At 47.3% G+C, this 70,203-nt stretch overlaps 4 protein-coding genes across 5 annotated transcripts in view; 2 read left to right on the top strand and 2 right to left on the bottom strand.

The window, feature by feature from the left end:
- Positions 1-611: 611 nt before the first annotated feature.
- On the top strand, positions 612-2,782 carry LOC116899991 (putative UDP-GlcNAc:betaGal beta-1,3-N-acetylglucosaminyltransferase LOC100288842). Its single transcript, XM_032901801.1, has 2 exons — positions 612-617; positions 1,679-2,782. The coding sequence occupies exons 1-2, from the start codon at positions 612-614 to the stop codon at positions 2,780-2,782; spliced, it is 1,110 nt and encodes a 369-aa protein (XP_032757692.1).
- A 10,621-nt stretch (positions 2,783-13,403) lies between these two features.
- On the bottom strand, positions 13,404-31,256 carry Psmd5 (proteasome 26S subunit, non-ATPase 5). Its single transcript, XM_032902672.1, has 10 exons — positions 30,536-31,256; positions 26,992-27,136; positions 26,009-26,122; positions 25,558-25,686; positions 24,858-24,967; positions 22,972-23,114; positions 19,964-20,155; positions 18,730-18,839; positions 16,583-16,723; positions 13,404-14,164 (listed from the first exon to the last, which is right to left on the bottom strand). Exons 1-10 carry the CDS (start codon positions 30,706-30,708, stop codon positions 13,907-13,909), a joined length of 1,515 nt encoding a protein of 504 aa, XP_032758563.1. The 5' UTR covers positions 30,709-31,256; the 3' UTR covers positions 13,404-13,906.
- Positions 31,257-34,256: 3,000 nt separating this feature from the next.
- On the top strand, positions 34,257-54,186 carry LOC116901108 (protein CutA homolog). The gene is made up of 6 exons (XM_032902673.1): positions 34,257-34,403; positions 42,860-43,005; positions 47,776-47,835; positions 49,656-49,701; positions 50,027-50,076; positions 52,387-54,186. The coding sequence occupies exons 1-6, from the start codon at positions 34,335-34,337 to the stop codon at positions 52,487-52,489; spliced, it is 474 nt and encodes a 157-aa protein (XP_032758564.1). The 5' UTR covers positions 34,257-34,334; the 3' UTR covers positions 52,490-54,186.
- Positions 54,187-55,705: 1,519 nt separating this feature from the next.
- The window catches only part of Phf19 (PHD finger protein 19), a 21,275-nt gene continuing 6,777 nt past the window's right edge, over positions 55,706-70,203 (bottom strand). Inside the window, exons 4-15 of one of the 2 annotated variants that reach the window (XM_032902670.1) lie at positions 69,564-69,659; positions 68,976-69,076; positions 68,244-68,392; positions 66,500-66,595; positions 65,813-65,881; positions 65,589-65,709; positions 62,888-62,955; positions 61,634-61,795; positions 61,031-61,118; positions 60,189-60,274; positions 59,187-59,282; positions 55,706-58,068 (exon numbers count right to left, since the gene is read on the bottom strand). In XM_032902670.1, the coding sequence (XP_032758561.1) occupies positions 57,726-58,068; positions 59,187-59,282; positions 60,189-60,274; positions 61,031-61,118; positions 61,634-61,795; positions 62,888-62,955; positions 65,589-65,709; positions 65,813-65,881; positions 66,500-66,595; positions 68,244-68,392; positions 68,976-69,076; positions 69,564-69,659 (1,475 nt within the window). In that variant the 3' untranslated portion in view covers positions 55,706-57,725. Of the gene's footprint in view, positions 58,069-59,186; positions 59,283-60,188; positions 60,275-61,030; positions 61,119-61,633; positions 61,796-62,887; positions 62,956-65,588; positions 65,710-65,812; positions 65,882-66,499; positions 66,596-67,410; positions 67,604-68,243; positions 68,393-68,975; positions 69,077-69,563; positions 69,660-70,203 lie in introns of those variants that run through there. The other variant, XM_032902671.1, reaches the window with a different exon arrangement.

Below are 70,203 nucleotides of genomic sequence, written 5' to 3'. Positions count from 1 at the left end.
ACTGAGCTAAATCCCCAACCCCAGCAGTATTATTTCTTATAATTGATCTTCTGTAAATTAAGCCAGAAATTCAGAATCCCTCCCAAAGACATACATAGAAGACCTATATATGATGTTTCTTTTGGGGAGAAAAATATGTGGACTCACATGTATTCCTTAATGTTTAGAATAGTTTTACCATGTGTATGTACTGGGGATTAGGCACTATTCCTGAGACACACACACATCGTCTCTTTCCTTGGGAGATGACGCTGTGTGAACATGATGTAGGTGAAGGACTTCCACATGTATTTTTACCCGGAACACAGCATGACGAAAAGGAGTCTGTTCCACGAGACACACTGGGTGGACACGTGGAAAGGTTTGCTTTTACTTTTTCCTTTTGTTCTGGAGTCTCACTAGTTGTAACATGATAAGCACTCACTGTCCTATCCTATGCAGGCAGTAGGTATTCTGGGACAAAAGCTCAGGGTGGTTGGCAAGAAACCTTATCCTTAAAGTTAAGCCTCAAAGTACTGTGCTGAAGTTGCTGTCTGGCTGGCTTATCCTGACAACCTACTGTGCTTATGAACTTAATAATTTCCGAAGTCCCGAAATTGCCCACAGAAAACATGCAGGTAAGTTTTCTTCAAAGCATTTCAGCTATTAAAACAGGTCGTTCTGCATGCAGATCCTCAGCGCTGAGAAAAGTGGCAAGTGGTGCAGTTTGTAACGGCAAGCATTTGCTTTTGTTTTGTGTTTTCTATTCAGTTGATAAGTAGGAAAAGTAGGAGTCGGGATTCCTCAGTGGTTATGAGTGAACTTTAGATGGTGGCAGATCTGAGTTCAAATCATAAGCTTAACTTGGCGGTTAATCTATCGGAGAGTGGTATCCCTGGGGCTAAAGGAAGCAAACTGTCAAATCTGTGGTAGCACAGCGGCTGGCACACAGCAAGCACCCAGGAGGATGCTACTCTGTAAGTTGCTTCCTAATAGTGAGGTTATAATAAACAGAGTTCTAGTTGCTTTAAAGTTCCTTAGCTCTGTTACAATTCTGTATTGTCCCCTTCCAGATGGATACTTTCTGTCTCTCTGGGTGAGGTGGAGTAAGCCCGGCACAGGTGCACCAGGATGCTCTCTGCTAGGAATCTGCTCACCTTGACAGACATACTAGACGGGTTAGATAAAATGGAGAGTTATACCAAAAATGTAAATGTCTGCCAGGGGATGGTGGACACCCAAAGCAACCACATCATGGAAAACAGTCCTTGTCCTTTGTAATCAGAGAGGAAACTGACCAAGGCGCTCCCATTCAAGAACTGTGCTTATGTTCCCAGTGCCCGAGCCTTCTTAGCCTTCTTCATATCTTTAGTGTCTCACATAGCATCGGGTTTATAATTACACACACACACACACACACACACACACACACACACACACACACACACACACACAATAAGGAGCTGAACGACCAACATTGGGTCCCCGTCTCTGGCAAACACTCAACTCCACAACACTGGAGAAGAGGAAAACCTAATCCCGTGACCTGGGAGACAGCCACCCAGTAGAGGAGAGAAATAATAATAATGGAATAGAATGCACCACTAAGGACCGTGAGAAGCCCACGCAGGAGTCAGTGGGTGGGATAAACAGGGATGGAAACGGAGTTTAAAGGGACATAACGCCTTTTCTCACTTAGGTGACGCTCTGCCGACTTCGGACTCACCAGTGGTGTTTCCTCCTCTTTAACGTCGTACTATTTCATGTGTTGCTCTTCGGAGCCGACTTTGTAGAAGAATATTTCTTACGTTCTTTGCCTCGCGTGGACATGAAAATTCTCGGCATTAGAAACAAGGCAAGAAAACTGAACCTGGAACCTTTAAGGCACAATCCCTCCAAGTACTACGTCCTGAGCCAGCCGGAGGTGTGCAACGGGAAGAACATCTTTCTGCTCTCTCTTATCTTCAGTAGTCCAGGGAACGCAACAAGACGGGAGCTCATCAGGAAAACCTGGGGTAGTGTGACCAGCGTCCGAGGCTACCCAATTCTCACGCTGTTTGCTCTGGGAATGCCGGCGCTGGCCACTACGCAGGAAGAGTTAGATGCAGAGGCTCAGGAGAATAATGACATAATCGAAGGGATCTTCCTGGACAGTTCTGAAAACCAAACGCTGAAGATCATCTCAATGACCCAGTGGGCTGTAGCCTTCTGTCCCAACGCCCTGTTCGTTCTCAAGGCTGATGAGGACACGTTTATCAATCTACCAGGCTTGGTAGACTATCTTCTCGATCTGAAAGGTCAGCTGGAAGGTATATATTTAGGAAGAGTTATCCATCAGGATATACCTAGCAGGGACCCCCATAGCCAAGAATTTGTCCCTCTTAGTGAGTACCCCGAAAAATACTACCCAGACTACTGCAGTGGTGAGGCCTTTATAATGTCCCAAGATGTGGCTCGGATGATGTGTGTGGTTATGAACGAAGCACCCATCGTGGTGCCTGCCGATGTATTTGTGGGGATCTGTGCTAAGTCCCTGGGCCTTACGCCTAGCCACAGTTCAAGGTTTTCTGGGGAAAGGCACATCACATATAACAGATGCTGCTACAAGTTCATTTTCACATCCTCAGAAGCTACAGATGCTGAAACTTCCCTAGCATGGAAAGAAATGAATGATGGGAAAGAGTGTTCTGTGTTCGAGACTTATTATGGGCTCATTTCCTGCAAGCTTCTGACATACCTGGACAGCTTCAGGCATTTTCACTGGAGGAGCGCGGAAGACCGTGCTGGGTATTTTGGTGATTAGTATCCACTCGCTGTTAGATGTCTTCTTCTTACGTTGCTGCTTTCTTACTACAGAAGGCAACTCTCTGGACCCATGTTACGTCTTCTCTGAGTCTTTATTCACACCTAGCAAAACCACAAGACGTTCTCAGCGTTCTGATGTACTCAATCTTGACATCTTGGTTTTGATGTTTAAGACATTTAAAACAGGATGGTGTGATACTTTTCAAAATAAAATCTCTCAGAAAAGAGAAAACATTAAGTTTCATTATAACATGATGTACAGAAGTATTTTCTAATTTTAAAAATGTATTTGGTGTGTGTGTGTGTGTGTGTGTGTGTGTGTGTGTGTGTGCACATGCACAGGTGTGTATATATATTTGTGTCATGGGGTATGCATGGAGGTCAATGGACAAAGAACAGGAGTCAGTTCTTCCCTTCCAACATGTGTGTTCTAGGACTAATCGCCCTTGCCCAGTAAGCCATCACACAGACCCACACAAGTGGTACCCAGGTAGAATACATTTTGAATGCCTAAATCCATTTATTTGGCATTCGTGCATCCTTGCATATCTTTTTTGTTGTTTTAATTTTTTTTAAAGATTTATTTATTTAACGTATATGCACTGTCACTATCTTTGGACACACCAGAAGAGGACATCAGATCTCATTACAGATGGCTATGAGCCACCATGTGGTTGCTGGGAATTGAACTCAGGACCTCTGGAAGAGCAGTCAGTGCTCTTAACCTCTGAGCCATCTCTCCAGCCCCTCTTTACATACTTTTCATGGTAAAAAAAGAAATCATGGTAAAAAGAAATGAATGCTCTCTCTCACACACACACACATAGACACACACAGTAACTATCATTACTGTGGAGTATACTAGATTTCCTCAACTTATTCTTGTCAAACTGAGTTTGTTTGGTCCCTGGAGGGCCAGGGGAGCTATGGAGTCATGGGGATCAGGCCTGCAGTAGGAGTTGAGTAGAATCATGCCCAGACCCTGGAATTATTGTCCTAAGATGGGCAGGAGTAGGACTCCTGTATGTCCCAGTGTAAGTAGACCTCACCAGGGGAGGTCAGGTAGCCTGGTAGCCAGGTTACATTTACTTTCCCCTTACAAGGTCATATCCAGCGGCAGCTAGAATTCCTCTTCATGCAGATATGGCATCCCTAGCATCCTGGCCTGGGCCAATTACACTCACTCCATAGCCCTTACTCACCCCCCAAAAGTCTGTTTCTCCTCAAGCTCTCTGGCTTATAGGTCCCTTGACTAACAACCCTCTGCCCACCTCCCAGAACGTAGAAACCATACTATTACTGAGTTTGGCGTTTTTACACTGCATATGAGAGCGAAGTTGTGGCTGTCTTTTGTGTTTGGCCTATTGCCCTCACCACGATGTCCTCTCATTCCTCTGTGCTGGTGCAAATGATCATTTTTTCTTTTTCTTTTCTCTTTTTCCCCCCTTTTTCCAAGACAGGATTTCTCTACATAGCTCTGGCTGTCCTGAAACTCACTGTAAACGAGGCTGGCCTCGAACTCAGAGATCCACCTGACTCTGCCTCCCAAGTACTGGGGTTAAAAGCATGCACTACCACCACCTGTTGATAGCTCTTTCTTAAGGAGGAATAGTTTGACCTCCTCTGGTGAGGCAAAGGTCAGGGCATGGGTCTGCTTACACTGGGACATACAGGAGTCCTACTCCTGTCCTTCTTAGGACAATAATTCCACTCAACTCCTGCTCTACCATCGCCTGTTGATAGTTTTTTCTTAAGGAGCAATAGTACCACCCACGTTTTCTTTTTTTTTTTTTTTTTTTTTGGTTCTTTTTTTTCGAGCTGGGGACCAACCCAGGGCCTTGGCTTCCTAGGCAAGTGCTCTACCACTGAGCTAAATCCTCAACCCCACGTTTTCTTCTTTTTAACGTGTGTGTGTGTGTGTGTGTGTGTGTGTGTGTGTGTGTGTGTGTGTGTGTGTGTAAGCACATCAGAGAACAATCCGGCAGATCTCTCCCTCCACCATGTGGTCATGGAGACCAGACTTAGGTTTTGAATCAGTTTTAGCAGCAGGTGTCTTCGCCGGCTGAGTGAATCACCAGCTTTGACCTTTATCTGCTCATTCATTGATGGACACTTAGGTTGATTACAAACTTTGACTATTCTGAACAATGTTACAAGGATTGTAGTTGTGCAAATATCCTGATTTTATGTCCTTTCAGAATATATCCAGAAGGGAGATTTCTGGACGGCCACACCTTAGTTCTAACTTTTGAGGAACTGCCACATTGTTTTCCAGCATGGCTGTATGGTGTACCTTCGTTCCAGTGGTATGCAAGGACTCCCTTTCCTTACATCCTCATCGTGTATCTTCTGTCCTTGTTACACCAGACTGTCCAGCAGGTCAAAATGACATCTCAGTGTCAATCTAATTTGCATCTTCCTGATGGTTAGCAATGGTATTTCTTCGCTTACCTTGACTAGTTGTGGCCTTAGTTTTTTGTTATGTTTTTTGATGTGGTCATGCTAGGTTGCCCAGGCTAGTGTTGAATTTCTGGGCCACCCACAACCAGAACGACCAGATCACATCACTGTGTCCAGCTCTGTTGGCCATTTGCACATCTTCTTTGGAGAAATGTCAATTTAAGAATTTTTTGGCTTGGTTTTGAATTGTTTGTTATTGAATTCCACACCCCCCCCTATTTTGTCTTTGAGACAAGAGTTTCTCTGTGTAGCCCTAGCTGTCCTGGAACTCAATCTGAAGACTAGGCTGTCCTCAAACCCAGAGACTCCCTATCTAAGCCTCCTGAGTACTGGGATTAGAGGCATATGCCCCTAGCCTCTACTTGGCATTTCTCCTATTTTTAATTACTTTTTCTCATGTATTTTGATTATTAATCTCTGAACAGATGATGGGGTATTTCCTCCCGTGACACGGTCTCGCATCCCTGTTGACTTTTACCATGACTGTGCAGCTTTTTATTTTGCCGTGGTCTCATCTGCATGTTTGTGCCAGTCTTGCCTGTTTGGTGAGTCATATGAAAACATGCCAACCCAGCGCAGCGCTGTTCAGCTCGCCTCCTACGGTTGATTCTGGTTGTTTGACATTTCCAACCATATATTCAAGGCTTCCCTCTGCTGTGACACCCTTTTTCATGACATCCTTTTCCATATGTGCTCTGGGTTGAAGGTCTAATTTTATCCTTCCACATGTAGATTGTTTTCTCTACCCATTTACTAAGGATAATATATCCTGTTCTTGGCATCATCCTTGGCTACTGGCCATCAGCTTTCAATTTTATTTCTGAGGGCTCTGTGCTGTTCTACTAACCCATGTGTCTTTTCATGACAGGCCCCTGCCATTTTGTTCACTGTGGCTTTGGAGTATATTTCGAAGTCAGGTAGTGTGATGCTGCTAGCTTTGTTCTCTCTCTCTCTCTCTCTCTCTCTCTCTCTCTCTCTCTCTCTCTCTCTCTTTAAGATTTATTTTATGTGAGTACACTGTTGATGTCTTCAGACACACCAGCATCGGATCTCATTACAGATGGTTATGAGCCACCATCTGGGTGCTGGGACTTGAACTCAGGACCTCTGGAGAGCAGTATTCATAACCACTGAGCCATCCCTCCAGCCCCGCTTTGTTCTTCCTGCTTGATATAGGTGTGATGAATTGGGGTCTTTTTCTCACCTACATGATTCACAATCTTTCTTTTCTGTTTTGGTGGGAGATGTCATTGGGATTTTCGATAGATTCCTTGGGCATGAGAAACGATGACTTCACTTAATAGTAAGAATACTGGAGACTCAGAGAAGCAAAGGTGACACAATTTATGTTATGTCCTTGCAAAATTGGGTGTCCTAGAATGACAGGCAGGTGGCATGACATGTGACCCTTCTTTCCGTTTTGAATGATTAAGAGGACACAGTCTTACACATCATCTAGGTTTTATCTTCTGCCCTGTAGCTTCAGTTCTCTTATGCTACACCCCGCTGCTTTAAAGCTTACTAGGAGAATTGTGCTGTAGGCAAACTTGGGGGTAGTAATTTTTTATTTTAAGCTGCTGCTTGGTGTGTCTAGCTTAGTAGACTCTCGGGGATAGCTGGACTAGCAGGCATTAGCAGAGGTCTAGCATTTTCAGTTCACTTGTAGCTGGCTCAAGGCACCTTTGAAAATGAACCACCATATTTTACTTCTAACAATGGACTAAATGCAAATCTGCAGACTAAGTAGACTATCTGGGTGGCTGGATAGAAATGTGGATGCTTTTTGGGGGTGGAGGAAGAGGCAAAGTTTTGCCACGTAGCCTAGGTTGGACATGAGATTGTGATCCTCCTGCCTCAGTCTTCTGAGATAACAGTTGTGCATCACTATACAGCCAGAACCTGGACATTTATATCTTTCCAGAAGTTCGTAAGTTTTCCTAAGATGGTTGCTTTAAAGTCAATGATTTACTTCACTGTGGGGCTTCTAGAATTCAAAGACTTGGTCTCACCATACTCCTATGAATCCTACAAGCTGCCTTCAGTCTTTCATTTATTGTAGTTTGCTCTCCCCTGAGCATACATTTTCTACTAGTTTGATTCAATTAACATTCTTTCTCTTTTTAAAAAGGATCTATTTATATTATATATAAGTATACTGTAGCTGTCTTCAGACACACCAGAAGAGGGCATTAGATTCCATTATAGATGGTTGTGAGCCACCATGTGGTTGCTGGGATTTGAACTCAGGTCCTCTGGAAGAGCAGTCAGTGTTCTTAACCCCTGAGCCATCTCTCCAGACCCCATTCTTTATTTTTCTGGAAGTCCATCTCCAAAGAGCTGGAAAACATCCTGTAATTATGTTGTTAAGTAACATATCTGGGCATTTTCCAACTTGTCTCCCCTTGATAATCTGATAATGTGAGAATCTGTTGATCAACCCTAGAGGACTTGTTCATCTTTCTTATTTTTCTCCTGTCCCACTTTGCATTATTTCTAAAGAATTACAGGTCAAAAAAATTTTTTTAAGAATAAAAAATTTGGGGTTGGGGATTTGGCTCAGTGGTACAGCGCTTGCCTAGGAAGCGCAAGGCCCTGGGTTCGGTCCCCAGATCCGAAAAAAAAAACCAAAAAAAAAAAAAAAAGAATAAAAAATTTTTATTTACATGTCTATGTGTTAGTGCCTGTAGAGCCCAGAAGAGGGCATTGGATCCTCTGAGTTGGAGTTACAAGCAGTTGTGAACTGTCAGATGCAAGTGCTGGGAAGCCAACTCAGGTCCTCTTAAAGAGCAGGAAGTTCTAACTGCAGAGCCGTCTTGTAATCCCCAGTTCATCTGTTTGAACTGCTCTGTTGTTAAAATTTTAATTATAGCTTATTATTCATTCAATTCTTCAGCTCCAAGACTATTAAAGTGTGTGTGTGTGTGTGTGTGTGTGTGTGTGTGTGTGTGTGTGTGTGATGTTTGTGGTGGGTCACACGGATGAAAACTGCTTTCTGGGTTTCACTGATATGCTTGTGTTCTCCTCTATCTTGCTGAGTTTTCAGTTACTGGAAAACTACTGTATTCCTTTGATAGCATCTGTCTTAGTCAATGTTCTATTGCTGTGAAGAGACACCATGACTACAGCAGCTGTTAGAAAGGAAAACATTTAATTGGGGCTGGCTTATATGTTCAGAGGTTCAGTCCGTTATCAACATGGAGGGAAGCATGGTGGCATGCAGACAGACATGGTGCCCGAGAGGTAGCTATGAGTTCTATGTATGGATCCACAGGCAGCAGGAAGAGAGAGAGACCGTTACTAGGTCTGGCTTGGGCTTCTGGAACCCCAAAGCCCATCCCCAGTGACACAATTCCTCCAACAAGGTCACACCTTCTAATATTGCCACTCTCTAATGACCAAACATTTCATAGTTGAGCCTGTTGGGGTCATTCCTATTTAAACCATCAGAGTACCACATTTCATGTCTCTGATCTCTATTGATGTCTTCCCAGTAGTAGAATAGTCCCTTTTCTAACTTCATCGGATGCCTTTCCTAGGGACGCACCACCACCTGGTTAACTTGTTGGGCAGCAGTACTGTTCTGCTTCCCGGTGGTGGTAACAGTGCTGCCTCTGTACAGCGTTTTTGGCTACAGTTATGTCACCAATGGTTCAGTGGCCTGCGATCCATGTCTCTATGGCAACACTGAAAGGGCTTCAGGGGTCAGTCCTGTTCTAAGTTTTTGCAGGATGGACTTACCTGAGAGGATCCCTGATAGTGCCTGACTCTACTGTGCTCCAGGGCTCAGTGTCAAGATGGACAGCGGATGTGCCTGTGACAGATTGACACAGGTGATACAGCTTTCCCATCAAGCCAAGGGCTGGAGGGAATTCCCCAGCAGTTTAGCCCCAGGGGGCAAACATTCAACTATAAATCTGGCGCTGATCATCATGCTTCAGCCTTGGCACGGGTCCAGGGAGGGATGTGTTCCAGAGATGTTGTGTGACAGAACTTTTCCTGAGGAGACACTGTACATTTGTACTCTCTCCAGATAGGGAGCCCACAACAGATTAAAGTCCAGAAACCACCAAAGTGCAGCTTGGTGAATCAATGAGTTTTGTTGGGGTTACTTCTAAGAATATGGGTAAAGTGTTACAGAAGCAGAAATGACTCAGCACCATCACCAAAGCCAATCTGAGCCTGTAGGCAACTCAACAAGTTGAAGAGTGATCTTTTTAAATGACTCAGTTTAAGCTACTTCTCCCACATTTGTTTCTGTTTCTTCTAGGCAACTAGTAAAGTATCAGTCTTCTTTGCAGTTTGACTTCTGTCAGCTTCGTTGGTTATTCTGGGAAGTTGGGGCCTAGTGAATCTGGTCAGTTTCAGGAACTTCCTGAAATCATTTTGAGTTGTTTTCTTCTCTGCTTAGAGAGCTTCTCTGCAGGATGTATATTTTTAACCTCAGAGGAAATGGTTACAGGACAGGTGAAGATCCCAGAGTGGACTACATGTTGCAATTTGGGTTCTGAAGTCAATAGGTCACAGTGGCATCTTGAACACTGGCATAAAGCATGCTGCTTAGTAGTGATCCACATCTTGGAGTGTTTGGACACAGTAGTGATACAGGTCTCTGTGATTGGAGCTGCAGTGACAGCCATGTCCTGGGAATGGTGGGGCACAGTTGTGCTATGGACCATGGCAGGAGGGAGCGGTGTAGCAATGACTTCATTCCCCATCAAGTGGGATACTTAGCGTCTCATACCATAATGAAAGTTCAGATGCAGGGACGTGAGACACTGTGGCTCTTACTTCCAGTGGGTAGGGAGATAAACCAGCCAAGGATGCTACCTTGCAAAGGGCTGTCATGAAAGTTTAAGCACCAAGGTTGCTCCTCTGGATAAAGCTCCGGTGCTCTGGAGCTGCTGACTGGTGTAGGCCTTAAAGGGAAATGGCTTCTTCAGTAGATGTGTATTTCTTGAGGGGCAAGGCACTATGTAGCTCACAAACTGGAGTCACTGACGGCTGTTTTGCTGGACCTGGGTTCCAAATAGTCAGGGACATGATGCAGCAGCAATGGGAGAGGAGATGGAGTGCTTCTTAAACAACATATTATCACGGAGAAGAGACCTGTAGCAATGTGATGTGCTACCCTGTGTGAACATGGTGCAGTGTGGAAATGCTTCAGAACACAGCTGCTACTTACCCCACTGTGGTTTGCACGTTAGCTTGTTTCCTACAGAAGCTTGAGGCTGCGAAACCTTGGGTTAGGATCAGGAATGTTGGCATATCCAGTGTTCCTCAGCAATATGGCTTACAAGCCTGCACACTGGTAGTGGCTGTGATGTCTTAGGAACTGGAGGATGAATGTGGCCAGAGTGTTAGTGGGAACACGGACGACTTCCATTGTGGAGAGGGTGTGGGCCAGTCTGTAAAAGGCTTAAGACATGTCAACTTTCCCCTCAAAGAACTTCACTAGCAGAGTAGCTGTTTCTGCAGGCTCAGTGGGTAGTTGTATAACTTTGACCCCCTCTTTAGGGTTTCACTGGCAGAAATCGCTGTTGGTCACCTCAGAGGCAAGACATTCAGATGTCTGTGCCTGTCTTTGTCCCTGGCTATATTGTTGGTGTTTGTTTTGCCCTTGAGCCTTCTCTGAGCTGTTCTGGTTTGAGGACAGTCTCTCGACCCTTTATATTATCTAATATTTACATCAGTAAAGATATAAGAGGTATAAACTGAGGTAAAAACCCGCTAGATCAGCTAGATAACTTTATTCTTTTTTTTTAAGATTTATTTATTTTATTTATATGTTATTACACTGTAGTTCTCTTCAGAAGAGAGCATCCCATTATAGATGGTTGTGAGCCACCATGTGGTTGCTGGGAATTGAACTCAGGACCTCTGGAAGAGCAGACAATGCTCTTAACCGTGGAGCCATCTTTCCAGCCCGGTAACTTTATTCTTAACTATATACAAAATATTTATTTATAAGCCTGATCCTAAAACTAAACTGCTAGCTTTTTAGAAATCTGTATCATTCTACAGAGCTAGCCTTTCTCTTTAGGTTCTCTAAACCCAAGAGGGCTCCTTAGCTCTCCTTCCAAGCATATTGTTTTACCTGTGTCTTGCAAGCCCAAATTGAAAATCCCTATCTCTTACCTGGAGCCCCTTCCATAAAGGCTCTTTCAAGGCAAAAGAGCTCCATCAAAGGTCCAGTTGCTTATAAAGGAAGCCTCTAGCTCCTCCTATATACCCATGGCAGGCTGGACCATGTCACCACCATTGTGAGGGGGTCCAATTCAAGTCAGTAGGGGCTGAACCATTTCACCTTTACAGTGGGGTAGCTCCAGGCCACCTGGCTGATTTTGCCTTGGAGCACAGAGCAAAGAACAGGAGATGTATCCAAAGCAACTTGCCTAAAAACAGGCAGGACCTTCCCACTCTTTAGCATCTTATCTATGGAGGCTTTTGGAGGCTCACCCAAACCGCCTCTCTTCAGGACACACCTAACTGCATCTGACATGCACAGTATCTATTTAAGCTTTTATATACTGGTAACAACTAGGTTTTCTATGTGTAGTAACCAAATATCCTATAACTAAGTCTCTCCTGCCTCCCCCCTCCCCCCCCTCTCTCTCACACACACACACACACACACACACACACACACACACACACTTGCAATTTTTTTAGTTTGAGTTTTGTTGCTGTGAAGACATAATGACCAAGGCAATTCTTATAAAGGCAAACATTTAATTGGGGCTGGCTTACAGTTTCAGATGTTTAGTTCATCATCATCATCATCACAGCAGGAAGCACGGCAGTATGTGTGCAGACATGGTGCTGGAGGAGCTGAGAATTCTACATCTTGATCAGAAGGCAGCCAGGAGGCTTTCCCATCCTGAGTGGAGTTTGAGCATAAGAAACCTCGAAGCTCAGCAAGCACAGTGACTCTTCCTCCAAGACCACACCTACCCCAACCAGGCCACACCTACCCCAACCAGGCCACACCTCCTCATAGTACCATTCCCTATGGGTCAGGCATTCAAACCCATGGATCTACGGAGGTCAAACCCATTCAAACCACCACTTATGAAATGCAAAATAATAACGTATAGCTCTTACTCAATCTGAATAAAAAAAAGCACAATAAAAGCAGAATAAGAGCCCGTGGCACACACCATTAATCCCAGCTCTTGGGAATCTGAGACAGGTGAATCATAGTGAGTTTCAGGACAGCCAGGAACTCAGGGATCCAAGAGAAGCCCTGTCTCAGAAAAACAAAACAAGACAAAGCAAACATGCCATACATAGGAGAGAGGGCACTCCTCTGAAACCTGAAGTTAAATAGTTGAATAATTAAGTCAACATCATGACTCGGGAAGGTGGTTGGCAGCATTGAGAGGAATCGCCATTTAATGGATACAAAACTTTAGTTTTGGAGAGGGACAGCAGTGATCATTGTACACATCTACACATAAATCATGCACTGAAAAGTACACTTACAATAGTTATATTTCACCATGTGATATACATGTGTATATGTTTATTTTACTGCAACCAAAGGGGGAAAACATAACATCATGAGAGTCATTGAAACAAGTCATTTTGAATATTTCATGCCAGGAAGTATCTGACTGTAGCCTAATTAGTGATATTGGCTGTAGACACATGATCCGTGTGGAAAAAGGAAACTCAGAGTTGACGGAGGAGAAATGATGCAACTAGACCAGGATTCCAGTCATTAGAAATTCATGTTACAGGAATGGATGATTTATCAACCTCAGCACAGCCTAAAAGAAACAATTCCTGGTTCTAAAGCGTCACTGACAAGCTCACCCAGAAACCCCTAGACGAGTATTCTGAGTAGAGAGCTTTGCTGTTTAGATGGAGTGACACTGGGAAAAGTTGAAACAGTGACAGGGCACCTTGGTTTGTACACGCTGTCCCTTCTGAGTGACAGATCATCTCAGTTTGTACATGCTGTCCTTTCTCTTCTGCCTCTGGACATTAGGAGCCAGAGTGTCTTTCTGATCACCCCACACTAGACTCCTTAGATCTGAAACCCTCAATGATGATCACCCACTGATGAATGAAATGAGTTAAGGAAACTTTCTGGTTAAAGCATCATCACACCCCCTTCCTTGTAACCACAGCATAGTAAAAGCAACACACAGCCAAAGTACCAATGCCAAACAAGTTTTAATTTATTTTCAAAGGAAAAGTAACCAAGAAATCTTATTAAAACTATTTATTCCTGTATACAAATAATACAATCCGATGATTCTAAATGACTTAGTTTTTAAAGACTACCCAAGATTTTGAGGCAAAATCAGATAAGGAAAAAGAAAATGTGGTAAAGAGAATCCAGAATCATTTTGGCTTCATTTTAGTTTTAAACAAGGTCAAGAGTGTACCCATGGAAACTTTGAGAAACCAGTCTTTGACCTTGCAGCAAAGACTCCAGTAGCCAGAGGACTCAGAAAAGCTTGAGTGCTCTTAGGCTCCTGCTGCTTTCGCTATGTTCCAAGCACCAGGTCCACACAGCATTTAAGTAGGAACGACACTGCTGATGGTAAGACTGTGTCCGACACTCCATGACAGCTCTGGGAAGGCAGACGTCCTGCGGAGTGGAGCATGGATGGAATCATTTACCTTGAGAAATTCTGGTCTGTCTTAGACGGAATCAGTCAGCTCCTTCTACGGCTGTTGTGGCAACAGGCTTCACGTAGTATGGCCCTTCACTTAGGTACGTTCTGAGCCTCAAATAATTTGAGTTCCCAAAGATCTCTGCAACTGTCTTGGAATTGGCGAGCGCTTTTACCAGTTCGTATTTCGCATCCTTTGAAGTTTTGTCATGTTCCACAGACCGGTCCATCACAAACTCCACAAAACCTGGACTGTTAAACATAAGTTTCTGAGCCCAGGGTTGGTTTGCAATAGCCTGAAATTGAAGGCAGAGAGAGAATACAATCTATTGGTAAGTTCATGAGCACAACATGATACTTTAACAGATACATGTGATGGCACAAACGTAAAAGCATCTCCCTTTATCCAAGTAAACGGAGTCCTGAGAAATATTTTTAAAAATTTTTTAAATTTTTAAAAATTCTATATATTAAAAGCTTTGTATGGGGCTGGAGAGATGGCTCAGTGGTTAAGAGAAGACAGCTACAGTGAATTTATAGACATTTAATAAATAAATAAATAATAAATAAATAATATACACAAAAAAGCTTTGTAGACAGAGATGTTCATCACAATGTGAAAGCTTCAGATGTCTAATTATGGGCCTGGCTAAGTAAATTATGGCCCAGTACAATAAAGATGTTAAGACTGACTTATTTACAAGGAACACTGACAGCAGGAGTAAATCTACTGCATAAAAATACAGAGCAGAGCTTCTCAATCTTTCTAATGCTGTGGCCCTTTAATACAGTTCCTCATGCAGTGACCCCCAACCATAAAATTATTCTTGTTGTCACTTCATAACTATAATTTTGCTACTGTTACGAATCGTAATGTAAATGTTTTAGGAGACAGATTTGCCAATGGGCTGCAACCCACAGGTTGAAAACTGTTGATAGACAAGACTAAAACAAAGCAAAAATAAAGAGCAAAACCAGAGAAGACAACACTGCTTCAGGGACACACACACACACACACACACACACACACACACACACCCTCACACACCTCTCTCTCTCTCTCTCTCTCTCTCCATTTTTCAAGACAAGGTTTCTCTTTGTCGCCCTCGTATACTGGAACTCACTCTGTAGACCAGGTTCTGCTTCTGCCCCCAATGCTGTGATTAAGGTGTGCACTTCCACCCCGGGCAGGGCCGCTCTAAACTTGTACATAGACAATCCTGTGGGAAGGTCCACTCTAGTACTATCTGCAGCAGATACATCTAAATGTTCACTCGCAGGAGAATAACACACTGTAACTAGCCAACGGATGGCATCTTTCCAATGGCCTCTTTGCACACATAGTAGTACCATCAGCACCATCCTGTGGCCTGCATCTGTAATGGTGATGAGGCTTCGGGAAAGAGGACACAAATGGGCCTGGGCAGCAGTGGGGAGCATGCAGCGAGTGCTTTCCTCTGGAAATATGCACTCCAAATGAGTAAATAGTAAAATCTAAATGAGCTGCAAGCACCCGACTTTGTGATTTAAAATTTCCCATTTTCAGTCTTTTGCAAGTTTTAAAAGAATGAGCTAGCAACCTACCTGTCTATCAAAAGCTCAGTACTACATTTAGTATGTTTGCAGCCTAGCTGCTTCCTCTCAAAATGGGTCCTCAGGCCAGCAGTACCAGCCAACCACCCACTAAGTCAGAGCTCAGACAGAACAGGAAGGAACATCGTGCCACATCAATGCAGATGCTGCTTCCAAGGTGAAGCACTGAGCACGTTTAAAGTCTTACTGTTTTACACCTAAAGTGGCAGTGTCCAAGATGACAGGAATACCTGTGCTCTTTAAGACCTGCTGTGGGAAATCTTCCTCTCTCATTCCTCTCAGCAGGGCCTAATGTGCAGCCTGGATCCTGTGGTAAGACCACCACTTAGCAAATCCAAAGTGCTAGGAAGACAGACAGACAGACACTCGGCTTGGCTGGGGAAGGAGCTGCTTAGACATAATGCATTATTTTATGTGAGTGCACTGTCACTGTCTTCATGCACAGCAGAAGAGGACATCAGATCTCATGACAGATGGTTGTGAGCCACCATGTGGTTGCTGGGAATTGACTGGAAAGAGCGGTCAGTGCTCTTAACTGCTGAGCCATCTCTCCAACCCTTTAGCTGTAATTTTATTACAATTATGAAATTATAATAATTTTACAAAACCAACTTTGTAACTGTATTTATGGTGTGGCTCCCTCCATAGATAGGAAGTTGGAGAAAAGGCTCAGCATCTAAGAGGGCAGGGAAACTGGATGTCTGTTGGATGAACATCACACATGAGAACCACGGTCACTGAACTCCACTGTACTAGACTCAGGAGACGTGCACTGGGGCTACTTCTTGAATACGTAAGAGGTTCACAAGCCAAGTTAGCAATGTTGAGGTCAGTAGCCACAGCAAAGGTCAGAGGTGAGAACCAGGCAGCCTGGCATCACCAGAGCAACAAGTGCAAGAAGGGAACGAGGGAGTCAAGGCTAAAGCTGAGCAGAGTCAAGGAGGTGGGATGAATCTGTGCTCCAACAGCAGCAGCTTAAACCTCAGACAGTACTGAGGCACACGTGTCTCTCTCAATGGCCTCTCAAGTGAGGGCAGAGACTGCTGCCCAGAGGCTGGCTCACTCTAGTGCTGTGTTGAGCTGGCAGTCACAGAAGCATCTGCGGAGCAGAGAATACCTACTGTGAACACTTTCAAGGCAGCACAGTGTAGTTCAGGGAAGGGCTGGTTACTGATACCACGGAAGAGCTCCAGGGAATCTCGAGACAAGGAGGAAAACCAGGACTCTGTCATTCCCAGGAAGTCATCAGTCTGCTGCTCAGGCTACAACACAGAAAGGAAATGTCACCACACCTGGAGAAAAGTATGTAGTGGAGTCAGAAAGCCTGGCATCAATGGCATTCTGTGAGATTTGGAGAACTCATGTCCAAATCCAGGCTGGAAAACTCCCATTTTTGTCAGATGGGATGACACAGTCACTAGGGCCTCTCTAGTGCTATTACTCTGATTCTATGCTACATTTAAGACCTCAGTAATCAAGCTGTTGAAGTGGCTCAGTAAGTAAAGGCACTTGCTGTGTGAGCTTGACAACATGAGTTCAAGCCCCAGGTCTAATATAAAGTGGAGAAAACTGACTCTATGAGGTTGTCCTCCGAGCTCCGCAGGTGTCCTAGGGCATGAGTGCCTATACATACACACCTCTCCTGCGCCACTCCCCCTCATTCACAACAATAAAATCTAGGAAGTGAGGAGGGGTTATGGATGAGGAATCGGATTCCTGCATGAGTGGACAATGCTGTTGCCAGAGGAAATGGGCGATTAAATGAAAATCTCAGCAACTCCCTACAGTTGGGAGGTCCCAGAGAGCACCTCCCCCATTAAAGCAGGCTATACCCATTGCTCTTGGCTGTCCATCATGACTAAATGGCAACCCTATATTCCTGAAGACGCCCACAGTTTGACTGCAAGACATAGAGAAATCAATTAACTGGCAAACTTCTTAGCTGACAGGCTCCCATAGTACCATAAACTGCTCTATGCAGGATTCAGGGGAGGAAAGACATCATTGTTCTTGCCTAGTGCTGGACCTGAACGCTGCCTCTCTGACCTGCAATGGCACAGAGTGTAATGACTGCTGTGAGGATAGCCACTGCTCTGACTGGATTGAGGCCTGCTCCACAGCACAGAATTCAGGCTTGGTGCTGTGAGCCTTGACAAAAGGCCATACATAGCTGGGGGCTGGACAGTCTCCAGCACCCACATGGAGGTTGTAATTCCAGTTCCGGGGATCCAATGCCCTCTCCTGGCCTCTTTGGGCATTGCACACAAGTGGTGCACAGACATATATCCATGTAAACACCCATACACATAAAATAAAATGGCCCATGGCTGAGGAGGTCACAGGTCATGGGGGTGGGGTGGGGTCCTATTGCTGTCTTGCTAGCTGCTCATCTGCTCATGTTTGTACTTAGGTTTGTGCAGCTTTCAGCCTTGCTCAGAGATGCTTCTTTGTGCAATGGGCAGTGAGTGGTTATTGGGAGTAAGCGACTTGAACACTCGGCCTCAAGGGAGATATCGGTGTCAAGGCTCCTCAAGGCTCAGGGGACACTGCAGATGAGAGGGCAGAATGTAAGGGCTGGAAGGTGGGAGGAGGGGACAGTCTTGCATGTGTGGCCATGACCTCATGCTCTGTGCATATGGGCAGCACTAATTAGACAGGATAATAGAAAAGACAGCAAACAGACATGAAGTTGGAGGGGGCAAAGGAGGAACAGGGAGAGGACATTGGAGAGGAGTGGAAGCATGTGTATGAAACTCTTCAAGAATAAATTGGGGGGCTGGGGATTTAGCTCAGCGGTAGAGCGCTTACCTAGGAAGCACAAGGCCCTGGGTTCGGTCCCCAGCTCCGAAAAAAAGAACCAAAAAAAAAAAAAAAAAAAAAAAAAAGAATAAATTGGAAAATGCCATTATTTTCAGTCATATATCAAAGGTGTTTTTGTTTGTTTGTTTTTGAGACAAGGTTTCTCTGTGTAGCTTACTGTCCTGAACTCACTCTATAGACCGGGCTGGCATTGAACTCAGAGCACCTGACTCTGCCTCCTGAATGGTGATTAAAGGTGTGCATCACCACTGCCCTGCTTTGTTCTGTTAGTTTTGAGTCAGGGTTTCTCTCTGCACCCTGGCTGGCCTGGAGCTCAGACCCTCCCTCCTGGGGGCTGGGCTAACTAACGTGCACAGCACCCAGCACACTCGCTTAAACCAACCAGTGAGGTGCTGACTCATCCTCCCGCACAGCCCTCTGCCCTTCGGCAACCTTCCCGTCTACTTACTGATAGGTACAGAAGAGAGGAAACTGCATCCAAGCACCTAATTTTCAGCTCTGTGGAAGCATTCTTTGCTTGATAACCTATTCTCGTGAGGAGGCGTTCAAAGCGGGTTCCTGTGAAGGATGATGTGACACATAACACCTACCATTTTAACACTTAACATAGCCAGTGCTGCCCATCTCGCTCAGTGCTGTGTTCCATCCCCAGGGCGCCCGACAACCCAAACAGAGCCGAGGGCCTCGGTAAGCAAACTGCACCCTCCCTTCTCCTTCACTGCTCTCTGTTAAGAGAGCCTTGTCTGTGATATCGCGCAGTGTCTGTCTCCCATGCCCGCTTGCTGGTCTTAGCAGAATGTCTTCAGACTGCCTCTGTGCTGAGGCTTGACTCATAGCCTCTCACTTTTACAAAGTCAAACCCCATCACATGTAATTCATGTGTCCATCACGTGTGTTACGGCGCTTCCGACTGTTCTGAGCAGACTAATTCTGCTGTACACAGGAGTACACAGACACTGCTGGAACCGTTGCTTTCCATGTTGAATGGCCTACATCTGCAAGTGGAACTGCTGGTTCACATGCTAACTGTTTACTTTTCCTGTGGAACTTCCATATTGTTTTCTATAGCAATTGTACCACTTCAGATTCCAGTAAGAAAACGCAGGAGCTTTTCAACACTTGCTATGCTTTAAAAAAGGTAATGGTCGTCGTACTGGGTATGAAAGCGAAAGCAATGTATTCTCGTGCACTATAATTATCGGCCTAAAGCATACCACTATGTTTGCTGCCATTGTGCATGTTGGTAAGTGAGGAATGTGAGGCCCAGAGAAGTCACGTAAATGAAACCATACAGCTTCCATCACAGTGGGAGCTGGGACACAACATGAGCTATGCCATAAAATGCAGTGAAGGAAGACATTAGCAGCAAACCACTCAGTTTTTGTTGGGGGAAAACCTAAATAGAGAGTGAGGAGTAAAAGTAATCATGAGGGGTTGGGGATTTAGCTCAGTGGTAGAGCGCTTGCCTAGCAAGCACAAGGCCCTGGGTTCGGTCCCCAGCTCCGAAAAAAAGAAAAAAAAAAAAAAGTAATCATGAGACTGGGAGACAAGTTCATGACGAGGGTAAAGACTGTCCCCCACAAAAGTCGTTTCTGCAACAGTTATCCCACCAGCAGATGGACCTGAACATGGAATCCTGGCCAAAGATACGTCTTACAAAAGCTGAGACAAGGCATACCAACCTGTCTTCTGTAAAACTTGTTTCCCTTCAATACTGGATCCCAGGATTCCAACTGTGTCTACAGCCACACCAATCATAGTGGGGTCTTGACTGTCTGCCATTGCAAACACTTTCTCCAGAAAGACAGGGTAGCGCTCACAGATCTGCTGAGGACTATCCATGACAGCCAGGTTTCCAAAAAACTTCACAAATCCTAAAATATTTGCAGAAATATACTTTAGAGAGGGGTAAGAAACACAGATTGGGGGCTCCATGTTTTCAGGGGAATATCAATGCAGGCGGGAGGAGGAGACAGAGAAGCACTGAGCTGCCTGCAGAGGGAAGCCAAGGAGATTCAAAGACCCATCCTGTGATTCTGAGAACAAAATACCACAAGGTATCAATGGGCCTTGGGGGAGAGGTAGAGGACTATATGCTTCAGGTCAGCCGGGAGGGAGAGAAGGAAATGGAGGGGAGAGACAGGGAAGGAGGGAGGGAGAGAGGGAGAACATGGGAACACCAGTGGTTGGGTGGTAAGCCTGAAGACATTACTGGCAGAACTGCTCACCAGGTGCAATCGCTGTAACATTCCGCAGACCACCCCATGGGGCATTGCCCTCGGTCAGCGAGAGTCTGAGAGGAACCCATCACCTCACCGCAGACTGCACGGCTCTGGACACAGGGCACGGCAGTACTAATCTGATATTTCTCACTCAGCTGTTGATTTTTTGAGACGGGGTTTCTCTTGTGCCCCTGGCTGCCCCAGAATCACTCTATAGACCATGCTGTCCTCGAGCACGGATATTTGCCTGCTTCTGCCTCCCAAGAGCTGGGATTAACAGCATGCACCACCACACCTGGCTCTCACCGAATTCTTAAAGAAAACCATCGAATGCTCTAAAGAGAGCCTATGTTTTCATAACATCAGTCCACAGTTGTCCCTGATACAACAAATTCCAACTCATTAAGGGACTCCGAGTGTTTTGATTAACTTTTTTTTTTTTTTGTTCTTTTTTTCTAAGCTGGGGACCGAACCCAGGGCCTTGCGCTTCCTAGGCAAGCGCTCTACCACTGAGCTAAATCCCCAACCCCTTGATTAACTTTTTAAACCAACCAAAAAAACTCCCCGCACACAGCTGTCACGTGTATCATGTCTGGAACTGTATTTGCACTGTATAATGGACAGATTAAACAAATTTGATATATCTATTATGTTAACTTTTTGTTTGTGGTGAAAACACTATCCTTTCTAAGCAACACTAAGGACACCGTACACTGTTAACAGTCATGTACTGGCATGTTTCTGGCATTTTGAATGTTTTCACTCCCATCCACACAAGCATGCCCTAATATCCTCTGTAACCACTAACCCTATTTCTGGGCAACTTTTCTTTAGATTATGCATGCTAATAAGATCACAGTATACGTTTATTCACCACTGTCCTTTAGGTTTAACCAGTGTGCAAATGACAGGCTCTCTTTATTTTTATGGCTGAGTAAACCTTCCACTGTACGACCTTGTATATTGCAGAGTTCATATTATCTGTCTATCCACTGACTGACGTTCAGGTTGACCCCGGATCTTGCCATTGAGAATGCTGCACGTGACGCGGGCGTACAGACAGCTTTTCAGCAGACTGGTTTTGTCTGCTTCGGCTACGTACCCAAATGGGATTTGCCACAGTGTATCTTAAAGACCCTCCAGCTTTCTGCGATAACACTAATTTACACTCTCATCAATGCCTGAGGTTTTCTGTTTCACGGCCTCACCCTCTGCCTTTCGGCTTTTTTGATACAAGTGATTTTAACAGGTCTGGAGTGACTCTCCTCAGTGGCTTATGGGCATCCTTCCTAGAACCTATTGGCTGCTACAGGGCTTCTTTTGAGCAATGCTATTGATTTTTTTTTTTTTTTTTTTGGCTGATTTTTAGCTGGATTGCTTTCTTGCTACTGATCTGTGTCCCTTATATTCTGGACACTGACTCTTTCCTAGCTAGAGTTTGCAAATCTTCCTCTAATTCCAGATTGCTTCTTCGTTCTGGTGACAGATCTAGCAGATAGGTATCTTTCAGTTTGGTACAATCGCATTTGTTGACTTTTCCTTCTGTTGTTTGTGCTTCCCCATTACATTTTCTTCTCATAGCTTCAGCTTCACGTCCTCTCATCAGCCCTTAATGACACTGTGTGGAGCTCTATGACATGAGGGTCTTCTCGACCTCTTCACGACCTCTCGTCAGCCCTTAACGACACTGTGGAGCTCTGACACAAGGCTCTAATTCACTCTTCACTTAAATACCCAGCATTAAGTGTTCAGCGTCATTGATTGAAAACAATGTACTTTCCACTGTATGCTTTGGGTACAGATTGTAAAAACAGGGATTTATTCTGAGTCCTCTCTTCTGTCCCATAGTCTGACGTTAGCCAATGGGATCAGTGCCTTGGGCTCTCTTTTGGGCAGTTCATCACCAGTGAAGGTTACTGTGTGTGCTGCTGTTGGTCCTGCAACTTCACTGAATTCATTTCTTAGCTCTGACAGTTTCTTGATAGAGTCTGAAGTATTCTCCGTGTAATATCATCCCACATTTATACTTATAAATAGAACAATATCCTATCTTCCCTTTGGTTAGATACCTTTTATTTTTCTCTTACCAGTGTGTTCTAGGATTCTCAAATTGCACTGGTGAGAAGGCCCTGCTCCTGATTACAGGAGAGGCTTTCAGCAGCCCACACCTGAGCACGCCACCAGCTCATGGCCTGTGAGTCAAAACGCATTTCTTTTATACCTAAATAAGCTGTCATGCTAAAAGGATGCTGAATTTCTGTCAAATCGTTTTTGGTATCTGCTGGTATTGTTTCCATCCCTCATTTTAATAATCTGGTGCATCACATATATTGACTTGAATTCATGGAATCACTCAGGTGTGATTCAAGATCCCTTCACTGTACTGCTGACGGTGGCAGTGTCTTGTAAAGGAAGCACGAAGGAGAGAAAGCCAGGATAACTCAAGATGTTGGAAGAGCTGCTCTCACCTGGCAGATAGAAGCCAGAGAAAGGGTCTGAATCTGCACCAACAATTATATTGGATATCTGGTCAATGACTCCTTCTTGAGCCAGGTATTGTCGTCCATGATGGGTATATGCTAGTGATGTCACCATTTCGATACAGGTGGCTCTAAAGTCAAAAAGGACAAAAATGGAGAGCATTTTAAAACTGGTTTCACATGGGTCCTATTTTATTTAATTATTTTCACCAAATCTGAAAGGCCAACATTTCTGGTTCCTTCTTCAGATGAGGGTACAAGAGTGACACCATTTTCCAAGCTTACTAAGGTGGAGCTCAGATCTGAGGCCTGACCTTCCAACTGGAGACCCAATTCTATTTCTGTAACATATTTGTTTCCTAAGAGCGTTTTCAAAAAAATTAATTTGCTTTGTTTTGAAATACCAGACACTAAACAAAGCAGTATGAGCTACCATGCACTGTACCTGTTTGTAGAATTATCAACATTTCATCTTATTTTCCACAGAACTATGCGTGCCATTCACCCACACACACACACGCACGTCTGTAAAAGCAGCAACACTTTCTCATACAGTAATAGCACACATTGGTAATCCTTCGGTCCCATCTGACCTGCAGGCACGATAAACAGCTAAGCAGTTTAGCTGAGGCTGAGCTTAGCACCTGACCGCTTCAGTTTATCTACACCCTTGTTCATTCGATTGAGATACGAAAATGCACTGAGTGGAAGTGGCACACACCTTTAATCCTAGCACTCCAGAGGCAGATCTCTGTGAGTTCAAGGCAACACAGAGAAACCCTGTCTCGAAAAAAAACAAAAAAGAAGAAAGAAAACGCTTCGAGACAAATGGAACCAGTGAGCAATGTGATATATATATATATATATATGGATTTAAGAAATTCAGCCACACTACAAAAGGCAACCAGAAAGTCATTTAATACCAAAAATACCTATATATGAACTATAAATATGCCATATCTATACATATATATCACATAAGCACCCAGCAGTGAGAATGTGGATGAATACAGCAAATACTGGGCAATGTTGAGAGGACCTGGGGTTGGAACAGCAGGAGCTCTAGGAGACCTAGCTAACACTTAGCAAGGACCCTCACCAGCCATCACACTGGTTTGTATGACTAATTTACTTAATCCTCATATATTCTTCATAGAATTGTTACTGTTCTCAGAAGAAACGAGGATGTCAGACATGGTCCCACAGGCCTGTAATCCAACTACCCAGGAGGCTGAGACAGGAGGGTCATAAGTTCAAGGCTTACCTGGATTACATGTGAGCTCAAAGCCAGACTGAGCATTTAGGTAAGACTCTTATCTCAAAATAAAAAAGTAAACGGGGTAGGCATATAGCTCAGTGGTAGTGTGATTGATTGTGTGACATGTGAGTCCTGAGTTCAATGCCTAATACTGCACAAAAGAGAAAGAACTGGGTACAGCAATGTTATAGTCATTTGTCCAAGGTCAAACAGGTAAGAGGTCTAAGAGCTATGAAGCTCATCGTCATTCTTTTAAGAACACTGCATTTCTTCTATCATGTCATAGTGCTATTTGATAAGCCACTTGGTAAGATGCTACGTCATCTAAAATGGCATTTATCAAAGTGATTTGTAACTGTCTAAGTTACATATATTGAAACATATTAATCAAAAAGTAAACTTTGAGACAGAGGATACAGTCACTTGAAAACAGCTGAGAGATCTTGCAGGACTTTGCAAAGCTAAATGTATTATCATGACAAAAAGTCATTTCCTAAAATGTGAAGGTGACACCAGTACTGAGATCGCAAGCTGTGTAGTCTCCAACAGCACAGAGGACGACAGTAAGGTCCACGAAAAGGGTGTTTTACTCGAAGAACTCTCCCAGTCTACATACCTGACTAACACGTCCTCACCCGTCAGCTCTCTCAGGAGCTGGGTCACCAGTCCACTTGTGGTACAGTAGTTTAACGATTCTGATGACACAGAAGAAATATCTATAATTAGCTGAAAGAACAGAGAGACAAAAGGTCAGAACAGTTCCAAATCTGTTAGCTCTCACTTTAAATCAAATGCAGAACTATATATGCACTATGTATATAGTTGAGTTCTTAACAATTCATGATTTGTTTCTAGGAAAACTGCACTGAATACAAAATAAACTACTTCATAGAGAAGTATTCCATTGCATCTAGGTGTATGTGCACCTTCCACCAAGGAAGCATAATCAGGGCAAGACTTGCATTAGCAGCAAACATAAAAATGATTCGTTCAAAGCAGCACACACGCACACGCATGCGTGCACACACACACACACATACGCATGCACACACACACACACATACGCTTCCCTAATGTGTACAAGGCCGGCTAAGCACCACAAAACGAAATCGTATGAGTGCATCTGTCTGTCACATGTTCATTTAACGAGCACGTCCTGAAAGTGTAATGAAAGGCACAGGGCACCGAAAGCTTTTAGCAGAAGTGGTAAAATCGGGGATCTTTGTTTTTTGCATCGTCTCTGAGTTATCTCTTCTATGGAAGGCATATGTATGAGGGAGGTGGGGTCAGAAGACAGCCTGTGGGATTACTCGTACCTCATACACCCTGTATCGAACAACATCATTTGTTTTCATGACATTTTTCAAATCGTCCAGCAAATTACTTTCAAATAGAGCTTCCAGTCCAGCTTGGGTTAGTGATATTCTTGACAGGGATTTGATAGCCTTATACAGAAAGAAAATATTTGTCAGAAAAGTACAGAAGATTTGTATCTACTTCCTAAGTCTGATATAAAAATTATACATAAAATACCCTAATCCAACAGGTAGTCCCATTTTTGCTTCTGGGAAACACTAAGTGACTCAATTAAGAGTGACCGATGACGGAAACCGGTGTCCCAGGAGCACGCTGCTATTCCCGACACTGTTTACATAGGCTGAGGAAAATGGTTCATTTCTCCCTTATCCTACAAGTCAAACACTAAGCTTCCCTACCGACTTGAGGAAACCAACGTCTGACAGTCGCTGAGAGTTCCCGTGAACTCACCGCTTTAGCCACAGATAAATTCTCTCCACCAATGCAGCAGACAACTTGCTTCAGGAGTTCAGCATTACTCAGGACCTCAGTAACAGCTTCCGAATCCTCAACAATCCTCCCAATCTGGAAAAAAAGCAGAGACTCTTCCCAAACAGAACACACAGATATTTGTATGTTTTTAGTGTGCAATTATTTTACAAGTAGTTATTACAGCTATCACACAAATTACTGCAACTTCACAATGATACGACTTCACTAATGCCAAGACACACAGGGTAGACTCATGCTTTTAATGGGAAGGAACAATAAACAGTGGGTGGAGAGTGGAGACAAGTGAGTCAAACTGGCACGGATCCTAGTATGTCCAATTTTAGTCGCATGACTCTTAGATAAATTACCTTCTTTGAGCTTTATAATTTTTAACTCTAGGGCAGTAAGCAGATTAAATGGATGAGGCAAAGTGCCTGCCACAGTGCTCAGTCTCTGGCATACACATGGGCAGTGAGAAAATACCACCCCACCACCCACCCCGAACTGAATACACACTTTAGAGGCGAAAAGGGAAAGCTGTGGACTGTTGTGTAACCAACTGCAGGTGTTAACACCCACGACCCTAGCAGCACATCACAACTAACACACATGACCCTAGCAGCACATCACAACTAACACACATGACCCTAGCAGCACATCACACACTAACACACATGACCTTAGCAGCACATCACACAAATGCTAGGATGTCTGGCAGCCAGGATGACAGCCACTACTATAATGTGTTGGCTTTGTGAAGTTTACACGCATTCAAGCTTCTCCAATACAACGTAATTTAGCAAAGTAACTTCTAACCACCTGTAGAAAATCAGGTTCTACAGGCTAGGAGCTCCTTACAGGTTTGTCTTGTTAACTCACACAGCAATGGCAGGACAGTAGCGTGTCCAAGGAGTTCAGTGAGCGCCTGAGATGCTTCTGCATTTACCATTATGATTCCATACCTGGGAGAGGGTGAGGGTTTTTACAGAGTCATCAGGGTGAGTCAGTCCCCTCTGCAGGTCAAGCCTGAGGTTCCTGGCCAAATGAATTGGTTCCACTGCCTGGAGCAACCTCTCCAGAATGGATACACACAGAGCAGTCTGTTCCCTAAAGGAGACAGCACAGATCTCATTCGCATCATGTCAGACTGGAGACGACACCTAACACCTAACGCTTGTTAGTGACAATTTCCTCCTCAAGATTTTCTTCAAAGAAGCAGATTCTAGTCATTCCTTAGACAGTTAGTGTCTCTTTGTACTAAATTCTTTGTAATGCCTGGGTTGGGGCTACAGAGACAGATCAGACATATTGTCTAGTCTTAGAAAGGTCCCTCTGATAGAAGACACACACACACACACACACACACACACACACACACACACACACACACACACACACACACACACACACACAAAGATAGACAAAGTACAGACAAATGCTATAGCTAGGGACAGGAGCTGCAGCAGATTAAAAGTTGGTTTAAATAGGTAAGCCTTCCAGGAGTAGTAATGCTGAACTTAGTTTTAGGAAAAACCAGAATGAATGATTTACAAAGGTGTTTCAAGCAGAGGAAGTAGCAGCTTGCAAGAACACACAGAAATAAGATACTGCACTAATACTTCCAGGAAACCTTATAGAGAAGAACGTCATGCCTGGGGTCAGAGCTGGGGAGGCAGAGATGGCAGAAGGGTAACTAAGAGTCTTTTTTACACCATCCGTGAAATGTAGGCTTTTCCAGAGAAGCAAGTGATCCAGTGGCTTTAAGCAGAGACCAGACACAAGGACAGTGAGCTTAAAGCCATCTCTTGGGGGCTGGGATGGGACTCAGGGGTAGAATTCACACTAAGCATGTACAAAGGCCTGGCCCAACTCCAAAGGTCAAGATGACAGAAAGAACTCAGGAAGGCATGAAGGAGGAAGAGAGAGAGGCCACGCTGCAGCGTGTTAGAGAGAGTGGTTAAGTAGAAGGCAGTCAACTGATGTGGAAGGTGATGAAGGAGTGAACAGAGCAGCAGCAAAGGGAAAACGCTCGATCAGAGAGGCGAACCCTGAACTTGATGACTACCAGCTGCAGGTAGGGTTCTTGTTCCCAGAACAATTTACTTGTCTCTCCATAGGCCATGTAAATAAATGGGCTGAGTTATGTCTGATGCTGGTACAAATTCAACTGGCCCAGCTTTGCAAAAATGCGATGAGAATACAAACCAAAAGTCTTACAAATACAAATGAACACACTTGAGCTGGGGAGACGCTCAGTGGGTAAAGCTCATGCCATGTGAGGAGCTGAGTTAGGAACCCACGGAAAACACTGCGTTCTAGTACTGTGCATCTGACCCTAGCACAATCCCCCTTTGTGAGTTGTGGGGTGAACCAACCTTTTCACAGGGGTTGTCTAAGGCCACCAGAACACAGATGTTTACACTACAATTCACAACAATAGCAAAATTAGTTATGAAGTAGCAGTGAAAATCATTTTATGGTTGGTGGTCATTACAACACAAAGAACTGTATCCAGGTATCCAGGGTTGTAGCATTAGGACAGTTGAGAGCCACTGGCGAGGCTGACAGCGTGTGTGTGTGTGTGTGTGTGTGTGTGTGCGTGTGTGTGATGGACATGAGCAAACAAACAAAAACCAGAGGTCCTGTCTCAAAAAGTTGGAAGAATAGACTCCCTGACACTGTCTGCACACATGCACGCTAGGGTGCCTGTGTGTACTTAAGTGCTCTCTCCCACTCCCCCCACTCCCCACCCCCTGCCTAAGAATTTTTAAAAGCAGTGGTTAAACTGTCTTGTGTCTAAACTGCATCAGGTCACAAGCTAAAGGCAGTTAGTCAGTCATCCTTATTTGCCTTCTGTGTTGCGTATCAGTGATCTTAGGTGTTAATTCCCCTCATTCGAACTGTCAAGATTATAGATTTACAGCAACAAAATCAGAACCCGAATCAGCATACCCTCTTACGTGGCCTAGCCAGGGTAACAGCAGTGTATTATGGAGACTGCCCAATGCTATCAGAGAAGATTCGCTCCAACAAATTGCAACCACCATATACAGTACATATCCAGCTCTAAATCCCCATTAAAACTGCTTCCTAGAATGCGACCCCAGCATGTAGTAAACTGTCTTGGGAGGAGCCCTGCGAGATAGCCTGAGCTATGTACTGAGTTTGAGACCAGCTCTATACAGCAAGATCCTATCTCAAACAAACAGCAAAGCAAAACAAACAACAAAAACTGGACCAGGTAAAGACTGTAGACCTCATCTTGTATTTAGCACGTTATTTTATTTATTTTATGCCCTGTGAGTCAGGGCAGATGCAGAGAGGAACAAATGCAGCTCCTGTTTTCAGAAATCTTATAAACCACAAAGACATGCACAGAACTGTAACAAAGGGACGGTGTCCGGAATCATAAACAGAAACGATGATGTCCATTGCGTGCAAGGACCACTTGCAGATGGAGAAAGACTTTTTGGAGAGACGGGACATCAGCTGGCCCTTCAGTCAGCAGAACTGCCTTGAGTGGAGTTCAGAAAGTGCAAGTCATGCTCTAGGACCGTTAGTCACCAGTGTTACATGGTAGGTGGGACAGATGAGCTCAGTGGAGTAAATGAAGTAGACTGGAAAAGCTGGCTGGAAACGTACCAGGAAGGGCCCAAATACCAAACTATACAGTCATGATTTCACATGGTAGGCAAGGGTAACCATGGACAAGCCAAGCCAACTGATCTGAGACATTAATTCTGGTTGTAGGGTGAGGGCGAGTCAGAAAAGGAAAATAACTCTTAAAATACTGATTGTTAAAACCAACTCAATAGACGTAGCAAGAGAAAGAGAGTAAGAGCTTATTCTGAGGAGAGAGGTAGCATGAGAGAGGAGAGGTGAGAAAGCACACTGAAAGCATTCAGTGTTGACTGACTGGAACTCACTATCTTTTCAAAGTAAAATTCAAATTAAAAAGAAAATACATTAAATGATCAAGTTACCAAACCCAAGACGTTTTTAATTCAATGCTATAGATGCATATTAAGTCAAAAAATGCTATCCTAACATTTTAACTCCAGTTGCAACATTAATAATTTCTACATATAATGCTGGGTCATGCAGTTTACTCTCGCTTGTAAAGGATTAATTTACACATACGGTTTTCCCTTTTTTACATCCAACATTTTCATATTCACATACACAGATCGACCTCAAACTTAAAAAGCTGAACAACGTTACGCAGCTATAATGTATGTTCTTAATAGGGTTGTTTAATATTTTAGAGTTTTGCTGTCTCACAAATCTGTAATACCGTACATTTTGAGTCAAGTAGACAAGCATTCACTGGATACTGAAATTGAAGGGCGTGCGATGGATCCCACAATACCAGCAGAAGATCCCTTCTGAAGAGGTGAACCGTCAAGACCTGATCAGCACACAGTCATGGATCTTTTTTGCAGTTGGACAGTCCGAAAAAAACCACTGCATGCATCCCTACCCACTCAAGCCCCGGGGTTCTCTCACCGATTGTTCTGGTTAAGCAAGGAGAACAGCGGGCGAAGGCGTAGCTCCGCCGCCTGCTCGCGAAGCTCGTGGAGCGGCACAGCCTGCACCACGGACTGCAGCGCACGCAGCTCCTCCAGTGGCGCCTCCAGCCGCGCCACCTCCCGCAGGAGTGATATAGCCTGCGCCGCCATCTTGCTGGCTCCGGTCTGCCCGCCCACCTTCCAGGTTCCTAGAGCGCGTCCCGGAGTCTCGCGAGATCTGAGGGAGCGTAGCCTCCCAACAGATCTGCCAAAGTCTCGCGAGATCCTTGCTCAGAGCGGTCACCGCCCCTTTGCTTTGAGGACCGAGGTCTTGCAGTTGCCAGGCTTGCGGCGGCCGGGATAACTGAGGATGAGTACGCTCTGGGAATCAAGAGGCCTGTACATGCTCTCTTCGTAGGCCTCCGTGGCGGAACCGGGATGAGTGAACCCGAAACCCAGTCCAGGTGGGCGTCAACATGATCCCCGATAACTTGGACGTGGGCACCGTTTTGACATCTGACAGCCAAAGGAATGCCTAATTAAGAGACGTCTGGGGCCAGTGTGCAGAAAGTTTCTGGCATCTTCAAGATTCTGGGTGAGACGGAATCACCCGAAGGATAGGCGCAGCATTTAGTGCGGAGTGGAGGAGCAGGCCATGGAGGGGCTGACCTCAGACGGCGAAGGCCATTTGCAACCAGGCCAAATGAACATAGAAGTATGGGGGGGGGGGGACGACCAGTGGTCAAGGACAATCCATATAAGTTTCACGAAAGAGAGAGAAAAAAAGTTTAAAAATCGCTGCCATCTGTGAAACACGGAATTGTTGGAGAAGGAAGAACCATTAAAAGCTAGTTGACCACCACTTTTCGAGTCACTGCAAAGTCTCTGATCGGAGTGGTAGACTTCATTTGGTCCTCTGTGACAAGGAGATGAGTCTGTTTTGGAAAGCATCCAGAAGGATGCTCTCTCTCTCTCTCTCTCTCTCTCTCTCTCTCTCTCTCTCTCTCTCTCTCTCTCTCTCTCTCTCTGTGTGTGTGTGTGTCAACCCACACAGGTGACCAAAATAAAACCCTGCGACTTTATAAGGCTCTAATCCCACTTGTCTTTTGGAATAGGTTAAAGTACCATTTCCCCATTTTATGCCATGCTCACGTAGAAGTATCACTAGCCATTGCCTTCTCTTTGCGTTACTTCACGATTATCGTACCCTTGAAGCCTAGAGGCTAACTGGCAGAGAAAAATCTTGAATTTAAGGTTCTGGTGATTGTGAACAGAAGTCAGAGGCACTCGGACTCTTTCTTTGCTTACTCTAAATGTCTATACTATGGTACTCCCCACCCCACCCCCTGCTCCCTGAGACTTGTCTTCTGCAGCCCTTGGATCATAATATTTTGAGACATTCAGGAATTATTATACCAAGAAGACATTTGAGCGCTTGGCTCACTGCCTTGAAAAAAAAAAAAACACAGCTCACATAAGCAACTTAGCAGCCTTACACTACTTTTTAGTAGTTGTAGAAGAAGTTAAAAAAAAAAAAAAAAAAAAAAGACACATAGCAGCCACCCTTAAAGCTTGGTGGAAACTTCAGGAGTATGCTGTGAGCGGCCACACATTTCCCTAGAGCTGATGAGATTTAAAAAGAATGTAGAATTGATTTGGTTAAGATTAATATTAAGAGACGTGAACCAAGAGTATATCCATAGACAAGAAGACCAGTCCCTGTAACCACAGATTAAAGATGATCCTAAGGACAGTGGACGTTGCCCATGTCAGGCCTCAGCCCTCAGTGGCCGCAGTTGACATGGATCCTGCACCTGAGGCAGCTCATCAGGTAGAGGCAACTGTCACACTGAAGGTCTGAGTTCTGTTCCTTATGGTGTGAGGAGAGAACTGACTCACCTGGATGCCACGCCATGACACATAGTCTGGCGCATGGACACACACACACGTGTCAGAGGGAGGACATCTTGCTCTCTTTCTATCATTTGGGTTCTGGGATTGAACTTAGTTCATCAGGTTTGGTGGCAAGCACCTTTACCTAATGAGCTATCTCTCTGGCTTACACCAGTTTAAGTGTCTATTTTGTTGAACTAAAACACACACACACACCCCAGAATAATCTAGATACAAAACAGTTCCTTAATCAGTTTATGCTGTCAGGAGTTATGATTATTGTCAAAGTAGGATATGTCACACTGAAGGGCTAAATTAAAAGTTTGGAACTCTTTGAGCCAATGCAGTATAGTTTAGCCAGCTCCTTGAACAAAAACTACGTGGTTAACGAGAGAGAACGGACTTATGCAAAGTGTCTTCTGACTCCCATGGCATGTGTGCCAGAACCACACAGATACACTAAATAAGTAAATGGACAGATATAGTAACGGTCTTTTCTTAAAAAGCCCAAAGAACTAAAATATATATATATATGTATATATATATATACACATACACACACACACACACACACACACTCTTATGTTTTTATGTGTGTGTCTGCCTGAACATATGTCTGCTGCCTGTGGAGGTGTTGGGTCCCCTAGAAGAGAGTTATGGGTGGATGTGAGCTGCCATGTGGATTCTGGAAACAGAGCCTGTATCCTCTGAAGAGCAACAATTGCTCTTAAGTACTGAGCCATTTCTCCAAGCACAGAATAAAATATTTCTCCTAAAATTAGAAACTCTAGCAACTGGGTACTCTGCGTCCCTGAAGGACCACACCCAGCCTCTGGCTTCCCCAGTGTGTGGCAGTCCCCCCGCCCCCAACCCCCTTGGCTGCGTCTAAGTGTGTATGATGTGTGTTAAGATGACACTAGGCTTAATTCTAGGGAAGTTTTCCTGGAGCAACTGGTCTGGGAAGAGAGGAATTAGTTATCTGGGTACAAGTACAGGGAGGGGAGGGAGGGAGGGAGATGGTGACAGAGAAGCAATTCTTTTTTTTTTTTTTGTTCCTGTGTGTGTGTGTGTGTGTGTGTGTGTGTGTGTGTGTGTGTGTGTATGTGTGTGTGTTTGGTTTTTTTTTTGACCCAGTTCATAAGATATAATTGCCCACTTAAACGTACAAAGCCCAGTACCATCCATCCCTTAAGAACATTGATAACAACCTGTAAATACACAGAGTAAGATCTTTACATCATCCTCCATGTCCTGCCATGGCTTCTCCACTTCTCTCCCTCCAGTCTCCCTCGTGTGTGTGTGTGTGTGTGTGTGTGTGTGTGTGTGTGTGTGTGTGTGTGTGTGTGTGTGTGTGTTTTTTTGAGGGGTGGGTTTCTTCAGTGACCAGGCTGGCTTCAAACTCACAGAGATCCACCTGCCTCTGCCTCTGGAGCCCTAGAACTGGCTTCATGGCCAGAGAAGTCATTAGATGTGTGTGCGATTCACTTGCCGGTTTTCGTTGCTGGCTTTGGCCTGTTGACAGCCAAACTGTGCCTTCCAACTTTGTGTGCTGGGGTTTCAGAAGGTTTTGTTTCCGAAGAAAGGCTTTGTCTTTTATCTGTCTACCCGTGTGGTTTAAATGTTTACACGAACAGGGAGGAAAGTGGCTCTGAAAAGTAAACCCGGGAGAGGTGTAACTAGTGGAGAGAAAACCAAAGAAAAACCAGCTTTCCTCCGGACTGCTGGCACTGGGCTGGCCAGCCCAGCTGGGAGGGGCAGAGTTGGATCGCGTCCTGGCAAAGGTGTGAATGTGGGGAGGAGGATGCAATTTAGGCCTCAGTGCCCGCCTACCAGCTCACACCCTACCTGGGGTTGTAGTTCACAGTTACAGCCTAGGGCTAAATCCCCAACACCCCAACACCACCATGGACAGGCCAGAGTCACGGTGCCCTCCACCCGGCTTACTCCGGCTTCCCGTTCTTACATGCCTCCTGGTGAGTGCCTGTGTTTATAATACGGTCCTCCTTGCCCTGAAGCTTTTACCTGGGGACCGAGGGAGAAGAACTAAAGGAAAGGTATTTCTCTTCGCTGCTCTTGGGGTTTGCAGTGCGCGCAGGTTTGTAGGAGAAGAGTTGAGATTCTTGGAAGCCCTTAAGGTCCTGGAGGCAGTCCAGTGTTAATAGGTTACCAGCACCCTTTCATGCCTGCCTGGCGCGGGTAGGTGGGGTTGCGCTCTGTGAGGGGAGGAGTGCTTGCGGTGCAGTCTCTCCTAAGCCCTGTTAATAAAGTCTTCGTCACTATCACGCTTTCCCCTGCTTTGGCGGGCTGCTATCTCCTCCAAAATGTCCGAGAAAGCGAATGCAGATGGCATAGTAGCTGCCAATGGTAATGAGGACAGGACTGTAGAAACCTCGGTCCGGAGCCCAAGATTCTGGTGCCCTATTTCCTTATTTGTGAAAACTGCTGTAAATCTATTTGAGGATTTTTTTTTTTTTAAGTTCTGGATCTGTAGCCAGAAAAACATATAAGCTAAAAGTTGTGTTGCTCCAGGGTTTTTACAGATTCCTTAAAGCTAGGTTGGTTAAAAGTGAAATCCACTGGATTAGGTGAGGCTTCCTCTGCCTCATCCCAGACTTGTGAGGCAGACTCATTTCTTAAAGGCCATGGTAAATACTCTATCCAGGACAGAGAGAGAAAGGAGCCCAGCACTGGTGCACTCCTGTAATCCCAACATAGGCTGAGCCTACAGAACACCTGTAAGTCTGAGGCTCACCTGGTCTGTTATAGTTTCTGTCAGGGAGTGGGACTTTCCAGCCCGTGAATTTAGCAGTCATAAACGTCATTTTCTAGGGCTGGAGAGATGGCTCAGTGGTTAAGAGCACTGACGGCTCTTCCAAAGGTCCTGAGTTCAAATCCCAGCAACCACATGGTGGCTTACAACCATCTGTAATGAGATCTGATGCCCTCTCCTGGTGTGTCTGAACAGCTACAGTGTGCTTATATATAATAAAAAAAAAAGTCATTTTCTAAACTGCCATCCATTATTGGGCCCAGGTTGACCTTTTGTGCCTATGATACTTCGTTAATGGGCTAAACTGCTGTCAATACAGAAGTGACTAGGAATGACTGCTTCCTGTTCAATGGAGGTCTTGGAGTGGGGAAGGGGAGATGATAGCGACCACAGTGACAGTGGTTCTGATCCCTACTTGTTAGCTGTTGAGAGCATCTCCTTCCTAGTCATGAGTCAAAATAGTTTCCAGACGCTATTCCGTCCCCTTGAGGACAGAGATCACCCTGGCTTGAGTTTCTATACCCCCTGCCTCAGGTTACCTTGAGTGGAGAATGATCTTAGATAGTGTTGGACGGTCTCTTGCCTCTCAGTTGTTTGGCTCTGAGCTCATCTCATGCTTCCAAGGCGCCCCAGATCTCCCTGGCTCTTTCACTGAGGAGCAGACTCAGGGCGCCTCTTTCCTTTCCAGTAACATTAGCATCCTTGTTCTGTGTTTGTGGGTCAATGACAAGTGTTCCTTTGCTTCCAGTTGCGCTCAAGCCTCATGTCAGGGAACTCGAGCTGGGGGACACATTCTGTGCCCCAGCTGCCAGTGAGATGTCAGTTAAAACAGCCAGTGAAAGTCAGAAAAAGAAGATTGATCTGGAACGGCTACACTGGAAAGAGGGATAAAGAGACCCAGTGATCCACACCAAACCTGTCCTCGTGGTGAATCGAGATTTAAAGAACCAGGGATCAGTGCATCTAGGCTGTACAGGTCAAGATTATTCACCTGTCACCGACCCATCATTGTCTGGGGTCCAGTGTCCAACCAGGTAGTCCAGCAAACCAGTCGGTGAAATCTATTTCTGGGAGTCAAGTTCCCTCTCCGGCCAGTGCCAAGAACAACATTTTCTTCTCCTAGCATGAGGATCCTGGGGAGAAGGCTAGTTTCTTGGGTCCATTGTTTGACTAGTCTGCTGGTCGGGACACGTGTCTCTTTAGCATAGCCAGGACAGTAACACTTACAGTGGGTGGCTCCCAAGCCCTACCTGCCTCACCAAGCTAGTTAATCTTGGCACCGCCTACTTGCATACTACCAGTCCATTTTACTAGCCTGCAAGTATTTATTGAGAGCCCGCCATGTACCAAGGGCTGGGCTAGGGTTGTGGTCATAAAGCACAGTTAGTGACTGCAGATTGCGCTTCTCATCAGAACCCTGGCAACTCAGGCGTCAGGCAGCACAAGCATCCCCTCTGCCGGTCCCCACGGAGGCTGGTAGAAGAAGAAGAGGAACTCGTACCTGGTCAGAAGTCACAAGCTGTTAGTAATAGTGGCGTGACCATCCAAGTCACCACCGCACCCCCCCTGCACTTTGAATTTCTCTCTATAACCAAATGAATTTCCATTAAAGAAACAACAGTCATAGCTTCCTTGAAAAGGCTGGTTCTTTTCTTTCTTGCTGTGTGGCTACTGGGTCAGTTCAGACGTGTAGGAGACTATCTTGAAATGGAGGCACTAGGGGAAGCACCAGGACACAAGAAGATTTCAGCCAGGACGTTAAAAACATTACCCGGTGTGCCGGAGAGATGGCTCAGTGGCGGGAAGCACTGGCTGCTCTTCCAGAGGACCTGAGTTTGGTTACCAGAACCCACTCGAGCATCTGTAACTCCAGCTCCAATGGGATCTTCTGGGCCCATTGAGGGCTAGTGTGAGGACTCACGTGATAATATAAAATAGGGGGAGGCCTGAGGTTCAGAGAAGACAGAAGCCTGGCTGTGAGGCAGGAGGGGTACTGTTGCTCAGCCTGGCTTGGTCCCAGCCTGACTCCTAGGTTGCCACTGCCCCCCTTTTTTTTTTTTTTTTATTAACTTGAATATTTCTTATATACATTTCGAGTGTTATTCCCTTTCCGGTTTCGGGCAAACATCCCCTCCCCCTCCCCTTCCTTATGGGTGTTCCCTCCCCACCCTCCCCCATTGCCGCCCTCCCCCCAACAGTCTAGTTCACTGGGGGTTCAGTCTTAGCAGGACCCAGGGCTTTCCCTTCCACTGGTGCTCTTACGAGGATATTCATTGCTACCTATGAGGTCAGAGTCCAGGGTCAGTCCATGTATAGTCTTTAGGTAGTGGCTTAGTCCCTGGAAGCTCTGGTTGCTTGGCATTGTTGTACACCACTGCCCCTTTTAATGACTCTGTGATGACCCTGGAATGGAAGGCACTTCAGCTCTTGCCCTCCGTCTTGTCATTAAGAGGATAAGAAGATGACAGTTCAGATGTCTTCTCACACGGTTGTTGTCCCATCGCTCAGCATCTTGGGGTCTTCTTCTGGGCCAGTGAATTGGCCTTCTAAACAGGCAGCTTGCTGGCCAGTCTGCATCCTTTGCCTACTCGGTATTCTACTCTGATTGACCATGGTGTGTGCTTGCTGTCCTACTTCAAAACCCGAATGCAACGCAAACTCCTCAAACTCAAACTTCACAGACTCCGTAAACTCGGCAAACCCCTGACCCTTACCTTGGTAATTGTAGCCGGCCTCATTTCCTCCTGAGCCTCACATAAACACGCACACAGGAAGACCCATGTAAACTGGTTCCTCTGTACCCCTGCAGTTAGTTAGTGCCTTAGTGCCCCCCCCATCAATACCTGGCTTTCCAGGGGCTGGAGAGATGGCTCAGCGGTTAAGAGCACTGACTGCTCTTCCAGAGGTCCTGAGTTCAATTCCCAGCAACCACATGGTGGCTCACAAACATCTGTAATGGGATCCGATGCCCTCTTCTGGTGTGTCTGAAGACAGCTGCAGTGTACTCATATATAATAAATAAATCTTAAAAATCTATTAAAAATAGTGGACTATTTCAGATCCCATTTTAACAGTAGTGTGGTTTGAATGTCAGTCACAGGCTCATGTGTTTAAATACTTGATCCCCGTCTCCAGCTGCTGCCCTATTTGGAAGGGTAAGGGACTCTGGAGGAAGTGGGCCATTGGAGATGGGCCTCGGTGTTTATAAGTTGGTCTCTCCGAGCTCTGATTCCTGGCTTGCGAAATGTGAACTACCAGCTTCCACATGTTACCTTCACCAGGATGGATACTGTTTTGTTTGTTTTAACATTTTCTGATTTTTTTAAAAGGCGATACGTGTGTGTGTGTGTGTGTGTGTGTGTGTGTGTGCGCACATATATGCATATATTTGTGTCTGGGTTGGTCACGTATACACACACTCCTGTGCAAGTCAATGTCGAGTGTCTTCCATTATAACTCTGCTTGATTTATGTGAGGTAAGGTCTCTCACCGAACCTGGAGCTCACTGGGTGGCTAGACTGCTGCTCAGTGGGCCGCTGGGAGCCTCTTGTCTGCCCCCTCGCACTGAGATAACAAGCATGTGTGGGCGTGCCAGGAGGTTTGCCTGGGTCCTGGGGATCCGAACTCAAGCACAGCAAGCACATTACTCACTGAGCCATCTCTTTAGCTGACTGTGGGGTCCTCAAACTAAGCCCAAATAAGCCCTTCCTCTCTTGATTTCATTCTTATCAAGCATCGGGTCAAATGATGCCAAGGGTAATACAGAAAACTGGAGCTAAGAAATAGGGCTGTTGGTGGGATAGGTTTTGTTTATGATGCTGGTAGGATTGGTTTGTGGGAGGAACCCGGAAACAGTTTGGAGTTGTGGGCTTAGAGAAACCATAGCCTGCTGTAAACAGAACCTGTGGGTCACTGTGCTGGGGAGTTTAGAAGGCTGGAATGGCTGTGTACGTGTGGGTAGTTAGAACTGTGTTTCTGAGCTTTCAGAGTGTATCAAGGACTCTACTGGCTGCTCTTGTGTGTCTACTTGACACAAGTTGGAGTCATTGAAGAGGAAGGAGCCTCAGTTGAGGAAATGCCTCCATGAGATCCGGCTGTAAGGCATTTTCTCAGTTAGTGATCTATGGGGAGGGACCCAGCCCATTATGGGTGGTGCCATCCCTGGGGTGGTAGTCATGGGGGTTCTACAAGAAAGCAGGCTGGGTGAGCTACGGGAAGCAAGCCAGTAAGCAACACTACTCCATGGCATCTGCTTTAGTTCCTGCCTCCAGATGCCTGCCCTGTTTGAGTTCCTGTCCTGACTTCCTCCAGTGAGGGACTACACTTTGGAAGTGTAAAGCTGAATAAACCCTTTCCTCATCAACTTGAGTTTTGGTCATGGTGGTTTTTGCTGCAGCAATAGATACCCTCATGAAGAAAAGGATAAGTAAAGGAGCTAATTTAACTTAAGGTTCAGGACAGGGCAGGCAAGGGGAGAGCAGCTGTGCTTGTTAAATAGATTGGCCCTTAGAAGAATCCTGGACTTAGTTGCTGTGGTCTTAGGAAAGGTGCCTCCAGGGCAAGATGGAAGCTCCCACGCAAGCTCCATTGCAAACTCGCAGACTGGAGAAGAGAGGGCTTAAACAGAGAGCGCCTCTAGAATGGCCTTCGGGAACAGGCCTTCCAGGGTAGTGATTTTCCAGGTGTAACCTCAAAGGTACACAGAGAACACTGCATCTGTGGTCTGAGTGGGACAGGCCACATCTGAGCTGGCAGCCGAACTTGGCTTGACTGGTATTACAGGCACCTAAAGTGCAAGTTACAGGTTCGCGGAGCCCTGCACAGAGGCTCCACAAAACTGCATAGACAGGAAACACTTTATCAGGGTCTCATTCCACGGATGGGGCTCTGGTGTGGGCTGAGTATGAAACTGTGCAGGTGAAGCGTTGGTTGCAGTGGTGACCTCAGGATCCTGGGGACGCCAGAGATATGGGGCATTCACTGAGGAGAGCTGTACACACTGGCAGAAGTGACCCAAGACAGACACACACACACACCATATATAGTAGAGGTGGAGGGAGGGCTAACCAAGCCCACTGAAGCACCGGTCTTCCCTGCTGGATCTGTGTCTGCCCTGCTGGGTTTTGGTGGTGCTTTGGCTCAGTTTCCCATGGTAAACCCCTATTCCTTTGGGAATGAGGACTGTTCATACTAGGGTATTGTATGCATTTTTTTTAATTACAGGGTCTCACAGCCAGGGCATTGCCTTGAGTCTCCTGATATTGAATGCTAAGTAGTGTTGGAACCATAGGACTACGAGGACTTCTCAAGATAGACTGAATAGATGTGCATTATGAGAAGGTCATGAATCTATGGGGGCCAGGTAAAGGATGTTCTGGGTTGAGTATGAAATGGCCCAGTGTCTTGGTTAGGGTTTTGCTGCTGTGAACAGGCACCATGGCCAAGGCAACTCTTAGAAGGATGACATTTAATTGAGGCTGGCTTACAGGTTCAGAGATTCAGTCCATTATCATCAAGGTGGGAGCAGGGCAGCATCCAGGCAGACATGATGCAGGCAGAGCTGAGAGTTCTACATCTTCATCTGAAGGCTGCTAGTGGAAGACTGGCTCCCAGGCAGCTAGGATGAAGGTCTTAAAACCCACACCCACAGTAACACACCTATTCCATTAAGCCCACACCTCCAAATAGTGCCACTTCCTGAGCCAATCATATTCAAGCTGTGACACCTGGGTAGACTCCTGTGTTTGAACACTTGTTTCCAAGTTGATGGTGTGGCCTTTGGACATTGTGAAGTTTTTAGGCAGCGGTTGTGAACTGGAGGAAGTCGGGTGCTGGGAATGGGCCTTGTGGTTAGGGCGTGGCCATCCTCTGTCTGGTCTATGGTTCTTGGAAAGATAAAATGTGAGTAACTGCCTTACACCACAGCACTGCTTCTTACCCTGCCTTCCAAAGCCTCGCAAACTGTAAGCCAACATTCTTCTTTCTCATCATGACAATGGAAAAGTAACTCATACGGAAAGTTATCTTCTCAGCAAAGCCTGTTTGGACCCCATTCCCATGTCTTCCTCTTGGTCCTTCTAATCCACAGTCCCAGTACAATGTATTTAAGCAATGCACAACTGTAGGATGATGTCATCACGCAGGTGTAGGCAGGTACAAGATAGAACAAGGCCTGCCATTGGAGGAGAAGGAAGGGTGGGCAGGAGAAAAGTTATAGGAAGGGGGGTAGACTGGAAGGGAGGCAGGAGAAGCTGCAGAGAGAACACGGAGGCTGATGTTAAGATTCCTCTCTGCACATTTACAGGTTGTTATGAATATTCTTAAGGGATGGGTGTGTACAGGGCTTGTATGTCTAGATGGGCAATTATATCTTATCAATTGGATCAGAGGTTATTGTGTTGTGTGTTCTTTCATGTGGTGATTTAAGTTTAAGAGAGTACGTGGTGGCTGGAGACACTAAGCCGCCACGGAATTGGGATGTATATTTCTGGCATGGTGGCAACCTTTCTTGGGAATTAGATGGGTAGAGAGATTGCTGCCAGGCTCAGAGAGAAGCCTTCGGCAGTGTGATAGGGGTAGAGCAAAGCGGATGAGAGGCTTTGCTGACTGAGATGAAGACATCTACCAGATATCTTGGGGCACTACGGTACGGACCTAGTTGGGGTAAAAGACAGCTTTTTTTTTTCCTTTAATAATTTTACAGCAACACACAGCACCTGGTGCAGACAAATGAACACGAGTGAAGTTATTCACTAAAACATCAGGAGAGATAAGTGCTTACCTTTCAAAATAATCTTCAGGGGATGTTGGTTGTTCAGTGAGTGACAGCTACAATTATCTGCAGTGACAGTTTTATGGAATAAAACTTGAGACCATTCAGACTTGAGCTCAAATTCTGCCTTCGACGAAAACTATAGTTTTGAGCAAGTTTTCTGCTTCATTGATTTGTAGTTCTCCATTTTCCCCACCTTTTGTTGCAGAGAAAAACGTCTAGGCATGAACAGTGTGTGTGTGTGTGTGTGTGTGTGTGTGTGTGTGTGTGTGTGTGTGTGTGTGTACATTGCATATATGTGTAGCAGAAGTCAACCTTGGCGTATCTTTAGGAGCCTTTCATGTTGTTCTTTTTATTTAATGCGTATGGGTGTTTTGCTTGCATCACATGTGTGCCTGGTACCCTCAGAAGCCAGAAGAGAGCATTGGCTTTTCTGGAACTTGGGTTACACAGTGAGCTCCAGTGTGGATGCCAAGCATTGAACCTACGTCCTCTGAAAGAACACGCATTGCTCCTATCCTAACCCTGCTTTTTTTGAGATGGAGTCTACCACTGGCCCAGACATGACAAGTGGGGACCATGAGCATGCTGGCTGTACGGTGAGCCTCGGGGACCTGCCTGACTCTGCATCTTCAATGCTCAGACTGCAAGCCTGGCTCGCCAAACCCAACTTTGTTCTGTGGCTTGTGGGGATCGTCTTAGGTCCTCAAGCCACTTGGCAAACACGTTGTCAAACTGAACTAACTTCTCAGCCCCAGGGCCTGAATACTCCAAGTAGTAAAGCCAAATACGGACCTCAGGAATCATTTTGTGAATTGGGTTGAATACAGTTTGTCTGGTGGAGCTGGGAGTCATTGACATTGTGTTTTTTCTTTTTTACCATGTAGATCCTGACAGCTGTTCTGACGTATCCCATGCTCAGGACCCTCAGCCTCTGGCTGCACTCCTCCCTCACCGGGAGCTATGTCTCTGGCTCTTACTCCATCGTTTTTGTCAACTGTCCCAATGAGCAAATTGCCAGAGACATTGCCAGGTATAGTGCGGGGGCTGGGTGTTGGCCCTAAATGTGTGGGAAGCTACTAGGGTGCTCTCTAGGGGCCACACAGCAGCCCGTCTCTTGCTTTTGATATCGTGTTCTGTACAAAGAACTCTGTACTTTCTGCTTGGGGTAGGATGAGGAACCCACGGCATGATCCTGTTCAGACTGACCCCAGGGCTGACCATCCCATGCCATGATAATGTTAAGTAGAGGACGGGTAGAAAAGGAAACCGAGAAACCCATAAAGAGAAGGGGCTAGCTCGAGGGGGCAGTAAGAGGCGGATGAACGCTTCCTGGGGACAATTCCAATCCCTCAATGGCCGATCCAACCTCTTTCTCATCACCTTAGCTCAGTTAAGGAAGAGGCCGCCCATGAATTGCATATTTTTCTAGAAATGACCATGGCGATCTGGAAAGAGTACTGGGTTTATAAGTACATCATAGTTTTAATGTTGGCTGTGCCACTTTTATTTATGTGACTTCGGAGTGGAGGACAGGAGTTGAACATGTTAGGTAAGTACTGAAATGCTTGATTACAAGATGACATTTGCTACCAACCTCACAACGCTGTAGTTACAATTTCATGATACAATCAGTTGATTATGGAAGAATCTTGGAGATTAGGGTTATAATCACAAATGCTTAGCAGACAGATTGACAAACTGGCCTAGGGCGTAACAATGAATGAGGAGGGTAGACGGCAGCCTTTGTCCTCCCTGGGCGTTGAGGGGAAGGAGGAAAGGGAGTGTGTTGCCCAGGAATCATGTGTCGTGTCTACTCTGTGGCATTTAGTTACAGCAACAGAAGGTCAGGTATCACACCCACCCTCAGACCTGCATATCCTGTAACTACACGCAGAGCCTCTGAGGACACAGAGAAGCAGCTGGAAGGAGGCCGCTCTGAGGGTGGGTTCAGTGTGCTGTGGGGATGGCTGACCCTGGGCCTGCAGAAAACAGGCCTAGGCTCTGCCTGGCTTTCCTGCCCGAAACGCGTACCTGTGTACCTGCTCGGAGACAGGCAGGAGCCAATACGCAGCTCAGGTGAACAGATGTGCAATGGGCTAAGACCCGTTTGGAATTGAGGATCCAGACAATCTGTGTTCATGTGAATAAAATATCCTGATATTAAATACTGGTAACAAAGTCAAGATTTTATAATGCCCAGAGGGCCAAATCATGTACCTTATCTGTGACCTTTGTGTGCCTGGCTCTGTTCTTCTTCCTGAAGTTTCTGAGGGCCTGAGCTTCATGGGCATGACTCTTCATGGTCTGCAGTGTTTGTGCACTTGCTCTGTATGAAATGGAGTTCAGCCAGTCTACCACTCTTTCTCTTCCTCCTCTTCCTCCTCCTCCCCTCTCTTTCTTCCTCCTCTTCCTCCTCCTCCTTCCTCTCTCTCCCCCCCTCCTCTCTCTCTCTTTTCTCTCTCTCTCTCTCTCTCTCTCTCTCTCTCTCTCTCTTCCTCTCCTCCTTGGCAGTTGCTTTTTTTTTTGCATTAAAAAAACTCCATGGTTGGGTTGGGGATTTAGCTCAGTGGTAGGCGCTTGCCTAGGAAGCGCAAAGCCCTGGGTTCGGCCCCCAGCTCCGGAAAAAAAGAACCAAAAAAAAACAAAAAACAAAAAAAAAAACCACTCCATGGTTTTGTATTCTGTCAGTTGAGTACAGTACAGATGCCTGTGATCAGAGGCAGGGAAGCTCACATTCATAAGAGACTGCGAAGGACAAGCAACAGATGGGTAACTCCCCCCCCCATGTTTGTATGCCACAGAGAGAGAGAGAGAGAGAGAGAGAGAGAGAGAGAGAGAGAGAGAGAGAGAATGAGAATTCCCAGTGGGTGGTTGAGCCGGGTTGAACAGGCAAGCCTTGATGAGGTTGTGGGAATGGGTCTGTTTTATGTTGTACAATGGTAATTTTCCAAAGCAGCCACAATGGTAGCTGGCAGCGAGGTGATCCTAACTTGGAATTTTAAGTACTGTACTCTTAGCCTGGGGTTCGAGGACGGAGAAAGGAAAACAGCCCTGTAGGCACAACCCCCCCCCCAGCTACTTTAATAAGTGTTCAACCTCCCCTCTGGCCCACCACTCACCTGAGGTAGTAGAAACGTTATCAGGACACAGGGGAGGTAGACCTGCTTAGAAATAGCTCTTTGGGGGCAAGTCCAATCTTCGTTGTCAGGATATCAGCAGTTCAGTCCAGTAGCAAACACCAAAGACAAATCAGCAGCTACAGTCCAGTGCACTTGGCAGTCACCACACAGGAACCAGCCAGGGCTCAGCGACCAGCCTGAGGCTGCAGGAGTGGCAAGAAGCCACGGGAACCTCATGAGAAGTTCTCTGGCGAGTTTCTCTCTGTGACGTCACCACAAGCAAAGCTCAGCAACACGAGGTAGGGAGAGCCAATATGGAGCTCAGCACACGATGTAAGGAGAGCCAACACATGTGTGTATGTGTCTTTAGCAAAGAACAGGGAGGCAGAACAAGGCTAAACCAGTACTCGAGTTCCCATTGTCTGTGGGGTCATATTTATCTTCCTTCTGAACATCATCCATTTTTTTTCACATGTCTGCTGTGACGAAACATCCTTTCACCTGTGTCTGCCTCAGGAAAACAGTCTTTCACGTGTCTCCTTTGGCAAAACATCTTTTTCACCTGTGTGCCCCAGCAAACTATTATTTGACATAACTGACTTTCCAAAGAAACCAGAAATTTCCACTTCACAGCCCTCTCTCTGGAACAGTGGAGGAAAGGAAGGACCAGTAAGTAGGACTTAGATAAGGTCCAGGGTCCAACCTCTTGAGGTTGTGGTAAGAAATATTTAAAACAGAAAAAAATAAAAACAAAACCATGGGAAAACCTTGAAAAAGCCTTTCTACTTGCCAAAACAACCACTGAATAGTGTGTTTCTGCTTGAAGTTGTGTGAGTTCTTTATGGTCGGTCCCATGGGGATCTACAGGTCAGCGGGGTGCATGGCATTGTGAAAGGAGCTCTCAGTAGTGAACAAGGTTAGAAACCACTCACTGAGCCAGTCTCTCCTCTAGTAAGGTAGAGAGGAGAGGTGCCTGTCTCTGAGCAGGTACACAGGTACGCGTTTCGGGCAGGAAAGCCAGGCAGAGCCTAGGCCTGTCTTCTGCAGGCCCAGGGTCAGCCATCCCCACAGCACATTGAACCCACCCTCAGAGCGGCCTCCTTCCAGCTGCTTCTCTGTGTCCTCAGAGGCTCTGCGTGTGGTTACAGGATATGCAGGTCTGAGGGTGGGTGTGATACCCGACCTTCTGTTGCTGTAACTAAATGTCACAGAATAGGTCATTGATTTATAAATGAAGATTTATTTCGCCTTATGGCTGTAGAGCTGGGAGGTCCAGAAGCTGCTTGGTATTGGACAGTCTTGCATTATAACATGGCAGTCGAGAGCATACCGACTTCCTGTCTCTCTTTTATGAAGCCACTAATTCCATCCTGATGGGGCCTCACCCTCATAACCTCACTCACCACCCTCTAAAAGTTCTCTCTCCAGATTCATTAATATGATTTATGAAATTAGATTCCCAGCATAGGAATTCTGGGGACATGCTCAGATCATAGAAATCTGCCTCCAGCCCTCAGCATTCACGACCTTACGTGCAAAACACAGTCCTTCCATCCCCGTGGCACTAAAGTTTAACTAACTGTAGTGCCATTTCAAAAGTCCAAAGTCCACGGTCTCATCCGACTTAGATTTGGGTGAGGCTCAAGGCACACCAATGCAAACTGACTTCACTAGCTTGTGAAATCAAACAGGTTACCTGCTTCTAAAGTACAATGGGGGAGCAGGCATAGAGCAGACATTCCCATTTGCAAAGAAAGGAATGAGCAAGAAATAAGGATTAGCTGGTCCCGTGTGTCTTGGGGCTTCTACTGCTGTGATGATACACCATGACCAAAAAGCAAGTTGGGGAGGAAAAGGTTTATTCAGCTTACACTTCCACATCACTCTTCATCGTTAGTGGAAGTCAGGACAGGAATTCAAACGGGGCAGGAACCTGGAGTGTCTGAAGTCAGGAGCTGATGCAGAGGCCATGGTGGAGTGTTACTTACTGGCTTGCTTCCCATGGCTTGCTCAGTCTGCTTTCCTATAAAACCCAGGACCACCAGTTCAGGGATAGCCCCACCTACAGTGGGCTGAGCTCTCCCCCATCAACCACTAATTAAGAAAATGCCCTATAGGCTGGCCCACATCCCATCTTATGGAGGCATTTTCTCAATAGAATGTTCTTCCTCTCAGGTGACTGTAGCTTAAGTCAAGTTGGCATAAAACTAGCCAGAGACCCTGTAAGCCCAACGTCCAACAGCGATTGCATTCCCAAGGCTCAGGATAAATTCCTTGCTTCTACACCCTGCTTCCTGGATACACTAGGGTAGTGGGAGGGCCACAGGCTTTATCCAGACACTTCGCTGGGTTCGGCTTACACATACCGTGCATGTTTTGTGCTGTTAGCTCTACTGTTGTTTGGTTTCTGTGGCTCTCCTAGCACAGCCTAAGTGGACACAGCAACAGTTCCTGTCCACATATTTAGTTCAACTAACTCCTTGCGGGTGTCCTCACCTACAGTCTCATTAGCATAATATTTCTAGAATTACATTTCCAACATAAAGGTTCTTAGGGCTATGCTTTGGTGGAAGAGGGACACCCTGAACGCTTGTATCCTTAGACTCAGGTATCCCGGGCAGTTCCCATCCCATCTGTTAAGACTTTAGACTTGCTCCACTGATATCTTCTCTTTGCTCTAGGACCATCCTGGATAAGAAGATGGCTGCATCTGTGAACATCTTGCCTAAGATCTCTACACTGTGAGTTCTGCCAGGGGCGAGGAGTTGAGGGATGTTAAGTTTGGTCCTGGATGAGTGAGAGAGCAAGGAACAAACGGTGGCCCGTCAGAGAATATTTAATCAACATGTCACCGTTGACTTGCATTCAGAGATTCGTCAGTTTATGTCACCCAAGGAAAGCGAAAATCAAAAACAGAAACAAAAAAACAAAAACAAAACCCCAAACCCCCAAAAATGCTACATGTAGAAAAAGAGATGTCACAGTGTTTGCTCCGTTGTTCTGACACCGTGTTGAGTGTGGCTCCTTAACTTGGCTTTCATTTTGAGCTCTAAGCTTCAGCCTCGTGTGTTGAATTAGTCTCTCCCAGGGTGAGCCCCAAATTTCTGAATCTTCCATATTGTCTCTAAAGCAATGGCTCTCAACCTATGTGTCTCCACCTCTCTCTGTGTGTGTGGGTGCATATCAGATATCCTGCATATTAGATATTTGCATTATGATTCATAACAGTAGCAAAATTATAGTTATGAAGTAGCAATGGAATAATTTTATGGGTGGGGGTCCCCGCAGCATGAGGAGTGGTATAAAAGGTCACATCTTTGGGAAGGCTGAGAACCACTGTTCCAGAGGCTTATCATGTAGCTCAGCTGTGGAATGCTTGCTTGCCTAGTGTGCAGGCCTCAGGGTTTGCTCTCCAGCAAACCAGCCTAACAAGAAAAGCAAGAGGAGAGAAGAAATGGAGGGAAGAAGAAGGGGAAGGAAAAATGAAGGAAGGAAGCAAGGAAGGAAGAAAAGAAGGGAGAACCTATGTGAAATCTTAGGTAGCCATCTTCAAGAGCTCTAGAGGTCTTTGTATAGCTGTCTTAGAGTCTTATTGCTGTGAACAGACACCATGACCAATGTAAGTTTTATAAGGGACAACATTTAATTGAGGCTGGCTTACAGGTTCACAGGTTCAGTCCATTATTATCAGGGCGGGAGCATGGCAGCATCACAGCATCCAGGCAGGCATGGTGCAGGGGGAGCTGAGTTCTACATCTTCACTCGAAGGAGACCGGGAACAGCCTGAGCATCCTCAGGCAGCTAGGAGGAGGGTCTCCAAGCCCCTCCACAGTGACACACTTCCTCCAACAGGGCCACACCTTCTAAAAGTGCCACTCCCTGGGTCAAGCGTATGCAAACCATCACAAGTTCCTACTGCTGTGATGATACACCAGGACCAGAAAGCAAGTTAGGGAGGAACTTCCATATCACCGAGGAAGTCAGGACAGGAACTCACGCAGGGCAGGCACCTGGCGGCAGGAACTGATGCAGAGGCCGTGGAGGGGTGCTGCTTACCAGCTTGCTTCTTATGGCTTGTTTACCCTGCCTTTCTGCCCCACCCCCCACAAGTCCCCAAGACAGGGTTTCTCTGTGTAGCCCTGGCTGTCCTGGAACTCAGTCTGTAGACCAGGCTGGCCTCAAACTCACAGAGATCTGCCTGCCTCTGCCTCCTGAGTGCTGGGATTAAAGCCACCATCTGACTTCAGTCTGCCTTCTTATAGAACCCAGGGCCACCAGCCCAGGGTGGTACCACTCATAATGGGCAGGGCCCTCTCCCAACAATCATTGATTAGGAAACTGCTTTATATTCTGGCCCATAGCCCGTCTTGTGAAGACATTTTCTCAGTTGAGACTTCTCCTCTCTAATGACGCTCTAGCTTGTGTCAAGTTGACATGAGCCAGCCAACACAGTGGGTTGGGAAAGATTTTGAAGTCTTCTCTACCCTTCAGTCGTTTGCCTGACTGACAACTCACCAGGCTCCTCTTGCGACCATTACAGTTTGATTTCGTCCTCCTCTAGGTACTTTTGGAAAGGAGAAATAGAAGAAGGCACTGAGGTCTCACTGGTAAGTGAGGATTGGGCAAGGGGGGTTTTAATAGGAGAACAAATGACATCAGGACCTTTTCCCCAAATGCTCTTAGAAATTAATAATGAGGATGGGGGTGTAGCCCAGCGATGACTCCTTACATGTGGGAGGCCTTGAGTCCAATCCCCACAGAAGAAAAAAAATATCACCAATCAACTGATTGAGGTTCTTAGCCCACCTGAGATGTCATTAACAAGCTAAAGACCTGGGCTGGTGACCAGGGAGGAATGCTAAATGGTTAAATGAATGGGTTAAATGAATGGTTCAGATCCTAAATTGCTGATTAATTTTTTTCTCGTCACAGCTAATAAAGACAAAGACTTCCAAAGTGCCCTGGCTGTTCGCCTATATGAGGTAAGGTTCGTTTACCACAGGACCAGGTCAGGATGTTCTAGACTGAGCAAAGGAACCTGGGAGGTGGGAGAGTTGGGGGTTAGCCACTGCCTCCCATAAGACTCCTGTCCAGGGGTTGGGATTTAGCTCAGTGGTAGAGCGCTTGCCTAGGAAGCGCAAGGCCCTGGGTTAAGCTGTGAAAAAAAAAAAAAAAAAAAAAAGACTCCTGTCCAACTCTTTGTCTCCGGTTTCCACTGGATGTCAGAGAGTGGAGTGAGATAGTTTACCCTGGTGGTTTCGAAATACTGGTCTCAGGGCCTCTTCCTACTTCATAAAGATTCAGACTCTCAAAAGCACCGTGGGTTGACTCCCTGCTGGTTGCTAGCACTGCCGTCCTGAGGCTCAGACTTGGGGTCTCAGTGGTCCCTATCAGTGGTCCACAGAGTGAGGTCTCTTGACTTCTGGGGTCTTCAAGACTTTGATGAAGTCCATGAAACTTAATGTGCTCTGTTATAAGTGCTAAGGATTTTGAAAACTGTTTTTAGCTTACTTAAGATAATACACACACACACACACACACACTCACTACAAACACTGGATTTTTATGACAAGTCATTATATTTTTTAAAACCAAGAAATTAATGAGAAAACGGCATCATTTGCATCCTGGGAATTGTAGGACTTAATAAGATAGTTGCTAGGGACAGTTCTAAGTTTACAAGACCAATTTAAAGTTTCAGAATCTTGAATTTTTGCTTGCAAATGATTTTTTCATTGGTAGTAAGAAAATCGTTCCATCCCGGCCCTAGTATTGACCTTATGTCACTTTAGACCTGCTAAGCGGAACTGCATTTTAGCAAGCTCCCCTGTGATTCCTATCCATGTTAACACCTGAAGCATGGTCTAGCCCATGTTGGCCATGTGTTAGATCACGTGGAGTTATCCTTCAAATGTCCACTACAGGCCCTGCCTCATGGGTTCCGGCTTTGTCTGCTGTGGGGATCAACTACATCATTCTATTATTATTATTATTATTATTATTATTATTATTATTAATCATTCCATTCATTAACATCTCAAGTGACATCCTACACCCTACTACAAGCCCCCTATCCCACAACCTACCTCTCCTCCCTCCCCAAGTACGTTATTCTGAGTAGCACCCTAAGTTGACAGACATTTGCAGCCTGGGCTATAAACCCTTGCTCTGCATGATAAAATTCATTGCCTTCACATCTTAGAGAGACCAGGATTTTGCAGCCATAGGGCTGTAGCTGAGTGTCAAATCTAACTACAGAGAAGGCCCTTTCGTTACCACCTCACAGAGGTGAGGGGATGAGGCGGCTTGATTGATCCAACATGGAAACCTGTGGGGGGACAGCTCACAGGTTGTCATCTGTATTGGAATACATGAAGTATACCTATGAAGTGTTTCAACAGTTCCTCTTGCTGCTCAGAAGTTCAGATCCTTTGAATTCTATGTCTGTTTATTAAAGACACAGATTCTGGCCTTGCTGCCATGATATAAGTTCATCAAACTGATGGGCTCAGGTTCTGAATAAAACAGCCCTACTTGCTGTGAGAGCCACGCCACTCAGAAGCGTACTACAGTTAGTTAAACATGGGATCTCATGAGAACTTTCTAAGTGGATCGGGAAGCAAGCAAATAACTATTACTCTCAGCTGACACACGAGAGACGGCTGTGAGAGAGCCGGCGTCGTGTGCTGCGTGCACCAGGTGAACGGAACCAAGAGGCGGGCACCTGAGCCAGACTTGTCAGTCAGGGCCCCATGGGAACGTTAGGCACTGTTTGACTTTGAGGCTCAAGAGAGGGGATTCTGGCTGGTCAGTAGCAACAGTGAGGACTTTCTAGGTAGGAAGGAATGTAGAGGCGTTGGGGAAGGGGCAGGAAGACGCAGCCATGTGTATGGGTGATGATGGAAGTGGTGACTGTAAGTGTGTGCTGTCCTGGTCACTAGCTAGGTGCTTTGCACACCCTCTCTTAGCTAGCCCTTAGCGAGCCACTCAAAGGGTATGTTTTTATGTTTTTATCCCCTTTTGTAAGGATCTTCTGAGGAATTAAATGACTTTACCCAGTGGTTGCAGAACTGGTAAGGGCAGGCATAGAATTTGAACCCATATCTTTAAGACTCTAAGGGCACCGATCCAACCCAGTATCTGTTGAACGGGAAATAGGTTCAGTCAGGTTGGGCCATTGAGCGTCAAGCTGTAGCAGATTATACGAGCCTCCAGAGAGCCTATGGGTTGGGTTTTATCATGTAGGCTGATCCTGTCACAGTCACTCACTAGAGTTCTGTTTTGCCCCAAAGGTTGACGCATCCTTTTGAAGTCCCAGAGATCTTCAGTATCCCCATGGACCAAGGAGATACTCGCTATTTAAAATGGCTTGAGGAAGGCATGAAGGCGAACTAAGGAGGGAGAGAAGCTTATTGTGCAGGCTGCTTTTGTTCACTGTGCTCTGGGAAAAAGCCGGCCTCCTTCTGCCTCCCATAGGGCGTTCCTAACAGCACCCAGGTTCTAGCTGACCTGTGCATGCTGAATGAAGGACGGAGAATTTCAAGGCTGGAAGTGAAGGCCAATCAGGCCTGCAAGAACCAAGTGGAACCTGTTCCTGAGTGCTGTGTGTTTGCAGGTGGCCTGAGGGTGTGTGGGTAAGGATGAGGGACAGAGAGGAGGCAGCAGTGTTGGCGAGGTGTCTCATCTTCTGACTCTGGCTGGACCATAAAGTACCTAGGGTGTAATTGTTCCTCTTTTTCTTGTGGGGACCGGTGACCTTGCTTATCTAGGCGTGTGTGGGAGAGCCATCTTCTAAAGCAATTGGTGTGGGCTCTATTCAAACCTAGAGCCTGGTAGGATTCAGGGGTCAGCAGAATTAATTATAGCCTCTGCATCTGGTGAAGAGGTGAAGCTGGGAAAGGGGTGCTTGAGCTTGTACAGACTAGGGGGTCATTAGGGCTTCAACACAAGCTCCTGGGTTGGGAATACATCTTGACTTTTTTTTTTACTGGACTTTATAATAGACACAAATATCCTGGAGATGTCGGTTCTGAGCCTGGGAACCTGCTGGCCAGTGTTTTTCAGACTTGCTGGACAGCGAGCGCTTCTGGGGTTGACAGAGGAACCCCCTGAACTTCTTGAGGAATGTGGCCATCACCCACATCCCAAGTGAAGCTGTGAGAAGCTTGTAAATCACTGTTGTGATTTTCCCCATTTTATTCATTACCACTAAAAAGTGCATTTCATGGAATTTCCATAAGGGAGGCATATTGAACCACACAGTGTAGCCATCCATGGTTTTCCATACCATGCTGAGGTATGAACTACACTATCTTCTACAGTGGCCCCAGGCATCTCTGGTGAAGAGAACAGGGGAGGTGGGGGAGGCTGAGCTCAAGTCTGTGAAAAGGGAGGGTTGGAACAAACTCCATTCATGAATCTCACAAGCTAATCCACAATGGGCAGACCACAGGTAGTTAGAGTTGGGATACAGAAAGCTATAGTATCCTGGTCTCTTCTATGGCAGTGTGTGTGTGTGTGTGTGTGTGTGTGTGTGTGTGTAGGGGTGGGCTGGCAAATAGAACCACATTTTAGTTCGAATAGCTGCTGTGTGTCTCCCACCTTGATGTCCCCAAATACTAGGGTCTCCAAGGGCTCACCTGTGCAAACCTGATCAGGACTGTAGGTTGAGGTCCTTCCGAAGGGCTGGAGAATTCCACTGGTGGTTTTGAGGGCTGAAGAGTAGCAATGTCCTTGATCTTAAAATACCAGTCTCTGAGGTATACATCTTGAAAATCCCATTTAAAATGACCCTAGATGGACCATGTTGCTTTTTGTATAAAGTCCAATTTCTAGGTCTTCCTTTCAGAACCCTATCCTTTCCATCACTACCTCAAGTGTCCCCACCCACCCCGCCCTGTGGCAGATGGGTGACCCTAGCCTGCGCTGTCCCTGTGCTCATGAACTCCCCTGTACCTTTGAAAAGCCTCTTTCCTGGGCCGGAGGTCAGAGGCCTGTCTGAATCTGGTTGGTCTCTTGCCCAAGGCTTGGGAATTACCTCCCAAGTTGACATTTCAGTTTCAAGGAGTTAAATAAACAAAGCTTTCTCTACACCAAGAGTTTACTTTTAAGTTGTAAAATAGGTAAAATACCTGTTTCTTTCTTAAAACTTAAGAGACTTTTATGCCTGTGGTTTTTAGCGATTTGTTTTCCTGTGCTATGGATGTCATCAGAATAGCCTTGCTTGGTGGTCTGTTTTTGCCTCAGTGTGCCGGAAACTGCAGAGAGGGATGCTTACCGGGCTGTTCAGGAAGCTTCCTATCTTGCTCTTGTTAAGTTAGGCTTATTAGTTGTCCCCATTTTCCTGGTGAAATTTAAGGCCTGAGGGCATATGAGCCACCTAAGGGGAATGTGAGGATGTGGACCAGAGTCAGATTCTAAACCTAACATCCTCCTGCTTTTTATTCAAAGGGTCTAGGTAGGTCCCCAAAGACATCTTCTGCCAGTCAGCCTAACACTTGAACATCCATTGTGTTGTTTCTTCCTTACCACAGATCTGGGGGCGTAACCCACTTCACAGATGAAGGGAGAGTAGCATTTAGAGACCTGCCACTGTTCTACATTGTCCTCCCAGAATGCAACTGTTGAAGACACGGGTGGATCCCAAACTAGTGTCTCCACATGAGGGTTCCTTCCCAGCACTTCTTACGATTTCCAGAACCTCTAACAAAGGCCACTGTGGAAATGAGTAAAAACTTAATCTTTTAACTGCCTAAGCTTCCTAGACATAAGCACCCCTGCTTTCAAAGAATCCTTGCATCTGGTTAAGATGGTGGACCCAACAATCCTAGCCCTTCGGAGGCTAAGGCAGGGCAACCTTGAGTTCAAGGCTGTAAAGGGAGACTCTTATCTTAAAAGAAAAACAAAAGTTAAGAACAACAGCGGTAACATGGTTGAACGGAGGACAGAGCCTAGCCGGGAGCATGCAAAGGAGAAACCACCACCACCTAATCTATGGGCCCTGCTTTAGGCCATTGCGGTGTCAGCCAGTCCGCTGCTACTGGTGAGATTTTCTCGCAAATACTTCTATATACACAGTGTATGCTTTATACACAAAATAAGCTTCGGGAGCGAAAGGGACACTTAGTTATTCAGACAGAGGGTTGGTCTTTTGTGCTGTTCAGGGAGGAAAGCCAATGTGTTGGAATACTATGCAAATGATGCTCCCTGGCGCTCTCCCGTCTTTACGGTTAACCCCAGGTATGGTTCTCTATTATTAGTATCAATAAAAAGGCGTAAGGTGCCTCTTTAGTCAACAATCTTCAGGTAAATATAATAATGAGGAAAGGAATGTGGAGAGCAAAGTATCTTAAGGCTAACATGATATGGAGGCTTCCTGAGAATTCTAATTAATTCCTAGATCCTAAGGGCGAATGTTTGCTGTTACTCTACAGCGGAGAGAGAGTGTGTCCCACGTTCCCTAGGGGCAATATGGGACACTGCTGAGAGAACACGGGTGCAGAGGATGGGGTTGGGGAGGTTGCATGACCAGAGGGGCTGGCCTCACCATCCTCTGCCTAAACTCCAGGAAGTCAAGAGAAGAACCCAAAGACGACTCCGAGGACACGCTTATGTTGTAAACCAGACACGTCAATTATAACTTTAATATAACAAATACTATTAAAAGCAGCAATTTAAAACCAGAATCTCTTCAAAGGTGCACAGGGTCGTACCATCGGTTGGCAGTAATGCAGCTATTGTCATGTAGGGGTGAAATGCTGCCGTGAGGAGTCCAGGACCTGGTCAGGCCTTGTGCTAGCTTCCCCAGCGGGATGAGCACCCCACCTGCCTTCCTGCTCCTCAGGCCCAGAGCTTCTGGGGCACAGCAGGGGAGGAGGGACAGATGTACAAACAGCCATCCTAAACTCTCTGGCTTCCCCAGTAGCCTGGAAAACACATGTTGGAGGTTGCCATGCTCACAGAGCCAACAGGAAGCCACAAACTTGACCCCAGTTCCCACATGCCTGCTGGCCTGGGAGTTGGCTCTACAACTCTCCTTCCACTGGGACCCACTTGGGGACCTCAGTGGCAGCAGCTGTGGGACTGAGAACTGGTCTCAGTGTCCATCTGCTGAGCCTTGCCTGAGCCAAGACGGGGAAGCAGATGGACGTGGGTAGCTGTGTCTAGTGAGAGGTGAGGTTCCTTTGCAAGGCACTATGGTTGCTGAGGTGTACGGCAGGGACCGTCTAGCCTACCTCAGGGACTCCCCCTCCCCCTTAATGCTCACAGGCGGACGTGGAGGGGTCAGACCCACTCATGGGGAAATCAGCACTTCTGATATAGTCTGATGTCGCCATGCGATGGTCCATTTCCCCACTCCCAGCCAGAAGCCACAGCAGCACTCAGGGAAGCTGGTCCCAGTCTGGTGCCCCTGCCTCCCACCCCAAAGGCACTTCTTTCTAATTGACCAACCGAGCGAGTCAGTTTCTGTTTCTGTAGGCAAAAATAAGGACTCCCTGCCTACCTCCTAGTTTTGGTTTCCCTCCAGACACGGCTGAGTTTGTCCATTCTAAGAATTCTATTTTACCATCGATGACAAAGACTTCCTTTCTGAAGGGAACCAATGATTCAGACCCTGGGGAACTGCCCTCTCCCCCCGCCCCCAGCCGCCCATCCCCAAAGTGATTGTCAGCTTCTGGGCAAGGCAGGAGCTATGCAGGAGAGGGGTGTCTTAGGGTATCTTTTGTGCTTCTCTGTGGGGCCAAGGCTGGTTCACAGGCCAGAGGAGGCCGGAGCTTGGTTTTCACATTTAACTGCAGCATTTATCCCTGGAAGAGGCCAAGGACAGGGCCAGGGCACCCTGGTGGGGATGTGTGGTGGTGTTTGTCTGTATACACAGTGTTTGGGATGGGACTGAATCTGGGCCCGGATTTCCTCCCCATCGTTTCCTCCCAGATCTGCGTGTTCAAGAACACGTCTATGTAGCAAGGCCAGGCTCCAGTCCGCGGCAACAGTGAAGAGCTGTTGCTGGGGACAGGCAAACTTCTGGGAGCCTTGGCCTTGACTCCCTTAGTCCCCCCTTCCCAGCCTCAATAAAAGACCCTGATTCTCGTCCCTTCAGTAGAGACCCAGGCCATCACTTCCCAGGCTCTGGGTCGCAGGCATCCTGAACTTTCTCAGGCATCCCCTACTCTCCTGGGTGAGGGGTACTGGTGAGAAAGTGGAAGACCCACAGGGTTCCCTTCCCTCACTGTGGTTCCAGTGAGGGACAGATGAGCATATGTGCATGGAAGATGTGTGTCCGCATGAAACACCCAAGCAGGGGAGAGGTCAGAAGATGGAGAACTGGGGACAATGAAAATCAGTTTCAGGCCTCAGATCAGGGGTCACAGCCAGGGTACCGTTGGAGGAACCAATGGAAAGTTTGAGGGTATGGAGTGTGGTATAGACGAGAGAGAGCCAGCAGGGCCTCAGAGACTCGGGCAACTGGTACAGCAGCACACAGACCTTGGCCTGGCAGACAGCAGGCAGGGGCTGCGGCCAGGATGTCCTGCTTCCCTCCACCACCGTAAGCCTGGAGAAAACAGGGACCCAGGGGCTTCTTCTGCCCCTCCTTTGGTTTGCAGGGATCTGGGCAGCCTCTGAAGGGTAATCAGTAAGGGGTAGTGCCCTCCCATTCCAACAGGTACTGAACCTTGCCTTCTGGAGTGACCCTCCGAGCCAACACCTGATACTTTTCCCCGCAGGCCAACCGCCCAGCTGCACCGAAGTAGTTGGTGATAGAGGACTTGAGGTGGGACAGGGAGGAGTCATCTCCACTGATGCTTTCGAACGTGTGGCTGTCGATGCCTTCATCCTGCTGCTCAGGGCCCGGAGCTCCCTCTGCACTGCTGTCTGAGGCGCATCTCCCATCCAGCTCGGCTGCCCGATGCTTTGCCCGCAGGGGCCTGTACGCTTTGGCTGCCAGCTTCCTCTTCCGGCTGCCTACTGTCCATCTGCATCGAGAGGGGGAAGAGGGAGACGATGGGGGATGAGTTGAAGCAATCATAAGATTCCTCAGTCTGAGAGGCTCTTAGTATAAGGGACTAGGCCGGACCCTGGGCATGGATGGAACTTCAGAGAGGTCCTGTAACCGGGAAACTGAGGCTGCAGAGGAGACATCAGCTGGGGAGTACAAAGGCCAGGATTCCAACCTAAGTATGCTCGATTTGGAAGCGTACGTTGTTTGTATCTAGAAGGGTGGGTGGTTGTTATGGGTGCGTCTGAAGTCCCACAGTGCAGAGGTCTTGCCTGGGCTCTTCAGTCCTCTGTATGAGCTGGGTGAGCTGCACAGAGTCAGGGACTGAAGGGCCTTGTACCGCATAGGCAGAGGTGTCAGCAAAAGAGACAAACTGCCTGTTAACAGATGCTGAGGTCTGGGGGCGTAGCGAGAACCCAAGGGAGCAGGAAGACGGTAAGTAAAGCTCAGTGATACAGCACTTGTCTAGTAAGCATGGAGCCCTGGCTTTGATCCCTTAGAACCCCTATTACAGCTACAGAGGCAACATCAGAGAAGGACCCAAGTCAGGATTTCTATCCATGTAGATTCGTCTACTCCCACAAAGTCTCCACCGGCTCGGGAATACGAATGCAGAGGGGGCTGTGCCCGGCAGTAAACCAGGCTGTACTCTCAGCCACACCTCACAGCCTGCCCTCTTACTCTGCTTACAGGGAGTGAATTTTCCTCTTAAAGATCCTAGGATCCAAAAATCAGACAGCTAGGAACGAGAACAGGAGGAGCCCTGTGGTCTGAGCCACAGGTGACGCACAGCTACGACACACAGATGCCAAGAAGCTCCGAGTGTAATGGCTTCTCTAATCAAATGGTCCCAGAATTGGGTCACTCGATGAGAGGGATCACAGAACGGTTGCAGGCAAAGAATCTCACAAACGGAAGGGCTCGTAGCAACTTTAGCCTCCACCCTGGTGCTCTGGAACAGAGGGGTCCAGAGCGGACTCAGTCACAGAAGACCAGGAAGTGAAGGTTAAGTCTCCACCCAGCAGTAGGGAGTGGCCAGGCTGGGGACCTCGGTCCCTCACAGAGAGCTCCTGCACATACCCTCGGGAAGCTCACCTGGAGTCCTGGGAGAGGCTGGTGGACGCAGAGCCTGAGGTGCTAGCAGCATCGGTAGAATCCACGTCTGAGAAGAAGGTCTGGCCTGAGCTGCCACTGAGAGGGGAGAAGAGGAGCCTGCTATTGGCCTGGCCCAGCACCATGGAGCCTCTCCACCTTCAGTGTCTCTGACAGGCCAGCCCATCCCAGCATAGCCCATCTCCTCATTGCCAAGATTTTCACCCTGCATCCGTCTGTCCTGTTTTCTACCATCTAGTCTTCAAAGCTGAGAGTCAAGAAAACTGTTCCAGACCAATCTCCCGTGGCCATGGGCATGCTGGTTGGTGACACGGTCCATGAGCCAATGGGCAGTTGTACAAAATTCCATGGACTCAAAGCGGGGGGGGGGGGAACGGGGGGGTTGGGATTAAGGAAGTCAGCTAATGCTGCAGGGTTAGAACTGGTGAGCATGGCCTAGAGCTCCCATCTGACTCTAAATCCCTCCCCTTCCTGATCCGTGACCAGAGTTGTCTTCGAGAGTCGAATGATAAAAGATGACATTCTTGCCCCTCAAATACCCAAATGTGACGATTTCATATTCATATGAGCAGATACAGCAGTCTTCCAACACAGCTGGGAGGATCCACGAGGGCTTCCCAGTGGAAGCAATATTCTGAGTTTTTGGCTCGGGGAGGGCAGGGCACAGGGGTGGTTCAGGAAGAGGGCTTAGTATAAACACAGTGAGAACAGGATGCCATAGTCCTTTCGGTCTTAGATGTGAGGCAGGGGAATGGCAGATCTGCAGGCGGGCAAGTCAGCCCGGACCACTGCTTTTGGGGGGCAGAGGGTGTTATGCCGCAAGCTGTAGTGAATAAAATTCTCAGGCAGCCCTGTGCATATAGAACCTTTCAGCTGAAGTTTCAGAAGGTCCACAAGGGGCGTGTCCACTCCCTCAGGATGAGTCCCTCCTTCATGCTGGGGAGTAGAGCCCCCCTTTACTGTCAGTTCTGGAATAGCAGGTACCTTTTTAAACTCTGAATTTCATCCAGTGTAAAGTCGAATATGCTGGCCAGGTGGTGGTCCGTGCTCCAGGCTGAGGTGAAGTCACTCTGTGGACACAACAGAGACAGGGTCAGTCAATGGACGGACCAACAGACCTGCCTCTCCCCAAGCAGCCTTTCTCCCATCTGAGGGGTGTATGGGCGCCTGCTATTCAGCCAGGGCCATGAGGGCTTAGGGAAATCCTGCCACTTCCTCTGGACTCTGAACTGTGGACAGAGAGCTAAGTCACCATGGTCCTGACTTCTCCAAGCCGCCTGATTTCTCGTTTGCCTCTCTGGGTCTTGGCTGCCTCCATTTGCAAAATGGGAATGACTGAGAGCCTGCTTTACTGGGGGCCACAGGAAGCAGCTAGGACTCCATTGTGGCTGTGAAAGCGCTTTGCAAACTGTAAAGTGCTGGAGTGCAGAGGCACCGTTAACACTACCATCCACAAGGAGGCTCTCAGTAAGGATAATCAAAGAAGGAAAATATGTTCCGAGACCTGGTTCTAGGCTGGGCTCAGCCAATGCCTTCAACCTCCCATCTAGAAAGGCGCTGCCCCCACACCCTAGCCCTGTTTGGCCCAGACTGGAACTGGGATATTATCTACCCCTGCCCTAACCCATGTTCTCAGGAGAACTTGTGGGAGATGAGACCGCAATAGCAGTCTTAGGGTGCCTGACAATCCTTGTTTTTCTGTAATTGGAAGTGGGATATTGGGGCACCCCTTTGGGTCGGGGCCAATGCGTTATTTTCTGCACAGGGCCCCTAACGTGTGCGGCCCCTGCACGTGAAACTGGAGAATAAGAAAACCAGGAACTAACACTGGGAATAGCATCTTCCAGCAAAAACTTTGATCTTTTTCTTCTATAAACTCGCCTTTTCTGCTGCTGGGATTCCTGAGGCAACAAACTGTGGAGACAGAAAAGGGAGAGGGCGGCCTGTCAGAGCCCCAGTCAGAGCTGGGGGCAGCGGCAGTATGGGATCAGGAGGGTTTGGGCAGGGTAGAGTGAGCCTGGGAGGAGGCCATCCTCCAGGGGGCAGTGAATGTGGAGGGGCTTTAGAGAGTAGAAAAATGAGAGGTGCCTCCTTGCCCCAGTGCCCCTAGAGACGAGGCTCGCCCAGCCCTTGACACTTCCCTTATGCTCTGCTGCTGCCGCCCAGTCCTAGTGCAGCAGAGCTGGGTCCCAGCATCAGTCTTCCTGGAGCTAGGAAGTGAGGGGCCTGTGGTGAGAGGGACCCCAGAGCTTCTCACTAGCTCTCCCAGAGTGCCTATAGCTGGACCCTGCTGGGTCTAGGACTCTGGGTTTACAGGGATGCTGCCACACTGCCTGAGCCCACCGCATAGCTTCTACCATCTGCGGGAGGTGGGAGCTTAGGCAGAGAACCCAAGCTCGCTGCAGCCACTGTCCCCCACCAGCACTGACCCAGGCTTGCTCTTTCCTCTCTTACGAAGCAGCTCAGAGGTCCCTTTGTCACTTGGCATCTGCGCCCTGTCCGGAAGCAGTTTTCCTGGAGGGGCGGGCGGGACACGGACTCGCAGTCGGAAGATGCATTTCTTCTTCTTAATCTCCTTGCCACACAGGAACCTGGGGTGGCAGGAGAGAGGCTTGGGCTGTCAGCTGATCCTCCAGAGAGTGAAGCAGATTGCCACCAAGGCGGGGGGGCCTCCCTGCCCTGAGAATGAATCCACAGTCTCCAGTTGGAGAATGTGACCAAGCACCTCCCTGTCCTTGCCTGCTGAACGTATTCTATCCTTGCTCTTCCTTGAGGCCTCTTAGCCTTGGCCATCTGCAAGGCCACCAGGTACAGCATAGGACAGAACTCTCAAGACCCAGGTACTGGTGCCAGTTCTTCATGTTCTATGGCCAGGAAGCACCTCCGGGCACATCTCCTATTTCAACACTGGCTGAATGAGGCCCTGGGGCTGTGGAGGGGTTCAAACCTCAACCTGCTCTCAGGAAACTGAGCACTGGGAGGTCACGGGAAACTGAGCACTGGGAGGTCACGGGATCTCAAGCTCAAGGGGAGGTCTTGCTGCACCTCAAACCACAGGAAGGTATAAGCATGTTATCCTACACGAGGCTTCAGGCAAGCTTCCACAGAAGCAGGGGCTGTATCTCATAGCTGAGAATCTCTCCGTAGCTCAGAATCTACCTAGACTGGTCTGTTACAGAGCCTGTAACTAGACTTGCTGCCAAAAACTGAATGGAGGTGGGGAACAAGAGGCCGAGGGACAGTGCTCAGTACACGGGATGTGGTGGTGCATACTTGTTAACTCAGCATGGAAAAGGCTGAGGCAGGGGAATCAAGAGTTTGAACCTGGGCCAGAGTGAGACCCTATCTCAAAAACCAACCACCCAGCCAGCCAACCAGCCAACCAGCCAACCAACCAGCTAGTCAGCCAGCTGACCAGCCACCAGCCACCGGCCCACCAGCCAACCAGCCAACCAGCCAACCAGCCAACCAGCCAACCAGCCAACCAGCCAGCCAGCCAGCCAACCAGCCCACCAGCCAACCAGCCAACTAACCAACCAGCCAGCCAGCCAGCCAGCCAGCCAGCCAACCAACCAACCAACCAGGCAGGGAGCACAACTTGAACACAGGATTTATGGTAGGAAGAGCCTTTAGATTGAAATCCCAGCGAGGACCCACAGTTCTTCCTCCTTTCTTGAACTCACCGGCTTTTGTAACTGTTGAGAGCGTTGAGGAGATGCGGCCCTCGCTCTGTCACAGGGGTGCTTGTGAGCTGCGGGGAGCAGGTGAGCAGGAGTTAGCTGTACAGGAATATCTAAGACAGTCCTGGCCTGATCCTGCCACCCCATCTCATGCTCCAGTGGCCTCCGGGGGAGAACCATTGACTTGCAACCTTTCACCTCTCTGAGATCAGTTTCCCCATCTGTGATCAAGAGGAATCTCCTGGTCTCAATGTTTCAGGAGCTTTACGGGACCAGGCTGTGGCCTAGTGGGAGACTGCTTGCCTATCATGCACAAGGCCCTGGGTTCATTCCTCAGTGCTGCTTTAAAAATATACTCATTCCTAGGGGTTGGGGATTTAGCTCAGTGGTAGAGCGCTTGCCTAGCAAGCGCAAGGCCCTGGGTTCGGTCCCCAGCTCCAAAAAAAAAAAAAAAAAAAAGACTGATTTAAAAATATCCACATTCCTGTCCAGTGATGCCACCTTATGAGGTCTATGATGCAGATCAAGTATGGAACATGAATGAAGTTTCACGTACCCAAATGCGCCCGATGACACTGTTTCTGATGGTGGACAGAAAGAAGATAAACTATGCACCCAATCGGCAAACTAAGGAGGACATCAGTTCAGCCATTTAAAAAGTTATGAAAACACTAATGGCCTGAAACAGCATAACACCGAGAAAAGATGATTGAAAACACAATGTAAATTCTTGTAAACCATAAAAAAGAGTAGGAACAGAGGCAGAAGGAACACCCATTCAGAGCCTGCCCCACATGTGGCCCATACATATACAGCCACCAAACTAGATAAGATGGATGAAACAAAGAAGTGCAGGCTGATAGGAACCGGATGTAGATCTGTCCTGAGAGACACAGCCAGAATACAGCAAATACATAGGCGAATGCCAGCAGCAAACCACTGAACTGAGAATGGGACCCCCACTGAAGGAATCAGAGAAAGGACTGAAAGAGCTTGAAGGGGCTTGAGACCCCATATGAACAAAAATGCCAACCAACCAGAACTTCCAGGGCCTAAGCCACTACCCAAAGACTATACATGGACTGACCCTGGGCTCCAACCTCATAGGTAGCAATGAATAGCCTAGTAAGAACACCAGTGGAAGGGGAAGCCCTTGGTCCTGCCAAGACTCAGCCCCCAGTGAACGTGATTGTTGGGGGGAGGTCGGTACTGGGAGGAGGATGGGGAGGGAACAGAAGGGGAGGGTAAGGGTTAGGGGATGTTGGCCCGAAACCGGAAAGGGAATAACAATCAAATGTAAATAAGAAATACCCAAGTTAATAAAGATTAAAAAAAAAAAAAAAAAAAAAAAGGGTAGGAGCGGGATAGACCCAGGCTTTATTTCTAGTTATTTCTGAGTAGTGGAAATATGAATCTTTGAAAAGCATACTTCTGTTTTGATCATTTAATTTTTTCCATTAGAAACATGTTTTTTTTTAAATATTTATTTTTATGAGTGTTTACCTGCAAGTGTGTATCATGTGTGTGCAGTGCCCACTGGTGGTCTGAAGAGGGCGCTGGATCCCTGTAGATGGTACTGGTAAGCTGCCGTGCATGTGGGAATGGAGCTTGGGTTCTTGCAAGGGCAGCATGAGTGTTCTTACCTGCTGAGCATCTCTCCAGCGCCTATGCATGATTTCGTTTACACCAGAAAAAGTGACTTAAAAATACTAACTCTAGGGGCTGGTGAGGTAGCTCTGCGGCTAAGAGCAATTGTTCCAGCAGAGGACCTTGGCTTGATTTCCAGCCCCAACACAGAAGCTAACAATCATCCACAACTCCAACGTTAGGGTGTCCAACACCTTCTTATGGCATCTGTGGTCACCGGACACACACATATGTGTTTGTAGACATACACGTGAACAAAACATTCACGTGCATTAAATAAATCTAAAAAAAGGACTGACTCTATTCTTCATGACTTTCTGTGTGTCTTATAATTTACCAAACACCACTATAAATGGAGACATATATACAACTGCTTGCAAAATGTAAGAATTGCCTATTTGTTTTTTTTTAATTATACACCTATACGTGCATGTGTGTGCGCGTGTGTGTGCGTGTGTGTGTGTGTGTGTGAGTGTGTGTGTGTGTGTGTGTGAGTGTGCATGCTACAGCACACGTTTGGTGGGCAGAGGACAACCTCCCTCATCTCCTGAGCCATCTCGATGGCCCTTGTTTGTCTTTTACAACCCTGTCTCATCAAAGAAGGATTGGGTAGTCAGTGGGAGACCATTCATTCTGCAGTAGTAAAGAGGACTCTGAGGGAATGGTTAGGGCAGAGGGCTACGTAGCCCCATGGGAGTGTCAGGTCGCTCTCCAGCTCTGACAATTTCAAAGTCTGTAGCTACAGGGCACCGAGGCCCTGGGAACACAGCACAGAGCAAGGTCAGCAGGAGACAAACCCACTGCAATTCCTAACCAAGACAGGAGATCTGCCCAATGCTTGGCCGCACTCGGCTGCGATGCCTTGGTTCCCTGCAGCTTAGTGAGGTCCCGGCTGACCACTGCCTGAAACGGAGGCCAGAGTGCCCCTCCCTGGCACAGGCTTGGAGGCACTGACTCAAGGAACTACAGCACAAGGGTGGGAACTCGGATATCTATACCCTCGTCCTGCACCGAGTGATCCTGTGCGGGCACCTCCGGCGCCTGGGACCTTACATACCTTGCCAAGCTGCAGGAGCTCCCAGTGGTGGTTGACAAAGGCCAGGATCTCCTCAAAGTCAAAGTACCTCTTCTTGCTCTGTACTCCCAGGTTATAGAGGGCCAGGTGAACTATGTCTACCCTGGGTAAGAAAGCAAGGGCCGAGTGAGGGTCAGGGCAGAGGGCAGAGGGCAGAGGGCAGAGGGGACAGGAAGAGCTGGTAGGGACAGGTTCCATCTTCTCACCATCTCAGGGGCAACCTCTCGATATACTCTGGGCCTTGGTTACACACGGAGCAGAAGAACAGGTAGAACCTGTGTGTAGAGGAGAGGGACTGTGATGGGAAGACCTCTGACCCTCAGTCCGGGCTATCTGTCCCTCTCCCACCTGCTTCCCATAGCATTCACTTCTGGGCTGCCAGCCTCTGAGCAGTGGAGGGGACAGGGACCAAGGAATATGTCTCCACCCCACTCCAAAGGTCACTGCCCTAGAATTCAGCTCAGTTTCTAGGTTGGGCAATAGTGGTTACCACTGTCCCTTCTGAGACCTCTCCCCTCCACTTACACTTGCCAGCCACCAGCCAAAGAAGAATAATATTTGATTTAGCAGATATAATATCTCCCATTAGCTTAGCTACTAACTAGAGGCCATCCACTTCCCTGGTGGTGCTTACAGTAACTCTTGGTAAGGCTAAGGCAGAGACTGTTATCTCTCCTTCCTGAGATATTTGTAGAATCTGGAACTTGCGAAGGCAAGAATGTCCTCAAGATTTCCCACAAGTCAGCAGCAACTAGGCATGTAGCCCAGCACGTCCCTTCATTGTCTCCTGGCCCGGCATAGCCAGGGTCCCCTTTATCTTGAGCTGTCTCCTGCTGACAAGTCTAGGCTACCACAGACCTCCTTTGTGTGATATCTGGTAGATCATCACTTACCGGTCTCCAAACACCATAGGCTCACTTAGGCACTGTGTACAGGCTTCATGGAACCACTGCCTACATCGGTAGCACTGTAGCATCCGTAAGTACCACCTGGAGGCACAGAAGAGCTAGGTCAGCCACATCGCAGTCAGGCTCAGCAACGTACTCACCGTACTCACCAGCCTCTACAGGTGAGGGAAGAGGACTGTGGGCCACAGCTAGAAAAGCACTCCAGTGGCCCCAGCCTCAAAGTACAGGTTTAATAGGCAGTTTCTCTGGTTGGCTTCAGATCTGGCTTGGTTATTCAGAGGAACCTTCTGAAAGTGCGCGCGTGCACGTGTGTGCGTGTGTGTGTGCATGCATGCGTGCGTGCGTGCGTGTGTGTGTTCTAACAACTGCCCACTAAACACTGAGAAGCACCGACTTACTAATGTTTCTGTATACTGTTTTCCATTATCATTCAAAATGCCTCCCAGCACACCAGGGTGCTCATGGGTAATTGAGGTAACAGCCCATTTTAGAGATGAAGTAGTTCAAATGGCATAGTCAGAGGCTAGCTGGACCACAAGCATCACCTCCAGATACTCTAAAACCCAGGACGGGAAGGAACAGTCTGCTATCTACTGAGGATAGAGATCCTGCCTCTATGCAGACAGCCCAAAGGAGCAGGTTTAATTGGCCTTGGAGGCCCAGGTTGGCAAGCTAGAGCAGATTCTGGCCCCACAGCAAGACAAGAATCTCTTCCACCACCACCAGCTGATTACCAATTCCCAGCCCATGTGAGCTTTTATATAGTCACTGATGCTCACAGCCACACAAAGGAAAAACTAGTAAGTGAACTGTGAACCAGGGGAGGCAGAGCTGGCAAACTGCTGTGCCAGGTTATGGACATCTGTCAGGCCTAGGCTTTTTAGCTGCTTCATTACTTCCTCCTTTCTCACGTGGCTCCAAGAAAAGCACTCTGCCTTCTACTCTCCATTGCACCTGCACAGGTTCTCACTCTGAGCTTACTTTCAGAACCCTTCCTTTAAGGTCCCTAGGTAACTCTCCTGGCTCCCGTTGGTCCAGACCTGCCTTATGACAGCCATCCTACCCACTGGGCCCGCCCCTCAAAGCTTGGTTTCCCCAAAGACTACTCTGGGTTTCCCTCCTGCAAAGTGACACAGCTTCAACATTAAAATCTGCCCTCCCTAAAATGACATCGAGGATCCGCCCCTCCAGATACCGCCTCCGTGGCCTGACGCCTAGGCCCCGCCCTCACGACTGTCACTTTAGGCCCGTCTACCCTAGACCTAGCCCCCAGTGAGCACTCTGGATTTGCCCATCCAAGACACGCCTGCAAGGCCTGACACTGAGGCTCCGCCCCGCTGCTGTCACTCTGGGTCCGCCCCTCTAGATCCCGCCTTCATAACCTGACACTCAGACCCCGCCCCCTGTCAAGTCTCTCTTGGTCCGGCCTCTACAGCGTGACACGAAGGCCCCGCCCCATGGTTCCAGGTTCGCCCCTCCAGGTCCCGCCGCCAGACACTCATATCCCTCAGCCCAGCTGTCACTCTGGGTCAGCCCCTCCAGAGTCTGACGCTCAGGCCCCGCCCCCAAGCTGTCACTCGGAGGGCGCAGGTCCCGCCTCCAGAGCCTGCCACTCAAGCCCCACCCCGCCCTTCAGGCTGTCACTCAGGCCCCGCCCCCGAGATGGGGTTCTCTGGGAGCCTGTCAGTCCCGCCCAGCAGTCAACACGTGTCCCGCTCTGGTGCCTTACTCTCCAGGCCCGCCGCAGTAGCAGTAGCATTGCTGCTGGTTGGTGCGATGGGGCGAATCCCAATCGAGCTCCTCAGGCTGGTAGGACAGCACCATTTTCACTGCCTGCAGCGTCTTGGCGATGGCGCCTTTCTTCAGCGCACCGCCTTTCTAGGGGGAGATAGGACCCAGGTCAACAACTACACCAGTCAGCACACAGCTATCAGGAGAAATGCTGCCAGGGTTCGGGGAGACCCAGACATTTTATGAACTTCAGAAAAACGAGCTTTTTCTCACCAATCCTAAACCCATCCTGTTTCCTTTAGTGATATTCATTGATAGCATTAGTTGTAAAAAGGACAACACACACACACACACACACACACACACACACAATCTGTGAAAGAATATATTTATCTTAAGAGCTTTTTAAAAAAAGAAGTAAAAAAAAATACCACGTGTAAGGGGCAGGTACATAATAACGTTGTCTTTTAATAGCAAACGGCCCTTTGTTGGGGGCCTCCTACTGACACAAAACTGGGCCCATTTTATGGTTGGGAACACTTGAGGTTTAGAGAGGTTCTGAGATCTGGCCTAAGACAGCACCCTGTGTCTCCAAAGTCCAAGTGGAGCCCTTCTGCCTAGAGAACAGCATCAGCGATGTCGTCTCAGGCCTGAGTCTCGTGGGGCTCTGGTCTGCCCATTTGGAAGACAGGAGGGCAAGGGCTGGGGAAAGGGGTTGGGAGATGCTCACCCTCACAGCCAGTGCGAAAATGCAGCGTCGGCAGAACCAGTGAGTGAGGAGGGGCCAGTTGGCATCGACTGCTATGGGGATGTGGCACTGTTGGTGGTAACCTGGGGCAAAGGAGGGGATGGTGAATCAGTCACAAGGGAGCAGTGGCCCAAGGCCAGTTGGCCAAAGGCAGCGAGGCTAGCCGAGCTATGGCAAGCCCTAGGGAGCTCTGCCTGCCAGCTTTCAGGGTACTGGCTGGTAGTACCCAGCCAGTGAGGCACAAAAAGATGGTACTGGCCACTGTAAGGGGCACCAAGAATGAGCTTCAGCACCTGTCTCTCTGCCTAGGAGGGTCACAAACTACATTTCCCATTGCTTTTGGTCACCTTCCCCAAAGCAGGAGGAGACATGTCAGGGATATAAGGAATAGGATAGATAGGAAGCTAGCTGGGACCTCAGCAAGTGCGGTGAGGGCCCACCGAGTGGGAGGGGCCCACCGAGTGGGAGGGGCCCACCGAGTGGGAGGGGGCCCGCCGAGTGGGAGGGGCCCGCCGAGTGGGAGGGGCCCACAAGGCAGGGCCTTTCACAGTGTGCTATTCACCCACTCACCCAGGCCACACTTCCCACAGATGAGGATCTCGTTCATCGGTCCTGAAGTCTTCCCCATGCAGACATCACACTTGGGCTCCTCTCCTGGAACACCAGCTGAAAAAGAAGTCCCCTCAACTCAGGTCCAGCTCACACCACCAAGAAATCGTCAAAATCATCTGCCGAGAGGGAATCCGTACTTGGATCCGGTGAGGAGCTCATAGGGCCCCTACTGGGAAACTTAGTTCTGCGGCTCAGCTACATTGACACAGAGTCTAAATATATGTTATACCCATTCAGCCTTAACCGGAGATGCGTCTGTTTCCTGTGAACTGCAGAGTGCAGAAGCAGCTGTATAAAATGCTGAGAATAAGGGACGGTTGAAGCTCAGCTCTAAACGAGACATCCACACCGTACCCTCATGGGACATTGTTGAAGAGGGGCCAGAAAGAACGGAAGAGCTGAAAGGCAGAAAAAAGGGCTTGGCATGCCATCTGTTGAGCGTGGCCCCTGTAATGAACTCTTTTTTTTTTTTTCTTTTTTCTTTTTTTCGGAGCTGGGGACCGAACCCAGGGCCTTTTGCTTGCTAGGCAAGCGCTCTCCCACTGAGCTAAATCCCCAACCCCTGTAATGAACTCTGTAGATGACACAGGGTCTGCAC

The sequence above is a fragment of the Rattus rattus genome, chromosome 5 (assembly GCF_011064425.1).
Source record: "Rattus rattus isolate New Zealand chromosome 5, Rrattus_CSIRO_v1, whole genome shotgun sequence".
Taxonomy (NCBI): Eukaryota; Metazoa; Chordata; class Mammalia; order Rodentia; family Muridae; genus Rattus; species Rattus rattus.
The sequence above is the reverse complement of the archived record's forward strand: the minus strand, read 5'-3'. Positions and strand labels throughout refer to the sequence as shown.

Excerpts from the sequence above, each read along its gene's own strand:
- Psmd5 (XM_032902672.1), bottom strand. The coding sequence starts at position 30,708 with ATGGCGGCGCAGGCTATATCACTCCTGCGGGAGGTGGCGCGGCTGGAG. Across the intron at positions 18,840-19,963 it reads ACAAGTTTTACAGAAGACAG|GAACCCGCTTTGAACGCCTC; the intron begins GTTGGTATGCCT and ends CATCCTTCACAG. Across the intron at positions 16,724-18,729 it reads CCTCTCTTCTGTACCTATCA|CCTGAGCAGCAGACTGATGA; the intron begins GTAAGTAGACGG and ends TCTGTGTTGTAG.
- LOC116901108 (XM_032902673.1), top strand. The coding sequence starts at position 34,335 with ATGGACAGGCCAGAGTCACGGTGCCCTCCACCCGGCTTACTCCGGCTT. Across the intron at positions 49,702-50,026 it reads AAGGCACTGAGGTCTCACTG|CTAATAAAGACAAAGACTTC; the intron begins GTAAGTGAGGAT and ends TTCTCGTCACAG. Across the intron at positions 50,077-52,386 it reads TGGCTGTTCGCCTATATGAG|GTTGACGCATCCTTTTGAAG; the intron begins GTAAGGTTCGTT and ends TTTGCCCCAAAG.